Consider the following 72,089-nt stretch of genomic DNA (forward strand, 5'->3'; position numbering starts at 1 on the left):
AAAGACTGTTTAAAATTTTTGTTCATCTTCTATGAAAAATGCACACATTCTCCTGTATATCTCAGTGTAGGGGATTAATTCATCAGTATAATTTTTCCAGCATAGTGAATTTCTGTGAAACCCCTTTGAACCCTTTCATTCTATCCCACCAGGATCCTAACCCATCCTATCCTTTTACCCTATCCCATTAATTGTAAAATTGAACATATGTCAGTTTTTGAGATAGTTCTGTTGAAAATCACATAAAATGAAATCAAATTTAAGAAAATCAAGTTAAAATGCCTAATGTCCTACTCTTAGGAGAACTCTGATAATTAAGCATTAAAATAATTCATAAAATATGGATAAAACAGTAAGACTTGTGTTGATGTAGAGCATATTAAAATTCAAAAATAAAAATACCAATTATTTTAAAGGAAATCATATTTCACTTCATTTTAGCAATTCAAAAAGTAAGTATTGAGAGGATAGCAAGATAAATGACAGCAACCTCTGTCTTTAGGAAAGGAGACTGAGGAGGAGTAGCTGTGAAGAGGAAAGTTGGGGAGGTGGCGCACAAGAAAGCAAAAGTGACACGTTTCTCAAGAAAAAAAGAAGAATCAGCTGCAGCATTTCTGTAGGAATTCAGGACCTCAAAGAGTCGGTCTCAGGTAGTCCTTAGTCTGGAGATGATGCTGAGTGGAGATCCACTGATACAGAGAAATAGTATTTTTTCAGTAATATTTCTAAATATTAGGTCAATGTTTTTGATTAAAGTTCATCACCTTCTTAAAACCAAAATTTTCATATGTGAAGCATCCACCAAGATTATTTCATTGTTCTCTCTGTTTTCTCCCCTCTCACTTTCTGGCACTGCCAGCCCTGGGACAGGGGCTCTGGTCCAGCTGTGGCCTGGTGGTGGTGTCTTCTCTAGATGGCCAATGCTCCTTTGTTCATGTGACATTTGTGTTCATAGCAACTTGTTCCTTTCCAATAATCCCATATATACCAAATAAACTTTTGGAACGTCTCTTACTACCTAGAACAACTTTCTCTCAAGACGATTTGGTTTCTTTATTTTAATCCTTTTCAATGCCACTGGTTTTCTCTCTTCATTTAATAATCCTTAGCTGTCCATTCATAGTTAGGATTTAAGGACCAGGTTGACCAGAAACTTGTAATAGCTGTAGGTTTTCTCAGTGCTTTGGTAGCTCATTTTCTTCTAGAGGCGTCTCCCTTCCATGCAGCAGCCAACTGTGGTCATTATGATGTGAGGATCGTTCATGCCAACATCCTTGCTTCCATGTAGTGTGTGTGTGTGCGTGTGCGCACACATGCACAGTTTGGAGATTCCTATATTTGCCCAAGTAAGAAGGGTTTACTCTGTATGGAGACTATTTTGGCTTACTTCATTCATATAGAGCTACCCACTTTCATTGGTATGTTTGTTTACATCCCCCCTTTGCATGTGTTGAGAAGTTACAAAGTACACTGAAGTCCAGGTCTTCTGTCTCAGGGGTTGACACTCCCAGTAGACTTCTAAGTCCTTCTTTATGCTTTAATTGGGAGACTTCACCCTCTCTATACACAGGGAAGCACAGTCGCAGGTGTCATGTTGTTCTGGATGCATTTGGAAAAAAAAAAAGCTATTATCTTTACATCCTATTCATTCTATCTCCTGACTCCAACCTGGGAACTTTTCGGAGACGATCTAGGGAAAAACTGCTTTGACTCTGGTTTTCTCTGCTCTGTTTTGGGCTGTGATTTCCTCCAGTCTGTTATCTCCAATGAAATGATTCTGTTTGCTTTCTAGAAATTCTGCTAGAAGTCTGGTCTTCCCATGACATCCCCCCCTCCCCCAGCACTGCTGTTTTTTGTTTTTGTTTTTTGTCACGTCATAAACATATTAGGAAAGAAGGAAAGGAGCTGAGTGTATTTAATCAATCACATTGATCTGGATGCACCCTCTTTCAAACCAAGCCTTGTTGAGAACTGCTTATTTTATTTTATTCTGCATAATAGTATCATCTGAGGAATTAAAAAAAAAAAAAAAAAAAAAAAACCTACCAGAGGAGTTCCTGTTGTGGCACAGAGGAAACAAATCCAACTCATATCCTTGAGGATGTGGCTTGGATCCCTGGCCTTGGTCGGTGGGTCAAGGATTCAGTGTTGCCAGGAGTTGTGGTGCAGGTCACAGACGCAGCTCAGATCCTGCGTGGCTGTGGCTGTGGCCAGCAGCTACAGCTCTGATTCGAGCCCTGGCCTGGGAACCTCAATATGCCATGGGTGCGGCCCTAAAAAAAGGCAAAAAAAAAAAACAAACCCCCAAAAAACAAAGAAAAACTACCAGCATTAGGCCCAAACTCATATAAAATTAAATCAAGATTTTGAGGGTTGGGGGACTAGGTATCTATCTTTTTTTTTTTCCTCCCAGGTAACTTTAATGTACAACCAAGTTTGATGAATTCTGAAATGCCTCTTCTAATAAATGACAAATCCTTGGGGACAGAAACTTAACATTACTTATTTATACAACCAGTGCTTTACATGTAGGCAGATAAAGGTTTGTTAAATTGAATTAATAATGTGCTGAAAAGTTCAGAATGTGGAAATTAAGGGTAATTGCTCATTTTTATTTTATTCTCTCAGGCTTCTGAGAATTAAAAAAAAAAATCTTAAAACTTCCTGAAAATATATTCTCAGTTTTCTGTATGAGTAGTAAGTAAACTAAATTTAATAAAAACCTGACCCATGTGATATTATAAAAACCATCGTGCATTTTTACGGTTTATTAATTGTGCAAGTGAATCCCTGCACACACAGCCAACATTCACACCCATGTGATTTCTCTCCTGGTTCTTAGGGTTGAAATAATTGAATATTTTCATTTGAGATGTGAATTTTTCAATCACCAAGGTAGCCATTTCCATGATCATGTTATGCCCAGGATTATGTTTGATGAGTTTCCAGGGATTACTTTCTCTCTCCTTTGGCTTCATATGCTAATAGCCCAGTTTAGTTCATCTGGGGTAGTGTGACACAGACTAATGAACAAACTGACTATCCAGTGCAGACGCTCAGCTTGGGAACAATGAATCACCACACTATAAATATGCCGCGAGCTCCCAGAGAGGTACTGATAAATTACAGGACAAAGCCTTTCTTCCCTAAAATGCTGCTGGATCTTTGAGAGTGGGTGAGTCAGTACCTAGGTCCAGAGCTTTACCTTTTCATCTGAGAAAAAGAAATCTGTGAGATGTTGAATAAAAGTTCATGATAAACACAAGGTTATTCATGCATTTTTATAATCTAGCTTTGTGTGCACTCTGAGGATCCTTTTGATCCTTTAGATGAGAGGATTTTCCTCTAATTATGCATATTTGATCCAAAGACTTATTAAAGTGACCTGCCCTCACATCTTCTCTTTGAAGGATAAGCCCTAAGTTGGAACATCTCCCTTGGGGTCTACTGCTGGGAGAGAGGCCACATTTACAATTAAAAAAGAATTTCTGTGAATTTGGCTGTGATAACAACTGGTTATTATAGAGAAAGGATTGTATTTTCACAGGGAAGTCTCACTGCAAAAGAGTGAATTAAAAAAATATGTTTTCACCACTGGAGTTCCCTTTTTAAAGTTTTTAAATCGTGGTAAAATACGTAACATGCAATTACCATCGTCACCATTTTTTAGTGTAGCATTCAGTAGGGTTAAGGTTATGTGCATTATTGTGCAACCAATCTCCAGAATTTTGTCACCTTTAAAACTGAAATTCTTTTTTTTTTTTTTTTTTTTTTTTTGTCTTTTTGATATTTCTTTGGGCTGCTCCCGCAGCATATGGAGGTTCCCAGGCTAGGGGTCGAATCGGAGCTGGAGCCACCGGCCTACGCCAGAGCCACAGCAACGCTAAAACTGAAATTCTAAACCCATTAAATGATTGTCCGGTTTTCCACTCCCTCTGGCTCACGGCAGCCACCATTTTACTTTTTGTTTCTGTGACTTTGCCTACTCTGGCTATGTAAGTAAAATCATACGGAATGCCTTTTTGTGACTGCCTTATTCCTTTTAACATAATGTCTACGAAGTTTACTAACATGTAGCAAGTGTCAGAATCTTCTTTCCTTTTAAGGCTGAAATGTATGTTACTGTGTGTATATACCACATTTCGTTTATCCATTAATCCATCGATAGATACTTGGGTTGCTCCCATCTTTTGGCTACTGTGAATGATGCTGCTGTGAACATGGCTTGGAGCACCCTTTTATATACACATTCTAGCCTTTCTAAATAACTTTTCCTCCTTACAGGTAGCCAAATACAACTATTCTTGTATCTGGACTGATTATAAGGATTCCTGGGTTCCACCTGAAATCTGCTAAATCAGAAGTCTTAAGAGGAATTCTAGGATAGTGATTAAAAAAAAAAATCTGATGCCTCAGATGATTTTGGTAATTAGATTTGGGAATCTAGATTTAAAAAAAATGGTTTATCAATTCATGGGAGGAAACTAGTCCATCCACACACACCTGTTGCTATATGAAGAGGTTTTTTGTGGTGGTTGTGGTTAGAGTATAAAAATTTATTATACATACAGAATATTTAAGAATACAGGGATACCTTGTATCCTCCTAATTTAGATTGTTTAAAGTTATGTCTTAATCTCTCACTCTCTCCTCCTCTGATAAACAATCATCTGGGGCTTTTCCTGAGAGAGAAAAAAAAATCTGTAAAAGAAGAATCATCTACCCAAAGTATTTTACAAGAGCACATAATTTCCCCTTTTATTTCTGTGCACTTTATTCTTTTTTCCCCCTCATTTGTCTTAATTAAAGTATAGTGGCTTTACAATGTGGTGCCTATTTTGAGTACACTTTATTCTTAAATGGAGGAAATTTGTTTATCCTTATTTCCAGATAATTAATGCAACAATTAAGTCTTACCAGCATGGCCTGCTAATTAGTTGCAACTTGAAATTTTTAGTAATCTTCATCTTAACAATGTTTAAGGCTAGTTTAACAATATTTATAAACAGTTGTGAGAGGGCTTTTCTTTTTTCCAGGTCTTTATTTTTATGGCCACACCCATGGCACATGGAAGTTTCCAGGCCAGGGATTGACTCCACGTTGCAGCACCTGTGACCTACGCCACAACTGGAGCGGCTCCGGATCCTTTAACCCACTGCGCCAGACTGGGAATCGAACCTGTACCTCTCTGCAGCAACTGGAGCCACTGCAGTCAGATTCTTACTGCACCATAGTAGACACCCTCTTCATTGATATTAGTAATTAAGATGTTAATGGAGAAAACATCAGGAAAGTATGAGAAACCACATTATTGAATCAATATTTATGCTTTAAAAATATCATTACATTTCTTAGCTCGTATTTTCACGAGTAATCTACCTAGCTTATTTGTGTGAAAAGTCGTCTGTTTTATCTTAACAAGTATGTCTACTTTGTAATTAAAAACACTTATATTCTACACCTCCTTTTAGAAGACTCTTCTTTTGTGATGACCATGTACCTAATTTAGAAGGAGTTTATGTACTCACAGTCTTCATGTTATTTTGATTAAATCTATGCTTCTGCTTTCTCCTGATAACAGTAGCACAACCATGTTCAACTCTGTCCAATAAATAGTTTTCATTACTTTCTCCATTAAAAATATTTAATTTGTTTATGTATTTTGAATATGCTCCATGAGCCATAATTCCAGATAACTTAACTGAATATTTGTACATTGTCGTACGGTGTTTAATAGCACATTTTAATGGTAATTTACATTTGTGTGTGCACTTTGATAGATGCCATGAAACTTGCTATTTTATGGGCTTTTGAAGAAAATCAACCTATTGAACCCTCAAGCCAATGTTGAGTGTTTCTGATATTCCACTCTGTGTTATAACCCCAGACATAAAAATATATATTAAAATATATATATTTGGGAGCATATTCCAAATATACACTCAAAAAGAATGTTGAGTTATCAAAATTTTAATGATAGTCATATATATAGCATGTTATGACTTCTTAGTGGATTTCTCTATCTGGGAGAAGATAAAATGTGATTAGAGAATGAATAGGCTAAGGAACTTAAAAGGTTGTATTGTCTTTTGGAGAGATAATTGAACAGGTATTCTTAGAGAAACAGGTTGAATGAGCACTTAGAGAATCAGGAAAGGGTGTCCATTAACTATTGATCTTCCAGGTCAAGGAGAGCACCAACGTTGTTTTTATCCCAGGACATTAGAAAAACAGGAGAAAGACATCTGCCAACAGAATTTCAGAATTCTGAAATTCAGAATTGATAAAAATTCAAATACATATAAAAGCAATGAGAATAATACAATAAATTCTTCTAAACGCATCACCCAGTTTCAATAATTATCAACATATACTAATAACCTTGGTTAGGTTCTATTATTGATGCCCTAGATAGAATACAAAAACAAATCTCAGATCTTATCAAGACCTGACCCTAAGACCTGAATCCTACTTTTCAACTATCAAGCCGCCATTTCTTGTGTGGGAAAGTGTAACTAAATAGGACAAACCCCCAAGTGCGTGAAAAGTAGAAACAATAAAATATGAGATGAAATTTTATCTGAGCAGTGCTAACATGAACTATGGGAAATACATTACAAAAATATACTGCTATAAGCTACCTCTAACCAAGGGAATGAGACTCTTTGGGGGAGGGACTGTTCCTTGAAAATTTTAAAACAATATGTATGAAAATAATGAGAAAAATCCCAAAGTGATTTTGATAATGAAATGAGAAGAGAAGTAACTATTTCTAGGAATTACTACTCTCTTCCTTTCACAGGAATTTAGGAATAGGCATTCTTCTCTCACGGCAGATAAGTTGCTACGTGGTGATTACAATATGATGCCTCCTCTGGTAGATTTTGAGCAATGTGTAGTCAAGCTGCCACAAAGTAGGCATGCTTATTATTGGTAAATAAATTAGCGAGAAGATAGAGGTACCCAGATAGGCAGATAGTCTGACAGATCAAGTTTCTTTTGCAAAGTTAGAACATTTTCTCTGCCAAAATATTTGGGAGACTTAAGTGATGGAGCTGGTCTCTCTGATTCCCAAACCTGTGCATTCAGCCTCTTCAATTTTAGCTCTCTTCCCTCTGCTTCTATCAAAGTGGATAAAACTTTAGGTTTAAATGATTAGGCCTCAAACGTTATTTTAGTGCTTTGAAAACTATACACTGTTATATAAATATGAATTGCTATTCTTCTTTATGACAGTACATCTATGATAGTATTAGGATGAATATATATTTGCTAATCTCCAGTGGTATTTGATCTACAAACATGGCACTTTCATGTGAATCAAATTTACATAATCCTAAAAAGGACACTGTGATGAAAATTGATCCCCCCCTCATCTCCCCCTCTCATCTTTCCATAATTTTCTTGACAAACAAAAATAAAAGTTGATTGTAAGGCAGACAACAATGAGGCAGCTTTGTTAACATAGGGCCATCTAATCTTGCAGAAAGAAACAGCTAAGTTGCAGTTGTCTGAAATATTAGTAATATTTATCAAAAGTATTCTAGGAATCATAAGTCCAGGGGAATATCATATGAAAAAAGAGGAAAGAATAGAAGAAATAAAGGAAAGAACAAACAGAGAAATGAACAAAACGGAGGGAAAGAAAGAAAAAAGTGGAAGAGAAGGAGAAGAGACAGAGGGGAATTTGGGGCCTTTTGACTTTGCAAATCTCTACACATCATAGCTCTGTCATACTCAAATGCTGCCACCTAGGTATGTTAAAGATATACAATAATTTTCAGAAGAGAAATCTGTTTAATCTAGCATTTCCCAAACTGTTTAACATTTGACCCAAGGTTCCTTTTAACATGTAATGGTCATTAACATGCTGACAAAAAGTGTTATGTTTAAAAAAAAAAAAGAAATTTCTGTTATGCCAATATAGCATTCTACAAAAATTATTACATATTGATTTATCTTTATTGTGATAAGTGCTTAGAGTTTTTAGGTCATGATCATAGAAATTCCTCATTTGAGGACTTAAATCTCTTTTAGTTGCTTTATAATGGACAAAGCTGTTTATAGAGTTACAATACATATTTGACTTTCTTTCTGGCAGCCCAGCCTCCAAATCCCAATGGGTCTTGATGAGAGTCAGACTTAAAAACCAGACACTTGCTTTTCTGACTTTGTTAGCAGCTACAGTATGAATGCACGACTTAAGACTCAACCAGTCAGATGCAATACACTCTCAAGAAGGTAGAACCAAAAGAGAGGATTCTAATAAGAGGAAAATTGCATTGTGGGGCCAGTGGTGGCAACAGTGCTTGTGACAGTATCCTGTCTTTCATGCTGGTAGACACCACAGGCCAAAAGCTGTTATTTTTTTTTTTTTCATTTAAATTTTCCATTGTTTGAATATTATTTGTGTACAGATGGAAAAAAACCCGGGGAACATGTAATTTAAACAAATAATTTATAGAGATTAAGCTTTTTTTGGGTACAAAAATCATTAGTTTTAAATTCATTGATATGTAAATTTGTTTTCTATTATTTATAGTAAATATGATCTAGCATGAAGAATAAATATTAGGGCCTAAGATAATAGTACCTGCCCTACCTACCTCAAAGATAGACTCGATTATATTCATTTATTTGTCATTTAATTAATATGCATTGAGCAATGATTATGCATCAGGCAACATGAGAGATTAATTTTTACACAAAGGATATAGACTTGAATGAGTCCTTTATAAAATAGTTGAAATTATGTACTGATTCTCCAGTATTCTCCCTAAGCTACGATGTGATCTTTCAAAATGGGTATTATTCAAGTTTTGCCAATTAAGAAACAGAAATTCAGAAAAATCAGGATGCTTGACTACCTTCATATAGTTCATAAATATCAGAGGTTCCCTTGAGTTGGTTTGAACCCCAATTTTTCTCTTTCGGAGATCCTTGCTCTTTCTACTTCACTCCACAACCCAATGCACTTTCTACGGTGTGACTATTTTCTGCATCAGTAGAAGCAGCGTTTTGATTATCATCCTAACTGCCCTCTGTGCTGAACCTTGCAGTTTCAAACTTGGTTCTTCCAATAACCCTGAAAAAGTTGGGAGAGTATAGTCACTGCACTAGGTATTAAACCACTTCATCATTTTATTGAAGTTTAATAACCTACTGCCTCCTACTCACTGGCTTCTTGAAGCCAAGGACCATGTCTTATTTATTTTTGTATCCTTCTACCTAGGATAATTCCAGGTACACAAAGGTGCTCTGTAAGTTGAATTGAAATTAATGTTTCTGAAATGATTTACTCATCTACATTCACAGTGATAATGCAAAGTTATAATAAAAGCTTATATTTATGTCCAATATGTTCCTGTGTAAGAAATTTGTATTTAGTCTGACATAGATTTCCATCAAAATGAATAAAATTAAGAGCTTTGTGTTTGATGGAATGGACCTCAGATGTGATGATATATTGACAGAGTTTTGAAAACTGCAGAGCATTTGCAAATAGGAAGTACTATTATGATCTCTGAAAGATACAGTAGGCTCCTGTCAAAGATCATTTCACTTTGTTTTCAGACACTGTAACATTATTATCTGTCACATGTTTTCTGCACTAGGCTATTTTTTTGTGGTACATTGACGAGAGCTCTTCAACTATTAACCTCAGAACAATCTGGCACAATGGCAAATCTTTTATAAAGCAATTACACTCAAGCAAATCAAAAGGCAGAAATGACAGTAACCAAATGAGAAAAAGGCATGATTAAATTGTGCCATAAATTACAAACAGACTGCTGTGTTGTTTTCCTCTTCTGGAGAAAATGACCTTCCTCATTACTCAGTTCTAGCACACTTACCACTCAGGCCTACCTCACTTGGCAGTTTGCCTTCTTCATGCTTCTCAAAGTTATTTATCGCTTCTGTAGAATTCCATAAGATTTTTTTTTCTCAACAAGCAGCTATCTCAGGGACAGAGAAGAGTTACAGCTCCTTTACACCCCATCCCATTTCTTTCTCACTAGTAAGATTAAGCCCACAGTATCAGTCCCGACTCAGCCGCAAGTAAGGGGAACTAGCTACATCTGATTTAAGCAGAAAAGAAATTTTCTTAAAGGTCATTAGGTAGTTCATAAGTTACCTGAAAGAGTGGGCCATATCTGGGAATATTCAGACAGTAATAATGCTCAAAATTATGTTACAGAGCTCACCTCCAGAAGAGAACACTGCAACCAAATGCCTCAGCCAGCCCCTGGTCTAGGAACCTCCATATGCCACAGGTGCAGCCCTAAAAAATAAAAAGATAGCATGGTGCATAGAGTAAGCTAAATTAGTAAGACCAGGTACCAGGGACCCTGCATAACATACCAAGGCAGAGTAAAGACCAGAGTGAGAGCCAGATTTCTGAAGTAAAGCAGGTAGGTAGTCTAAAATGGGTTTCCAAAGAGCAAGGCAGTAGGAACCTGTGCCATAGAGCTGAGCACGTTTGCATAGATACCTTTTTTCCTAGTCATAAATCTCTGAGGAGCCACAGAGCTGCCCTCGTGTTGTGGTTCTTCTTACCTTCTGTAGTACAGTCATGTTATCTGGACAAATACCAACATTGTATGTTCCAAGTTCTTTGAATCTTGGATCTCGTTTTCTCTTGGGGAACAGCATTGTTGCGTATGAGAAATGGGCTCCTGGATTAGGCATATACATAAGCAACACCACCGACACAGTAGGATAGCCACCAATTGCTAATTTCCCTTCCTTCCGAAGCCTTTGCCCACACCTTCCTCATGTCCAGGATGTTTCTCTGATCTTGCCTATGGAAAGCCTGTTCATCTGTCTCGCTCCAAGGTCAGTGTCCTCTCTTCACAATCCTGATGTGATTCCCTTAGGAAACTCTGCCATAGCCTGATTTGTGTTTCCATAGAGCTTTGTATTCCATTTATCACCCCAAACCAATCATCTTATATCACGGATGTAGTGAGGTTATGAGAGGAAGGAGAAAATATGAATTGTGTAACTGTTATTTAGGCTGTTGCTGTAAGTCTGTCTACTTGATGATGGCATGGAGGGAGTGGTTATGAAAATGTTTAGTTGTTCAGGAGACCAGGATTAAGTTTCTTTAACAAAAGGAGATGGGTAGAAGTCATCCCTCAAGCTTAAATGCCCTAAGTGGGCGGCTGAAGGTCTGTGCTAGAGGCAGTGGGTAATGGTACACCATCTCCTTTTCAGCCACTGTTGCTTGATCCTTTGTTACTTATTCAAAGTGTTCACCACCCAAATATTTTCTTGTCTATTTCTTTATTCATTTATTATGGACTGTTTTTTTTTTTTGTTTTATCATCCTCAGTGTTACAATAAGCTTGATTTAGTCAGAAATCTTGTCTCATTCACTGTGATCTTTCTAGAACCCAGAAAGAAGTCTGGCATGTACTCAGTGTTTGTTGAACCAGAGAATAAATGAACGACACTAAAATTCTTCAAGGAAAGGGAAGAAAATTTGGGGGGGGGGGCCCTCAGGTTTACAGGACTTTTCTGATTAGGATTTATAATAATTTTTTTTCATTACAAATGCAGTTATTGCTACTATTCCTTGAATTTCTTTTATGGATTTTTTTCCCCTTTCCTTGAGGGGGAAGGGCGATTATTGTTTCTGGCATCAGCGATCAACTCCTTGATCCACAAATGATGTAGAAGTATGGTACTAATTATTTTACTCTAAGATCTTCAGGGTGTCTTGATGTTCATAGACCTCTACAATGCTGTGGATTCTTGAGTTACAAGCTAGTAGGCGAAATAAGCTAATAATATAACCCTGGACCTGATTCTGTTTATCTTTGTTTTTACGCCTCACACAAACAACACTCAGTAAATATTGAAAGAATAAATGAATAGACTTGTGGTTGCCTAGGGGGAGGGGGAGGGAGTGGGATGGATTGAGGGTTTGGGGTTAATAGATGCAGACTATTGCCTTTGGAATGGATTAGCAATGAGATCCTGCAGTGTAGCTCTGGGAACTATGTCTAGTCACTATGACAGAGCATGATAATGTGAGAAAAAAAGAATGTGTAATTGTATGTGTAACTGGGTCACCATGCTATACACTAGAAAAAAAAAATAACGTATTGGGGAAATTTGAAAAAAAAATAGAAAAATAAATGGACTAAATTATCCAACTACACATACCCATCGTCTGTGATATAGTTCCCAAGGAAATGACTTTGTACTGTAGAAACACACCTTTTTAACCTTGACACATGGCAGCACCTTCCCAGCTATGGCAGTGGGTGCTCTCAGGCGAGTGAGAGGTGAGGAACATGTGCTCCATTCCAGTGGGAGAAAGAAGGTATAGCCTCTTAGTACTCGAGGTGTGGTCTCTTATCACCTGTGAGTTTACTGGAAATGCAGAATCTAGACTCTACTCTAGAACTTCTCAGAATCTGCGTTTTTACCAAGATCCTTGGGTGATTTGTGTGCACATTATTGTTTGTAAAGCAATGCTTTATGGGAGGTAGATGAACAATTATGTTAACCTCAGTCCTCGGTCATGTCTTCATATCTACATCTCTCTAAAATCTCCTAGATAGCTATGTATTGGTAGACAACAAAATCCCTCTTCAGTGACTCGGAGGAGTATTACCTCATCTAAAATCCTGTTTGTATATTCATCAGTTTCCGGAAAACATACTCAGTACAGTGTTTTGAATTAATCAATTCAGCATTTAAATGATGAAATTTGCAGTCTCAATAAAGCATGATAAACAGCTGCTGCCTTTCACTTTTGCCTCCATTAAGGGGGAGTTAGAAATACTCACCGGAAACTCATCAGTTCTCTGTTTCTTGCCAAAAATGTCCTTGGCACAACTTCCAAGTTCAAAGAAGCACTGGATTTTACATCTAGAAACATCTGCTTTAATCTGTGCTTGGAACAAATGGGAACATAAACATCTTTCATTGTTCTGCTTCTCAACACTTCTATAGCACTTTGAGTTGGGGTCACAAAATTACCATCATGTGGTAGAAGGCTTTACACCGTAGGATGTTACACAATTAAATTTTAGCAATGTCAAAATGGTAAGATAGATAATATGTGCAATAAAATTAGAAGAAGAGATTTGGATTGCTTGAGAAGCCAAATAAACCATGAGAGAAGGTAGATATCAGACCTGGCACTGAGGGTCAAAGAGAGACTGGAAAGTGGACAGAAAAGGCCATGCATTTCAGAGAGAAATGACAATGAAGAGAATATGAATAGAGAAACGATCAGAGCAAGTGGCATTAATGAGGAAATGCATTCACAAAGTGTGACAACAGAATTCACAATTAGAAATGTTGACAGCGGAATTCCTGTTGTGGCTCAGTGGGTTAAGAACCCAACTAGTATCCATGATGATGCAATTTTAATCCTTGGCCTCGCTCAGGGGGTTAAGGATCTGGCATTGCTGCAAGCTGCAGCATAGGTATCAGATGCAGCGGGGGAGGATCCTGCATTGTGCCTGCGGTGTAGGTCAGCAGCTATGACTGCCCTAGCTTGGGAACTTCCATATGCCTCAGGTGTGGCCCTAAAAAAAAAAAAAAGAGAGAGAGAGATAGAAAGAAAATTAAAAAAAAAAAAGTTGATCAAGACAGATTGATCCAAATTTGACTGTATATTTGACTGTAAGTTAAATAGAGATGCTATAAGTTAGTAACAAAATTGGGGGAAATCGTTTTAGCAAGAAAGGTTAAGCAAAGGTGTACAGTGTGAAAATCTAGCACTAATGTCAGTGTTGCCATGCTGGGTCTTGAGAAGTGATAGCGGAATAGCAACAAATGTGTGATTTCCAGGAAAGGATATTAGTTTCTGAAGCAGTTTAACTCTTCTGTAGCTTATTTATGCATTCCCTAATTTTCAAAAGGGTGGTAAATAATTGATAGAAGTCATCAACAGACAGATGCAACAAATGCAGAGCATGTCTGAACATGGCACTAAGTGGGACTCCATAGAATTTTTCCCTTTAGATATGTTTCTGGATTTGAGGTGCTTTCAAAGATGCCTCTTAGTCTTTTGGGGAGTGAAGATTTCCAAGTCATTGAGAAGATTCCTTTTGTTGTTCTTTGTTCTAAATACTATACCCTGGTGGCTCCTTCTAAGTATTGTGAAAATTGGCGAGACACCTACCTGGCCATAGGGTTCAGCTGTTTGTTTATGATCCATCACATCTAACTGCAAAGGTGAATCAAAACCAGTTTCCCAGGATCAGTTTCTTGGGGTATCTTCTCTTTTGCATCCCTTACCCCTAAAATCCTAGGCTTTAGGAATGTGCGAGGCATTTTCCAGTGGTCAGTATGATAATTTCTCTGTAGATGGTGGCCACACTGCTACAGAATCGTCATGTCAGAACCCCCATATGAAGCATTTTGTAGAATGGTCATAATGATGCAGGCACGTCCTGGAGCAGCATAAATGCACTTAAGGGGATCCCTACTTGACAGGTGGTCTGTATTTTCTTTCTTTCTTTTTTTTTTTTTTTGGCTTTTTGCTATTTCTTTGGGCCGCTCCCGTGGCACATGGAGGTTCCCCAGCTTGGGGTCTAATCAGAGCTGTAGCCGCCAGCCTACGCCAGAGCCACAGCAACGCGGGATCCGAGCCGTGTCTGCAACCTACACCACAGCTCACGGCAATGCTGGATCCTTAACCCACTGAGCAAGGACAGGGACCGAACCCGCAACCTCATGGTTCCTAGTTGGATTCGTTAACCACTGCGCCACGATGGGAACTCCTGGTCTGTATTTTCTACCAAAAAGAATAGGAAGGTGACTTGGGAACTACTGGCCACAAAGCAGTGATAGGTCTCTTTGATAGAACTCTAGAGTAAATAGACTCTTCTCTGGGGACTCTATTCTCATTTTCAGAAAGAAACTGGGCTCAGTCCATGCAAGGACTGAATCTATCCCTCCAAGAATAATAGGAAGACTGGGATTTCTCTCACTGCTCACTTGTGGTCCTTATCAGCTCAATCAGAAAGGAGCTGAATCGTAAAAATTAAAGACAGACTGGAAAGGATTTTAGAGGCTCCCTAGAATAACCTTCTCTTTAATTTGTGGATCTCCTAATGTACTAAATCTACGAATACTGACTTGTAATGTAGTTCTTACTGACCTCATGCTTAGTTAAAATAGGAAGTGATTTATGTAGTGGAATCTGAGAAGATCCTAAAGTTGCATCTTCAGGATGCAGATGTATCAAGTTGATTGAGAGCTTTTCATTTCTAGGCCCAGAGCCATTAGCTAATGACAGAAGAAAGAAGAGAATGAACCTGTTACCACCCACTGATGCCCAGAATTAGTTAATCTCCTCTTCTGTAAATTGAGGGATTTGGCTAAAAGACAATAAAATATTAACTTGGCTGCGCATTAGAAACATATGGAGGACTTTAAATATATACCAATGCTTAGTCACCATTCCCAGATATTTTAATTTATCGGGTCTGAGATGCTTCTGGAGTACTTTGGGTGCTTTGAATATGCCATGAACATTGAGAATGGCTGGAGGAGGGACCCTCTATGTGGTCTCCAGTTCCAAGAACCTAAAAGGCAATAATAGGTCTGGTAATTCCTAAGATTGAGTCACTATGGCTTTACTTATTTGTTGTTAATTCTAGTGAGGAATCCTACATGCCATGCCATGCCATGCAATAATTCAGTCTCTGAAGTTATGGCTGTGGGAAATTTATGACATTTCCAGCAAGCCAAAATGGCTTCCAAAAATAAAAAAGGATATCATGCCCTTTGTTGATTTCAGATTTCACTATGAATTGAGTCCCTAAATATATCTTTCAATTTTACCAACTATTACATTACCTGTAAGGATTATACATACAGGTAAGAATTGATTATTTATTAAAAGCGGGATAAAAATAGCTCACCTTTGATAAGGATTGATTATTTCTCAAAAATTGTATGAAATTGGCTCCTACCTACAATATTGCTCCTACAAGAAGATTGAGAAATATTTGTTGGTGGAAAATGCTATAAAGACAACTCTTTTATAGCATCTATAAATCCTTGCAAAAACACTACAAGTGATGAAATAATTTCAGTGGGTTATTGTCACAGAAGATATTAGTCAGAACTTATAAAACTATCGTTGGCCATGAAAGATGCTTATAAATGTGTTTTGCTGTAAATTGCTAAGGAAATATAAAAGTGTGTTATTATTTTGGATTGTGTTTATTGGAAACATTTGGGGAACTGGAAATTTAATTAGCTGGCTGACTGGATTTAAAGGCAACTGGCAAGCACCATCCTTCACACATTGCGATTTCAAAAAGCTCCAGTTTGCTCTAAGGCTTTAGCCTGAGGATTTGTCCCTGATTGAATTCGTAGAACCAAGGTGCATAGACTTTTTTTTTCCTATTGTTAATACTCATATTTTACTTTAGTTAATCATTCCTGGAGGTTAGAGCTGAATTGAGAATTTATGCTCATCTACTGGTTTTGAAGAGCTGTGGGACTCTGCCATGTGAGGCCTTGCATAGAGAGCTTCAGTTTGGAGTAGGACAAATGTTTTGTACGGGTGAACATTTCCTGCAGGTCCATTACTGTGTTGTCCTATAAAAGATGGCATTTTAGGAGAGAGAGGCTTTAATAATTCTCTCCTAGGCTTGAACAGTGATAACAGTGTTGATAAGGAGGCAGTCAAGATGCAGTAGAAGAGGAGGAGGTAGGTCAAGATGCAGCAGAAGAGGAGGAGGATGCTAGAAAAGAGTAATGGGAACAACATTCAGGATTCAGGCTCTCGGCTCTGTACTCGGCACAATGCCTGGCTCCCAACTATTACTAATTGTTGTCATTGAGTATTTCCTTGGTCTTGGGTATTGAGCTGTGTACTTCCCTTATGTTATCTCATATATCCCTTATCACAAGTATGTGAGGGCTTTAACCCCCACCCCAGGCCTGGGTACCATAGTTTCATCCTGGGACCCCCTCCGTTAGAGGCTCTGCTCTGGATTTCCTTTAGTCAAGAGGATATGTCCACCAGGAGTGATTCCCCTTTCTGGACATGGTCTGGGTCTTTGGTGTTCCCTGTCCAAAGGGCCTTGTGCACACTTCCCAGGAGGGTGTAGGCCTTTTTCCCACAGGCAGATCACAACCTATAAAAACAGGTTACCAGTTGCAGGAGAATTGATGTCAGGTTGGCTCATCGGTTACCAGGGAAACTAGCAGAGAAGCACACCTCTCACTGCTGTCATAGCGGAGGTGTTCTGATCTAAAGATTAGAACAGTGATTAGCTAGGGCCAGAGGGCAAGTGTGTAGGCTTTTACTGATTAGGCTCTATGATTAAGACGGACAGTCAGTTTTGTGAGTAGGGTGTATGTGTAGCAGGGACTGGTCCTCTGCAGGCCATGTACAGAGAGCAAGAGAATAGGCATCTTGGGTGGCCTGACCAGACACCAGTCTCGTATGTTATTCAGCCCTGTGCTCTTGAAGCTCTAGGTGATGTGGGATCTACATTGAGCCCCAGATTAACTTCCATTTCCAGTACAAGTTTAAATGCATGATCCATGCTCCCTGATTACATCCAACTTGAGCTTTTTTATTATGTTCTGCAGGATCGTCTAGTTATTTGAGAAAGCGTTTTGAGTCATTTCATCAACCTTTGTTCGATTTTCCATTGCAGGAGAATTTTGCAATTTTGAAGCTACTGTACTTTTGGAAACATAGGACTCGTATTAATCCAAAGAAAATTGTTCTAGTCTCAGCAGGACTGTATTTTTTTATTTTATTTTATTTTTTTTGTCTTTTTAGGGCCACACCCATGGCATATGGAGGTTCCCAGGCTAGGGGTCGAATCAGAGCTGTAACTGCTGGCCTACACCACAGCCACAGCAATGCAGGATCCGAGCCTCGTCTGCGACCTACACCATAGCTCACGGCAACGCCAGATCCGTAACCCACTGAGCGAGGCCAGGGATTGAACCAGCGTCCTCATGGATGCTAGTCAGATTCATTTCTGCTGAGCCACAATGGGAACTCCTCATTTTTATTTTCTTATTAAAGTATAGTTGATTTACAGTGTTGTGACAATTTCTGCTGTACCCAGTAATAAATATATATACATTTGACCCAGTAATAAATATACATACATTTTTTTCTCATCTTATTTTCCATCATATTCTATCCCAAGTGATTAGATATAGTTCCCTGTGCTGTACAGTAGGACTTCATTGTTTATCTATTCTAAATACAATAGTTTCCATCTACCAACTCCAAACTCCCCTTCTATCCCACTCCCTCCCTGCTGCTTGGAGACCACAAATCTGTTTTCTATGTCTTTGAGTCTGTTTCTGTTTTGTAAATAGGTTCATTTGTGCCATATTTTAGATTCCACATATAAGTGCTATCAGGTGGTGTTTGTCTCTTTCTGACTTACTTCACTTAGTCTGAGAATCTCTAGTTACATCCATGGTGCTGCAGATGGCATTATTTTGTTATTTTTTATGTCTGAGTAGTATCCCATTGAGTATATTACCACATCTTCTTAATCCATTCATCTGTCAGTGGACATTTAGGTTGTTTCTATGTCTTGGCTGTTGTGTCAGTAGGACTGCATTTTTAAGTAATTCAAAATATCATCAGGTTCTGGAGTTCCCGTCATGGCTCATCTTGAGATGAAATTCAGGCAATGATTTTAGGTGTGATTATGTGACATCAACAATATGATTGTGGGAGTTCCTGGCTTGGTGGAAATGAATCTGACTAGGAACCATGAAGTTGTGGGTTTGATCTCTGGCCTTGCTCAGCAGGTTAAGGATCCAGTGTTGCTGTGAGCTGTGGTATAGGTTGCAGACTCAGCTCGGATCCTGCATTGCTGTGGCTGCAGCATAGGCTGGCAGCTGTAACTCCGATTCAGTCCCTAGCCTGGGAACCACCATGTGCCCTGGGTGTGGCCCTAAAAAGCAAACAAAAACAATATGATGTGATTAAAAAAAAAAATCTGAAACTGGGATGCCTGGGCTCACATTGTTGTTCTTTCACTTGGTAGCTGTGTGATCTTTGGTGAGCTGGTTAATGCCTTTGAGCCTCAGTTTTCTCCTCTTTAAAAGAAGGATGGTATTAATAACTACCTCATAAGGTTTCTCTGAGAAATGAGAATATTGGTATGTGTAAAATAAAGAAATCCTCAGCACATAGTAAGGCATAAAAAATTTATTTACTATTAACATGGTAGATATCGATGATACCAACTAATAAATTGCAAACTAATTACGTGATCAAGAGGGTAAAAAAAGTAATGATAGGCAACATAATTTAACATTCAGGCTTATATGTTTTATCCTTTATTTGAAATGAGCTGAGTTGCAAAGGTTTCAACAATTGAACAACAGCAAAAAGATTTGAAGGATCTTTAAAATAGGACTTGAGTTAGTGTTCCCTTTAAATATGCCTTCAAACAAGTACATAAGAAATTCATCTTAAAATATATGTAAGCTTAATTTATATGTTTAATTAAATGGGATCCTGAACATACAAACCTGATTTTTAATGTTGCCTTTTGTTAGGTATACACACACACACACACACACACATATGTATATTTAATTTACTTTATTGAAGTGTAGTTGATTTACAATGTATTAATTTCTACTGCATAGCAAAGATGTATATGTGTATATATATATTCTTTTTCATATTCTTTTCCATGATGGTTTATTACAAGATATTGAGTATGATTCTCTGTACTATACGGTAGGACCTTGTTGTCCTAGTTTAGGTATATTTAACATTCAGAAATTGTTTTGACACAAATTTGATCATCATTTTGGAAAAACCCAGTTTCTAACAAAAGGCTGCTAGGACTAGAATGTATTTTCTGTTTATATTTCTTCATGTCCTTTGTGAAATGTTAATGGCAAATGTGAAATGTTACAGGCAAAGAATAGATCTTAGCTCTAGTATTTTAAAAGTGGGTATTTTCAGCTATAAATATGTTGTTAAAATTATATTTGATCTCTTTTTCAACCTGCATGAAAGAAACAGCCTGAATTAATGTAAGTCCATGTAAAAATATGCACCGTGGATTACTGAGGAAGAATTTAAATTCCTTCCCTTCTCCTCAGGAGGAATGTATAATGTAGCATTCCCCCCCCCCCACAGGGCATTTTAGTACATTCATGGTTGAAAAATCGCAGAGGAGGTCATCAGGGAAAGCGTTTTGTTTTGTGATAGGACTCTTTGGAAATAAAAGAATCTCTTCCTTAATCTGGGACACAACAATTTATCTCTTTGTACACCTATTCCTTAAAGCTGATGTTTTGTGTGAGACCTATATGCATCTTGAATGCCTCCTATGATATGATTGCCAAGTAGATCATCAAATAAACTTGAAGATCTACTTGGCTTCATTAGGTGATTGAGGTATTAGGAAGCATCCTTCTGGTAGCTAGAAGGGTCCTGCAAGGAGCTGTACAAAAGGAGAGGTCTTTAGAGGCAGAGAGAGGGTGGAGCAAGGGAGTAGTTAGAGAAAGAAAAGAAAGAATTGTTTCCAGTTGTTCTTTGTTGGGGGAGGGAATGGCAGGGGTCTTAAGCATATTATTTTACTGGTGCTGAGCAGGATACTTCAGATTATCTGTTTAAAGATCACATTCCTGGAAGAGGTAGACAGTCCATTTAAGTTTGCGGTCATGGAGGAAAATGACTCCATTGGGGGCTGGTATTTTATTTTATTTTAATTTTTGCTTTTTAGGACCGCCCCTGCAGCATATGAAGGTTCCCAAGCTAGGGGCTAAATTGGAGCTGTAGCCATTGGCCTAAGCCACAGCCACAGCAATGCCAGATCCAAGCAGCATCTGCAACCTACACCACAGCTCATGGCCATGCCAAATCCTTAACCCACTGAGCAAGGCCAGGGATCGAACCTGCATCTTCATGGAGATGCTATCAGGTTCGTTTCTGCTGAGCCATGATGGGAACTTCCAGTTATTTCTTTTTAACATTAATTAAAAATATATATATAAGGGATCAAACCTTAGGCACATAGAAGTAAAAGAAAAGAAAATGAAAATGATGGATTAGGAGTACAGATTTTCTCAGTGTGTCCTTTAGCAGAATTTATCGCCCCAAAAGATGACTCTTTGGCATAAGGATAATTTTAGGCTAATCACCTTTTAAGAAATAGCAGGCATAGGAAAAGTTCTAAAAACCTAGTAGAAGTTACACTCTACACCTTTATATGTATCAGGGAAATCTTCATTTGTAAGGGTGTCTCCATCTCTGTACCAGGAAGTGGAGACTGACCTACTCCCTGGAAATTTATCAGTGGAGAAGGCACTGACGTAAATCTGCACAACAGCCTTACCCATGTTTACTAGGCTTTTCCTAGGGTCTCCGTGGTGGTGGTCAGCATGCAGTTAACTTCCTTCACCTGGTGGCCTCCCCTCCCCTACTTCCGACAGCTTTTATTTGTATTTAGCTGAAAATGGTATTTAGGGTGGTGGCTTGGGCAGTTTTAGAGGGTTACTCAGTTTTCCTGGGTATCTTCCATATATACAGGAAGTATACATGTTATTAAACTTGTGTTTGTTTTGCTCCTGTTAATCTACCTTTTATTAGGGGAGGTCTCACCAAGAACCTAAAAGATTTGAAGGAAAATTATTCTCTCCCCCACCCCTCGCAATTTCACATTAGTATTTGTTGCCAGTAGGTATTGAAGGGCTGTTGGTATATGATGAAAATAACCTGCTATATCTTCACAAGTCCTGGGCTGAAGTTATCACAGTTGAACCAGAGACTCTATAATTTTTGATATCAGAATGTTTTTGAGAAACAACAATAGTAAACTCAATAGGAAAAATCAAGTTGATCCAGTGTTTTATTCTGTTTCAGTGCATGCATATGACTCTGAGGTCACAGTGGGAACCTTGGCATCAGAAGTTCTCAGAAAGACATTGCTATTAAAGCTGTCTAAACAAAAGCTACATTTTTCCATCAACCAAAGAGATTAATTATATTTACTGGAAGTTGGCTGTGATTTTTGGTATTAATGTAAGATTTGTGAGTTATGATTGCTATTCTCTTTATTTTATAATATTTTCATGCATGTGAATAACATAAAGTCTTTCTTAGATTTATCTACAGACTTCGTTTTTCAGTTTCTTTTTCTATTAACTTTAACATTCTTCAGTCATATGTGTTCCCATCAAGATGTAGCTCAGGGACCGATCATTGCTTTTGGGTCAAGAACACGATCCTTGAATTCTGCTTGGTTAGGATTTTTTGTTAAGATTGTGCTATATTTATTAATATTATTATTTGTGTCCCTACATCCGCTTTGAGGTTCAAAGGCTGTGACCTTGCCTTGTATCTCTGTCTTTATAAGTAATATTCCATGAAATAGAAAGCTTTTTAAGCATAGGGATGTAGAAATCATTTCCATTTCGATTTGTATACACTAGCCAAACAGATCTAGGAATCATAGTAAAACATAGCAGGTGCATTTAAAATCAGAAATTGATGATGTTAGCATTATGTCTCTGCTCAGCATCAGATCCAGTATGAGGTATGCAATGATGCCATTCAAATAGCAGACATTTTAGCTTATTAGTTATTTAGTTAATACAACCAATCTATTGTACAAGGTTGATTGAGGTAGAAGTAGGGAATACCTTTTATCTCTCCCTATAATGTTATCAAGCCAAACTTGGTTCACTCACCAGAGGTGCAACAAACCCAATCAACTGACACCAGGTTATGGTGAAGGAAAGTATAGCATTTATTTCAGGGCTCCAAGGAAGGAGAACAAATGAGCAACTCATGTTCAGAAGACCCTAATTCCTTGATCCCTTTCAAGAAAGAGTTTTTAGAGACATGTAAGTGAGGAGCTCATGGGGGGTGTGATCATCTTGTGCCCAGTGCTCTGATTGGTTGATGGTGAGGTAGCAGAGTGATGTTTTGGGAATCTCAGGTATCACCCTTCTGGTTCCAGCCTCTCTAGGGTCTACATGGTGGTGGTCAGCACACAGTTAACTTCCTCTACCTGGGGTTGTTTCAGTATCTGCAAAACACAAAGCTATGGCTCAGAATATGAGCCCTTGAGGGTGAACTAACAGTCCTTGACCAAAGTATTATTATTTTGTCTTGCTTGACTGTTTTCCTTTGTTTCTGTATTTTCTCACTTCTCTGATTAAATTTGGTTTTTTGGACTTCAGGAAGGCCTAGGAGGCTGAAGCTTTTCCACAAACAAGACAGACGGGAGGGTTGTTTGTCCCCAAGAAGGCCCTGCAGGGTCTCAACAGCACTATTTTTCAAATAGGAAAAGATCTCTCTTTCCTTCCCTGCCCCCTGGATATTTCAGATGGGAATCATTTTCTCATCATTATTATTTAAAACAGTGCCATTTTAAGTGATTAACAATCAATCCCAAATAAATCCAAATTTATCTTTTCCTCAAGTTTTAAGCTTGTCCTTTACACTGAAGCTCCCTACCTGATTTGAATTAAGGAATGGAATTCCTAACACCCAGGAAAATATTGTGTAGAAATTTTCTTTCTTACTAAATGCTCCACAAAGCCTTCATATTTCCTGCTCTGACGGCAAGTTTCATATTTAAGTTATTAACAAGTCCTGCATGGATGTATTTTGGGAACGTGTGATTACCTAACATCTATTGTTTTAAATTATCAATCCAACTTAGGCACAGTCCCTTTTAATATCTTCTTACATTTATTAATGCAAAAGTATTTATAGGCAGCAATATTCCAGACTCTGTGGCAAGACCTGATGATTTATGTAATTAAGAGTTAAGGAAGACTAAAATAAATTATATTAATTGAATAATAAAATAATTGGTTTTTAAAAATAAACATTAATAGTCAGAGGTTAGGATGAATTAGAGTCTAATATTTATTCGGAGGAAGATTTGGGTTTGTTTCACTTGGTGTCAGCTGGTGAATTTTTTTAATATGTAGGAAATTATTACCATCTCATCTTCACATTCTTCTTTTTCAGCAGTTGTCTCAAAAATATATTTTATAATGAAAGGACATAACCTGGGACCACAGATTGCATTTAGTGTTCTTTGTCTGAAGCAGTGATTCAGTCTTTCTGTGCCTTTATTGATCTTGACATTTTTTTTAGCATTGCAGGCCAATATTGTAAAATGCCTCTCAATTTTGTTTGTCTGCTGTGTCCTCATGATTGGATTCAGATGATGTATCTTTGGCAAGCCTATTGCAGGATTGATGTGCTGGTCCCTTCCTTGCCTCTAGCTCAGGCACTCACATGTCGATTTGTCTTGATATTGATGATGTTCACTTTTATTACTTCATTAAGGAGGTGTTGGCTAGGCTTCTCCCATGTAAAGTTACTCATTTATTTCTTTTTCTGTAATCAGTAGCTATTTTGTGGAAAGGTACTTTGGAAGGATGTAAATATTCCATTCTGCATCCAGTTTGTACTTACTACTGTGTTATTTGTGTCTTCATGGATGGTTACATTCCTCTGACTCATGTTTCTCATATGATTGTTCAGGAAGAAACTGGACAAGGAAGAGAAAGATGAAAGTCAAAAATCCTTTCATTAAATAGAGATCATTGAGCTCAGGATATTCATTTTGCAGGGGAAGGAACCTGAGACCCAGGAAAGCTAAGTGAGACACAGGGGCCAAAACCCATGGATCCTTATCCCAGGACCTGACACAACGCACTTTAAATGTTGTATTATTGATCATCACTTTCTTGAGTTTCTCAGTACAATTTAATGGACATTGTAAAAAAAAAAAAAAAAAAACTGTTGTGAAAGATTCGAGAATGTGAAGTAATAATGCATTCTGTCTGTAATATTTTATTTAAAAATATTTTCTGTGGTTATATTTCATCCAGCCATTCTCTCATTTTTATTTTTTTCTTGGAGGTACACCAGCCTGGCAGCATTAGTCCACAGAAATTAAAGAGAATATCTCATATCCTTCTCTTTCCCAACTAAAGGACAGATAAATGGATTAAGAAGATGTGGTATATATGTGGTATATACTACTCAGTGGAATACTACTCAGTCATAAAAAAGAACAAAGTAATGCCATTTGCAGCAACATGGATGGAACTAGAGACTCATACTGAATGAAGTAAGTCAGAAAGAAAAAGACAAATACCATATGATATCACATGTCTGGAATCTAATATATGGCGTAAATGAAACTATCTACAGAAAAACCACAACAGCAATAACCAAACTTTAGGAGTTTAGCTTTTAAGGAAGGCCCTTGGTATGACTTCTGAGACAGGAGACTATACTCTTCCACACTGACTTTAAACTGAATTATCATCCTCTTTCTATACAGCCTATCTTTTGAAGCTTTCTCAAATTCTGTGGAGTTTAAAAACGATGATTTTTTTGTGAGAAAAATATTACATATACATGTAGAATCAAACTTTCAGTGTGGAAAGAAATCCATAGACTTTAGCTAAAATAGAGTGATTTATCTATCTGTGTGTGGGGGTCTAAAGGTCTTAATTTTAACAAGAAACTCAGAAGTTTCTGATGCATGTGTGCCCAGAGACATACCATGGAATCACTGTGATTAATGTAGATTAAATCATGTAAAAAATTAAAGCCGATTTTAGTGTTAGGAACCTAAGGAACAGCTAGAAGAAATTGTGATTATTTAGCTGAGCAATTACAACCATCTGCAATTCAGTGGTTGGAGGCATGCCTTTAAAGCTAGATTTTTATCAGTATATTATAATATTTGACATAAAAGAAGAAATCAGGGTATGTTTTTGGGACAGAGTTCAGCTACCACTACTTTTCTACCAATTCAGGAAAATATAACCCTTTTTAAAAACTTAATTTTCTTATTGGATACAACCTTTTCAGTTTGTACAGAATTTGATGGTTCATAGGAGCTATTATTTCTTCAAATGAGGAGATCAGAACAGAGAGAGTCAGATTTATTTTCCAAATAGTGCATAGGTATCTGCTAGAAAAGCCAGATCTAGAAACTATAGCTCCACGCTTAGGACCTGTCTGCTTTTATCCTATGCTAAGCTCTGTGATGTAAATCTATGAACCTTTAGAAAAGGTCATGGTGAATGATAGATGTAAATTTATCATATATATTAATTATCCATCGTATCTATTTTCTACATGTTAATATAATTTTCTTTTGAAAATTTATCTCTACTCCATTTTCCAACACTAGAAAAAAATGTAAATAAATAGGAGGACAGATTCTAATTATTTGCTTAGTTTATTTGTTTGTTTGTTTGTTTACTCTGTCTCACCCTAATTTCTCAGGTCCGGATAGTTCCATAGAATTTCCAAATATAGTTGTCAAAGGATAAAATCCTCAAAATTGATGAAACATGTCATATGCTGAATTCTTGCCAAATTGTAAATGTTCTAACCTTTTGATGCCTTCTTCTATCATGTCTGTAATTTCCTCTCATTTTTCTTCCTGCTCTGGGAAAACTTTGCCTAAAGCTTATATTGTACTGCTCCACATAACACTTACAGAGCGAGGTCTCGCTTTTTTCTTAGCACTGTCTACATTTCTAGTCAGTAGCATATTCATACTTTTCTGTGGAATGCTTTTTTTTTCTTTTTGTTTTGTTACATGTTCCAGCAAAATAATTTTTTTCTTATGTCTCTTAATTGATTTTTCAACGAGTCTTCCATTCCCTCAGAATTTTCTGTTGCAATCATATGATAGCATAAATTGGCAGGAATCAGGAATATAATAGGTTATGTAAGCATATTCTTGGACCTCTGAAATCTCCCAAGCTCATGGTTTATGAGAGAGATTTAATTTAATTCAACAACCTTCAATCTCTTAGCAAAATTTAATTACATAGTGTAGTATTGTCAACCATAGTCACCATGTTATCATGCAATACATTAGATCCTTAGACTTTATTCATTTTATAGCTAAAATTTTGTACATTTTATAATCTTCCCTTATGCATTCCCACTCCACCCACACACTTCTGCCCGTGCCAACCACAGTTCTGTTCTCTATATCTATGAACTCATGTTTTTTTGTTTGGAGTTTTGCTTGTTTGTTCTTTAAATTCCACATGTAACAAATACCGTGCTATTTGTCTTTCTCTGGTATCTTTTACTTAGTATGATGCCTTCCAGATATATTCACATTTTTGCAAATGGCAAGATTTCCTTCTTCTTAAAGGCTGAATTATATATATATGTGTGTGTATATATATATATATATATATATATATATATATATCTTTAATATCTACATATACCTATATATGTCACATTTTCTTTATCCATCTGTTGATGGACACTAAGATTGTTTTCACCCTTGGCTATTATAAATAATGCTACAATGAACATAGGAGTACAGCTATCTCTTATGTATAATGATGTTGTTTCCTTTGAACAGATACCCAGGAATGGGATTGCTGGATCATATGGTGATTTTAATTTTGGGAGGAACCTCCATGCTGTTTTCCATAATGTCTGTACCAGTTTACATTCTCATTGATAGTGCGCAAGTGTTCCCTATTCCTGACCCACACTTATCTCTTTTTGATTATAGTCTTGACCACATGGGGGGCCCTCGTGAGCATAGGAACCTGTACCAACAGATTACATACCCATGAAGCAGGCTCTGACCAAAGACTTGCATAGAAAGGATAAGTAGGGTTGGGAGGAATGGTTGTAGAAGAGTCAAGACAATGTGGTAAAGGATGAAGAGAGGCCATATCAAGATAAGCCCTGCACATTATGCCAAAAAATTTAGCATAACCACCCCTACCTCCTGTTTAAGAGTGCGCAGATAAGGTGTATTCTTTATCCTTATATCATATTTATGTAACCGAATCATTTTAAAAACTACCAATCCCCAAATTCCCTTTTTATAGAAAGAATTATTTAGGAAAGAAGAAAATTGAGATAAAAATAATAGCAGGTAGTATGTACAGCATGTTTCCTTTGCATTGCAATTTGGTCCTTCTTAAGCTCCAGAAATACTCCCCTACAGCACCTCACACACTGGTGCCCCAAGTCCAAGTTTTCCACGAAATAATGGTCTATTTACCATGGTTTCTCAGACGTGATGTTTAAAGAAATGGACATCAAAACATTAAAGAGTAACCTTGTATCTATAATGTCAAAATGTCACCCAGCTCAGACTTAATCACACATCAAGAGTGTCATAGGAATGGTGCAGCATTACCTTTTTTTTTTTTTGTCTTTTCATGACTGCACTCGCGGCATATGGAGGTTCCCAGGCTAGGGGTCTAATTGGACCTGTAGCTACCAGCCTACGTCACAGCCACAGCAACACCAGATCCAAGCCGCGTCTGCCAGTTCATGGCAACACCGGATCCTTAACCTGCTGAGCGAAGCCAGGAATCAAACCCACCACCTCATGGTTCCTAGTCAGATTCACTTCCTCTGCTCCACGACAGGAACTCTCAGAGTTACCTTTAACAGAGGATACAGACTACACAGTATCATGGTGTACCTTCCTATGCTTCTGAATAAAGACACCTGTGAACTGTTCCCATCTCCACTTTCCTTTTTCATTGCTCTTTTAATATCAAGATGACATAAAAAAGAATCCTCAGTGACAGCTAGGTTTAACATTCTGCCTAATAATTTGTGAGGAAAACAGTAGTTAGGGTCATGTTACCTACTAGGAAATTTCTTCCTCTGCTCCTGTGACAAGCTGCTGAGCACTTGACCTCACTCTAGGAAGGGCTTCTACCGGCTCCAGGGATCCTCAACTAAATCAGTATCTCTGGAGATTGAGGCCCTGACGTTGGTGTTTTTCTAGAACTTGATACACATGCTCTTATAAGGCTCCAGTGCAGGAAGCAGAAAAAATAATTGAATCCTGCTGCTTCAGGTTTCAAGATTTCCAGCAAAGGAAACTTTCATCATCTGCTTAGGGTACAGATTAGAGCATAATTACTCCTCACATTCAGGAACTTCGGCAAAGATAATGCAAGTTGAGTTCACTTAGAGTCTAGGCAAAAAGAATGTGGTCTATGGAGTTCCTGTTGTGGCTCAGTGGAAATGACTAATATCCATGAGGATATGGGTTTGATCCCTGGCCTTGCTCGTAGGTTAAGGATCCAGTGTTGCCGTGAGCTGTGGTGTAGGTTGCAGATGTGGCTCAGATCTGGCATTGCTGTGGCTGTGGTGTAGGCCATCAGCTGTAGCTTTAACTCAACCCTTAGCCTGGGAACTTCCATGTGCTGCAGGTGTAGCCCTAAAAAAAAAAATAATAATAATAATAATAATAATGTGGCCCATAGTGGACTTTTTACCTTGTCCCTTTTCTCCTAGAAAACATCTCTGAGTCTCCTAGGTGAATGTTCTTGGACTTTCAGGCCACTTGGGCTTGGCTGGTTGTAACTCCCTCTTACCTATAGGAGAAGCCTTGGTTGGCCTAAGCTAATCATCGTATTCCATTCACTGGCTGTAGTGATTCATTCAGGGATGGGCTTGTAGCCCAATCCTTCCCAGTGGGACTTAGGCCAAAGATTTCATTTGACTCAGTTTTTCTTCTTACTGGACATGAACCTGGAAGATAGCAATCATGGATGCTACTGACAGTGAGCCTGAGCTCTCAAGGGGGCTTCTGTTTAAGAATGGAGTCAAATCACAGACTGGTACTGTAACAGGTGAACAAAGCAAAACCAGATCTTTGGGGGGCTTTGCATGAATCCCCAAGAAATTTACCATAGTAGATTTTGGTCAGTGTTTTTGCCCATTTACAACTGAAAGAGTTTTTGTTATCATGGAGAATATTCTATAATTGATAACTGTTATATAGTAGCCACCATACATTTCATGTTGGCCTGTCTTTTCTTAGTACCACCTAACAAGAGCCAGGAGGGAACATGTAAATAATGTAATTTTAACAACTGGGGAAACTGAAGTGTAGAGAGAATTAATACCTTATAGCTTTCAAAAAGTCAAGCCTTGCTTTATCAAAAAACTAGTTGAGGGTTGCCGTGTGAAAAAGAAGGAATTCAGGCCCAGCCACAATTGTAAGTGTATTTGTGTCTTTGTGTGTCCCTGGGGGGGGGCAGGGTGAGAGGGGAGAGGGGACGTGTCTTTAGGCTTTATTAATAGTGGTCAGGAAAAATATCCTTCAAGCACTCAAAGAAATACTAGATTTCCAGACTTTTTTCAAAAACTTTCTTTTTGTTCGTTTTGCTGAATTGCAATATTATGTGGTTCCTAATTCCTTTTTACTGTTTTTCATTATCACCTTTGTTGAATTATTTTGGGTCGAAGATTCATCTTCTTGAAAGAGTTTGCATTTGCTTCTGTCTGAGGCTCTGTGGCAACATCCATCTGGAATAACCCCTAAGTATGAACCCTCATGAGGCCAGGCCAGTGGTTATAATTTCTCAGGGGGTGCTCTCCCTGCTTTTGTTCCTTTAGCAAGTTCAGGCTAACATAGGTAATTTTCCCCCTCACCTTCTTCTGGCTATATGTGAATTTTTGTAGTTTATTCCCTTTTGTCTGTTTTATATTGTATTTAACATTTGTCATGTTTTCATTGAAATGTAAGTGACATATAGCACTGTATTAGTTTCAGGTGGACAACATCATGATCTAGTATTTGTAAATACTGTGAAGTGATGCCCATGATAAATCTCATCAAATCCGTCACCATTCTTAATCTGTTTTTTTTTTTTTTAAAGTTCGGTTGAGGTATAATTGATTTACAAGGTTGTGATAATTTCTGCAGTACAACAGTGATTCAGTTACACTTGTACACACATCCATGCTCTTTCAGATTCTTTTCCCACACAGATTATCACAGAATACTGGGTAGTGTTCCCTTTGCTATTCAGCAGATCCCTATTGGTCAGTCATTCCGTATACCTCAATGTGTATATGCCAGTCACAAACCCCCAGTTCATCCCTTCCCCCCAGTCTGTTCTTACATTGAGGTTATAGAATTTCATGAGTCCCAACTTTATTTCAATGCCGTAGCTCCAAATCTCAACCTTATACAAGCCCAAGATTCTATGAGGCATATAAAGCTTAAGGCTGTGTTTTCACCAGGATTGGAAATGTCTTAGCAGTTGCCTTGGTTTTAGTACTCATTTGCAATCCTGCTTTCCTGCTTCCTCTTCACTATGGCCTTGGGGATTTTTCTTGCTTTCCAGTGAATTCAGTACATTTAAAAAGATGCTTGTTGCAAAAAAAAAAAAAAAGGATGCTTATAAACTCATGGAAAAAGAGATCAGATTTGTAGTTAGCAGAGGCAGGGTAGGGTGAGGGAGTGGTGGGGAGGAGGGAGGATTGGGTGAAATCAGTCAAATGGTACAAACGTCCAGTTACAAGATAAATAAGCAGTAAGGATGTAATGTACACCATGATAAATATAATTAACACTGCCGTATGTTATATAACTCAAACCAAAAAAAAAAAAAAAAAAAAACCCCAGACAACCTAATGAAAAAATGAGCAGAAGATCTAAATAGACATTTCTCCAAAGAAGGCATAGAGATGGCTAATTGGCACATGAGAAGATGTTCATCATTGCTAATTATTAGAGAAATGCAAATCAAAACTTCAGTGAGGTAGCACCTCACACTGGTCAGAATAGCCACCATTAAAAGTCTACAAATAACAAATGCAGGAGTTCCTGTCATGGCACAGCGGAAATGAATCCAACTAGGAACCATGAGGTTATGGGTTTGGTCCCTGGCCTCCCTCAGTGGGTTAAGAATCTGGTGTTGCTGTGAGCTTGGTGTAGGTCGCAGATGCAGCTCAGATCTGGGTTGCTATTGTGTAGGCCAGCAGCAACAGCTCCGATTAGACCCCTAGCCTGGGAACCTCCATATGCCACGGGTGCAGCCCTAATAAAAGACCAAAAAAAAAAAAAAAAAAAATGCGGGAGAGGGTGTGGACAAAAGGAAACCCTCCTACACTGTTAGTGGAATATAAACTGGTGCAGCCACTATGGAAAACAGTAAGGAGCTTCCTTGAAAAACTAAAAATAGAGTTGCCATATGATCCAGCAGTCCCACTCCTGGGCATAGAGCCAGACAAAATTATAATTCCAAAAGATACATGCACCCCTGTGTTCATAGTAGTACTATTTACAATAGCCAAGACAAGGAAAGAACCTAAATATCCATCAGCAGGTGAATCAATTAAGAAGAAGATATGGTATATATCTATACAATGAAGTATTAGCCGAAAAGGGAAAGATGTAATGCCACTTGCAGCAAGTGGATGGACCTAGAGATTATCATACTAAATGAAGTTAAGTCAGAAAGAGAAAAACAGTTACACATGGTATCACTTATATGTGGAATCTAAAATATGACAGAAACGAACTTATCTATGAAATAGAAACAGACATACTCATAGAGAACAGACTTGTGGTTGCCAGGGGGGAGTGGGTGAGGAGGAAGGATTGGAAGTTTGGGATTAGCAGATGCAAACTCTTACATAAAGGATGAATAAGCAAAGAGAGCCTACTGGGAACGATATTCAATATCCTGTGATAAACCACAATTGAAAATTATGTGTTTATATATATATAATATCACTTTGCTGTATACCAGAAACTAACACAACATTGTAAATCAACTGTACTTCAATAAAATTTTTTTAAAGTCCCAACCATGAACAAATTCAATACTATGCCTTCTGTGAAATGTCAAATTTTGAAACATGCTAAGGAAAATAACACAGCTTTATAGATTTTATAGATTGGTTCTAATATAATCTGGAGACTTAGATGTCCTCTGATTGTTCATCCTTGTCCAGTATACCTTCTCTTTTGTTCTGGCCATTTGTCTCTGCAACGTGGCTGTTTCCTTCAAAGCTGCAGTCAGTACCATTTGCTCATTCTTCGTCATTGACACCAAACCAAACTTGGGTCTGCTCACCTGATGCACAGCAGAGCCAATCTATTGACACTGAATTATGCAGTAGGAAAATACCCAATCAAGGTGCCCAGCATGGGATCAAGCAAAGAGAATGGGTATCTCAAACTCAGAAGACCCAAACTCTTCGTGGCATCCAGCGAAGGATTTTTAAAAGCAAGATGAGAGAGAGTCACAGAATGGGTCATCCATTCAGGCTAAATTCTTTGGTTGGTAGTGAAATAACAGTGATTTCTAGGAATCTTTGTCATCAACATTATGGTTCCTACTGGTCTTGGGGTATGTGCTTCTAGTAAGTGTGCAGTTAACTTCCTCCACCTGGTGGGTGGTTTTATTATTTGCAAAACAACTCAAGGATAGGGATCAGCATATTTTTTATAGCCCTTGAGGAACTAAGGATTCTTGACTTCATTTTATGGGCTCAACAATTATTGTCATGTCTTGTTTGACTGCTTTCCTTTGTTTCTGCATTTTCTCACCTCTCCAATTAAATGTGCTCTTTGGAACTCTGGGAAGCCCTGAGAAGCTAAAGCTTGTCTACAAGCAAGAGGTGAGGAACACAGGGTGGAGGCTGTCCTTAGGATGGCCCTGCCAGGTTCTGCTCAGTTTCATCAGCAGCAGACATGCTTATATCATCCATTACAGGGAAAATAGACGTTGTACACTTCCTGTCCTTAAACTTTTAAAATAATGGGCATGTGCAACCATCTGTTTTTACCTTTCTATCCAATTATACTGGAAGAGAAGCTTCTGCTTTGCTCCAGGGCCAGTCCCCTCACCCCTGACTCCCCCACCCCCCCTCACATGTAGGTCATCTTTTACTACTCCTCCTTAGGATACTCCTTAATATATCACTTTTTGATTTTATCTCCTGCTATACCTTTCATCTCTTCCTCATTGTTGATTCTATTTCAGTAAAAACAGCAATTAAAAAAACATCTTAACATTCTCCCTAATACTATCTAAAAGAAGTTTCAGGCGTTGCCTCATTTTTTGTTTTTCCCTCTGTAGTCAAACCTCTCAAATGAGATATGTGTATACTTTTTTTTTTTGGTCTTTTTACAGCCACACCCATGGCATATGGAGGTAGCCAGGCTAGGGGTTGGATTGGAGCTACAGCTGCAGGCCTATGCCACAGCCACAGCCACATGGAATCCAAGCCGAGTCTGCAACTTGCACCACAGCTCACAGCAACACCAGATCCTTAACCCACTGAGCGAGGCCAGGGCTGGGACCTGCATCCTCATGGGTACTAGTCAGATTCCTTTCTGCTGAGCCAGGATGGGAACTCCTACACTTTCAGTTTCTATTGTTGCACCACCTTTTAATTCTTGTCCCTTTGTCATCTGACTTCCAACCCATTATTCTACTGAAACTCTCATGTTAAAATTGTTACAAAGTTTCACTTGGCTAAACTCTAGAATTTACTACTTTACAGATTAACTCTTTGTATCCCAAATAGATAGTAAGCTCCAAAGGGCAGGAATCACATAGGCACTGTTCTTGCAGTGACCCAGCAGGTAGCCTTGTTCCTGGCCCAGAGTAAGTGCCCAGTAGACAGTTTATAAGTGAATATACAAATATCATTACTATGTGAAAATAAAAGAAGGAAAACATCCTGAGTTGTAAGTCATACTGAGGCATTTTCCCCCAGATTTTTACAATACCAAATGAAATACTTATTTTGACAAGAAGGCATCAGAAATGCAGTGGGATATATGCTTCCTGCCTCATTTTAGATACAAATCATGTCTTCCTACTTCTAGTGACTGTAGCAATATTCACCAACAACCAGAGGAGCAGAGTTTACGAATTCTTTCTGTCCACACTTTCTGTCTCATGAGCAAGATTTTTCAGAATGTGGTCTTTCTTTGGCTTTAAAGTTTTTTTGTGTGCTAACTAGAAAGCCTTGCCCCTCCACCCCCAGGAGATAACTAGGGCTGGAGGTATAATACACCCCTGCCCGGAGCCACAAGTTTGTTAGCCATTCTTTGGGTGTCCTTCCTTCACCTTCCCCTGCCAGACTCCACCAGGATCCAGGCCATCTGCAGAGGTGCCACAAGATTAGGCTAATAAACCTGAATTGCTCTGAAAGTTTTGCATTAAAACATAAGCATTTTCCTTAGCCTAGGGAGCCAGGCTTTCTGTGTCATATAAAAGAACCCTGGGATATAGAAAAGAAAGACCTTTTTTAATAGCCCAAGGGTAAGTGGCTATTTACTTTCTCTACCAAGGTTAATCTGCTAAATTTTCTATGTAAATGTAGAAGTTGTAAAATAAGTGAAGTAAATTCAAAACAAAACAAATCAAAACAAAACAGAAAGACAAAGCCTAAAGGAGGAAACATCCTGGTGAAAAAAAAAAAAAAAAAAAAAATAGAACTCTAGCTTTGGGCATCTCCAAAATAATTTGAGAATCAAATGTTTCTAATTAATTCATGGGGGGGGACAAAATTTTAAATAAAATATTCTTTTAAGATTCTAATGGCTATACTTATTTAATTTGTAACTTTGCAACATCATCTCATCTGTTCTTCAAGTTAAAATTCTTAGGTTAGGGAGTTCCCGTTTGGCTCAGTGGATACGAATCTGACTCGTATCCATGAGGATGCAGGTTTGCTCCCTGGCCTCCCTCAGTGGGTTGGGTCTCTGGTGTTGCTGTGAGCTGCGGTATAGGTCACAGATGTGGCTCAGATCCCATGTTGCTGTGGCTGTGAGTAGGCCTGCAGCTGTAGCTCTGATTGGACCTCTAGCCTGGGACCTTCCATATGCTGCTAGTGGGACACTAAAAAAAAAACAAACAAACAGGTTAAAGAATTAAAATTTTGTATTAAATTTGTATTTTGTTCCAAAAATATATGTAATACTATATATTAAAAACATTAATTTGTATTAAAAACATGCATGTAATTTAGGCTGATATTAATTAATTAAATCATTGATGAATTGAAACACTCTCAGGAGATATGTAATTTTTAAGTACCATACGTTCTAGTTGGTATTGAACTTAGAGATCGCTGTATACAGGCACACACCCTCATTCTACACACAGAAGTCTTAGTCCTGGAAAAATGCATTGGCTCATTTGCTCATCGATTTATTCTACTGATATGTGCCTCTTCTGTGATGGGCCCTGTGATGGGGCTCATGTTCCAGAAACAGTGAAACAAGGTTCTGCTTTTAAGGAGAAGCTCAAAGTCCGTGTGGGAAACTCAGAAATAAATACACAGTGCAACCAGCACAGGAAAGTGGAGGTGTGTCTAAAACAACCCAGGGATATATCTAGAACGAATTGCAAATTGACTGGCAGAATCAGAGAAAGTTTTATACATAGAGAGATGAAGACTCAGTCTCCAGTGTCAAGTTGCCACCCTCCCTCCTGGTTATAGCTTTGAGGAAAAAATAATAAAATGTGTTGAACATCCATATACTCTCTGTCGTTGACCTCCATCTCCTACTGCAGCTGGGCTTCTCTATGTATAATGGACCCTTTTACGTTAGCATGAATCTTGTCTCTGTGGATCATACATCCTAATGGAAGAAGACAGATACTAAGCAATAATTATCAGCCTGTAAGAAGTTAATATGTGGGGATCAAAGTAGAACAGGGGAATGTGTGATTGGGTGATAGGGTAAAACCGGCCTGAACAGAGAAGGTAAACTCTTGAAGGAGGGGAGTCATTGTTCTATCTGGCAGAGAGCATCTCAGGCTGAGTGCTATGCCTCTGATGTGGAAGTCTGCCTGTGTGTTCAAAGAATGGAACAATAGCAACGTGGTTAGAGCAGAGAGAAGGAGGGAAGCTATCGAGAACAGCAGAGGAGGAGTTCCTGTCGTGGTGTGGTGGAAACCAATCCGACTAGAAACCTTGAGGTTTCAGGTTCGATCCCTGGCCTCGCTCTGTGGGCTAAGGATCCTGCATTGCCATGAGCTGTGGTGTAGGTCGCAGACACGGCTTGGATCTGGCATAGACCCCCAGCCTGGGAACTTCCATATGCCGCAGGTGCGGCCCTAAAAAGACAAAAAATAATAATAAAAAAAAAAATTAGCGGAGGAGCTCAAAGCTGCCACTGGTTTGATGCACCAATCCTGTTGGGATGCACCCAGTTGGGAGTGAAGGGAAAGCCATGCGCAGCTCTTGCGAAGATGAGTAGTATGATTTCTCTGATGACCTAATAGCATCTTACTGGTTGCTGTTTCGAGAATTGACAGGGGAAGTCAGGACAGAAAAGGGAAGACTGACCAGAAAGCTTTGGCAGTAATCTTCACAAGTGAGGACTGTATTTTGAATGAGGATGGTTGCAATGAAATTTATGAGAAAGGGTCAGATTCTAGATTAGTTTATGATGGTAGAGCAATACGATGAATTTGGGGACTATTATTTCTTGAAACACTGACATTCTCATTTTCATGAGAGCACTTATGTAACATTTGTTAAGGGCGGCTGTATATTTTATATCAGTTTCTGTGTCAAATGGTGGTATTATGGGTAATCTGAAGAACTTGCTAGGTATGCATTTGGAGTTGTGCAGAACTAAGTTGGAGGGCTTATTGAGAGAAACTGCTGAGGCTCCACTGTGGTATGAATAAGGGTATGAAGCCATCAGGGTGTAGTAATTCTATCTATTTTCTGAGGATTATGGTTACTGTGTTTATAAAAGCCAGAAAGAGGAGCATAGGAGTGCAGTCAGTAGATAGAGTGGATTATGGATTATGGGGCTGAAACCTCTATGTCTACCTGCAAACTGTTCCTTAACACTGTGTCAGTTTTGTAATTCATACATATGATTATACTGCTCAGGATAACAAAAACACAGCTACTGAACAATATAAATGACACTTTGCAGGCACCAGTGCTGTGGAATTAGTAAAGAACAATAATGGAAATGACATAACCATGTTCTTTTTCTCAAGGAATATCCCTTCCATTTGTATATTAGGGAAAAAAAACAAAAAAAGAGAGCCTTACAAAACTTGCAGTCACTCTTCTTCTAGGTTATCATGAGAATTAGACTGATAAGGGAGTATCTTCTAGTGATCCCTCTCCGTGTGAGGGTTTTGTGGTAGCATCCAAGTCACTTTTCCTTTTCCTTAGCTGCCAACTTCAGAGCAGAGAATTCTAGAGTTTACATAGATTTTAGGAATTATCTAAATTGGCTTAACATGTCTGATTCTAAATATCTTCCTTTGGTATATCGTAAAAACAATAGTTCCGAGCTGTGAAGATCACAGGGGGTGTTGTCTGCAGTGAGAATAGGGGGTATTCATTGCACATCTTCAGTGTGGAGATGATTGTTTCACACTACTGCCTGCCAGAGAGAAAACTGGAGGCTGGAGAATGAAACCACAGTTGAGACCAAGGTTATACTGAGGTCTGCTCTTGTCATCTGACAGCCACCAGGTGGTTACTTTAAGTCTGTAGAGAGGTGACTTGAAGATGCCTTGCATCCATGGCTGCAAGGCAGAAATTGAATGACCTCAAGGAGTTTGAGTGAGTCCTGAGGCCCTATGGGGAATGGAGGGCTTATCCTTGGTAAGATGAAGTCTTATTCCTATTGATTTCTCTGACATGGGCTTTTTTGTTATTGCTGTTTTGTTTTTTGTTTTTTTTGTTTTGTTTTGTTTTGTTTTGTATTTTTTGTATGAAAGAAACATACTTTATGCAAAAAAACAAAACTCTACTCTAGGAACAAATAGCAAATCAAGTCCAAGCAAAATGCCTTGCTTTCTGGGAGTGGATAGTTTCATTACTCTGGTAGTTGGTAATGCCATTTGGAATCTGAAGAAGATAAATCACATTAGAAGAAATGTATTTCCAAAGTCAGTGATTTAAAGTTACAAATTTGCAACTGCAGTGACATAGAGATCAACATTGTACAGGGATCCAAGAATCAATTTCCAAAGACAAGAGACATTAGAAAGATAATTTAAACTTTGAAACATTAGTATTAATTTAGTCCATATACTCTTTTATCTACTATGGAGTTCTCACACAGCATTCATATCCCATTCCCTCTTACGGGCAGTTTTACTTGCAAAACATCATGAGTGGTGATAGAAAGTTCTTCTGTTGGACATGACACATGCACAAGTGGGCCTGAGTACATACCACACACTCACTTGTGGATGCAGCCCAGTAACAAGAAAGGGCATGGTCTTGGCAAGCCTGTCTTCTGTTGTCTACTCTCAGTGCTTCAGGCCAATCCGGCTGCATCTTTTAAATTTCCTATTGACGGGCTAATAATGGAATCCATCTGCTTGACTCTAGAAGAGTGTCCTGATCCCTCTCCAACTCTCTCCCTCCCCCAGGCCACAAGATTCTCCTCTCTAGGGCAGCCAGCTTGTTACATACTGAGCAGTTGGATTCTGTCTGGGGTGTTGCTGTTGGCTCTGGAAGCTGAGTTTTGAAGTGCTGCATGCTTAGGACTAAGGGTAGTAAATAGTTGGAAAAACCATTAGGGAAAGGTTGTATGTAATGCATACCTTTCAGTCCCATCACCTTTACTTCCAATAGGGAGTCAATGGGAGGAAAACAGGTAAGGTGAGATAGGTTGGCAAAGGAAGTTGGGAAACAAGGCAGGCAGAGAAGATTTCTTAGTCAAACTAGTTAGCTAGAGGCATGGATTTTAATTTGTAGATGATGTGGACCCTGGCCACAGACAGGGAAAAATAATCTTATTTCTACTAAGTGACACAGGGGCTTTCTCACTGAGAAAGGGAAATAGAGAACAATGAAATAAAATAATGGAGCTGGCTGAGGCAACTCTGAAAATAACAATTTTAAGTTTCCAATTTTGATTTTAACATATTTTTTTAGGAGATGAAATGAGTTCTCTGAAGGTTAAGAAAATGTATTTCATCTTTTGGTCAAATCATCTCTATTTAAAGTAGGGGAAATGAATCTGTATTATTTAGGTCATATGAAGAAATCAAGAGAATACCTGTGCAATATGCATCCAGATGATTGATTATTATAGGAAGGATTGAAACTTGAATTTTATATTCTTTTTTATGAGAAAAAGTTCATCCTAGGAGCACACATTCTATATAGATTATTGCACATGCCTCAAAGTATACATTGCAGATTGATTATTTGCTGAAAATAACTACAGGTGTATTTTTTAAGAATTAAATATGCACCTGAATAAATAGAGAATGAGGGAACATTGAAATTAATTACAGGTTAATCTGACTCCTAAAATGGGTGAAAATAAATGAGCAGAGACAAGGATACTAATATTTATGGCGTATCTTCTCTATGCAACATAATATGTGTTTCTGGTCTATTTAATCCGCAGACTGTCAGATAAAATAGGCAATATCCACATTTTGCAGATGAAATCCAGATAAAATCACGGAGTATTAGTAGTCAAGCAAATATTTGACTCAAGTCAATCCATAGTAATACCTCAGAAATCTGTGAAGACGACAGGGCATGAGTTGGAGGTTAGTTACTAGGATCAGACAAGATTTCAGGGAAAGTACATGTCAGTTTTGACCTATTGAACAATTGTAAAGAGTTGTCTAAGAAGAACTCAATCTGGAACTCATCTGAACTGGAGGGCAAACACCAGGAGGCAGGGGGAGATGGGGGGAGTTATAAATCCTTCCTGAGCAGGAAAGATATTTATGTAAAGAGGGTGTGAATGCAATCCACAGATTGATGACTTAGCTGGTGGGGAAGAGTAATAACTGGGCCCAAAGGTTATATAAATAGAGATCCTTAAATAAAACTGATCAGAGTTCTGGTAAGCAGATTAAGGGTCCCCAAGGAATGTTCATATCCTACTCCTTGGCACCAATAAATATATTACCTTAAATGGCAAAATAAACTGTGTAGATGTGATTAAATCGAGATCAATCAAGATTAAATGATCTATTTTAAAAATTAATGGTATAGTTGATTTACAATGGGATTCAGTTATACATACATATATATGTGTATGGGAGTATATATATGTTCTTTTTCATTTTCTTTTCCATTTTAGGCTCTTAAAAGATGTTGAATAAAAGTCCCTGTGCTAGGCAGTAGGTCTTTGTTGTTTATCTCTTTTATATAGAGTAGTATGTATCTGTTAATCACAGATTCCTTGAGGTAGGGAGATTATCGTGGATTATCTACATGGACCCAATGCAGTCACAAGGGAGGCTCTAGAGTTAAATTCAGAAAAGTCACCTAAATTGACAGAACAGTGTAAACCAGCTATAATGGAAAAAATAAAAATCGTTATAAAATTTAAAAAAGAGAAAAGAAAAGCGACATGATGGCAGAGCAGAGAGAGGTAAGGCCGAAGCACTTTGAAGACAGAAGGAATGGCCAATAATCAAGGAATGCAACTATTCTTTAGAATCTGTAAAAGGCAAGAAAAGGCTTCTCACTAAAGTCTCCAGATCGGGAACAAGGTACTGTAGGTTGCAGACGCGATGCGGATCCCGAGTTGCTGTGACTCTGGCGTAGACCAGCGGCTATGGCTCTGATTCGACCCCTAGCCTGGGAACCTCCATATGCCACGGGAGCGGCCCAAGAAATGGCAAAAAGACAAAAAAAAAAAAAAAAAAAAAAACAGAAAAAACAAAACCCAGAAATTAAAACAATTATATGAGAAATATCAGTCAAAATTAGTTTTTATGCTGCATATGCCTGGAGTTAGCAATGACCTGTTCCTAAGTGCTCCTTTAGAGATTTTATTTTCTTGAGCTATTTTTCTCAAGAATGCATTGGAAATCAATGCCTTTTTGCGGATGAATGCTAGAACAGATAAGGAAAAATTAAAGAAAAACCTTTTTTCCCTAGTCAGTAAACTCACAATAGGAAACTAACAGTTTTAAGATGGTCTGTAGATTTTGGCGTTTAAGTGCTCAGTCAGGTTTTCCTCACCCCCCTGCCCCTGAATTTTCATTTCAGTCATGCAGAAAGAAAACAGTTCTTTTTTTTATCTTTTTAGGGCCACACCTGCGGCATGTGGAAGTTCTCAGGCTACAGCCTGAATTGGAGCTGCAGCTGCCAGCCTACACCACAGCCACAGCAATGCAAGATCCTAGCCATATCTGAGACCTACACTGCAGCTCACGGCAATGTGGGATCCTTGACCCTCTGAGCGAGACCAGGGATGGAACCCGCATCCTCAGGGATACTAGTCAGGTTTGTTTCCAATGAGCCAGTACAGGAACTCCTCTTATTTTAATTACAGTACTAGAATGAAATCTGTCACTTGTATAATATAGCAGGGGTGCAGTTTATTTCAAATTAATACCATTCTGTGCTTATTACTATATCTGTTTTTCACCTACTCTATGTCCAAGTAATTTCTATGTCTTCAAAAACTGCTTTTTAGTATGCTTTCATTCAGTCACGCAAGAACTATTTGCTGAGCTCCCAATCTACAGGGAAGTCATTATACTGAGCACTGGGGATAGAGTTTGTTTAGAACAGGAGTTGTTCTTGTCTTTTTTTTTTTTTTTTTTTTGGTCTTTTTGCCATTTCTTGGGCCGCTCCCACGGCATATGGAGGTTCCCAGGCTAGGAGTCAAATCGGATCTGTAGCCACCGGCCTTCACCAGAGCCACAGCAACATGGGATCCAAGCTGCATCTGTGACCTACACCACAGCTCACAGCAATGCCGGATCCTTAACCCACTGAGCGAGGCCAGGGACCGAACTCGAAACCTCATGGTTCCAAGTCAGATTTGTTAACCACTGAGCCACTACAGGAACTCCTGTCCTCATCTTTTATGCCTCCTCAGACTACCCTAGAGCACACTGATATCACCCATATCTGTCTCTGCATGCGTAAGAACTTAACATTACCTAATGAATCTTAGCATATGTATCTCGATTGTATACTTACCTAAGTTACATACTTTTAGGAGGTGGTTGTTATGTGTCACATGGTATAGATCACACTTCCTAGACACTTAGTAATAATTTCTTAATGGCCAAGAGATGGATTAATCTCCACTTTTTATAGAATTGTTATATCCTGCATTAAAAAAATGTTCCTTCTTCAGCAGTTTATGTAGGTCTACCTGCAAGGCCCTTAAAAAAAAACCTGGTATTTGAGTCTTCTTGGGATAAGTAGAACTGTTTAGGTAGTCAGAGAGGAGAATGAGTTTCAGCAGAAGCAAATATGTACGTCCAGGGATGAAACAGGAAAATTTTTTATTTTATTTTTTTAAATAGAAGAGTGAGGAGTTCTCTTGTGGTGCAGCAGGTTAAGGATCTAGTACTGTCATTGCAGTGGCTTGGGTCACTGCTGTGGCTTGGGTTTGACCCTGGCCCAGGAAATTTCACATGTCAGAGTGCAGCCAAAAATAACCCAAAAAACAAACTGAAGAGTGATCATTTTTCTGTAATAGGAGTGGTGTACACAGACCACCACCAAACCAAAGAGCCGTTCTGGGGTTGTATTAGGAAAAGTTTTTATGTCGTAATAAAGCACATAGATTTAATCTTCTTTTAAATTCATAATTTTTTATTGTTTATTTTTTTCTGTGGTTAAAAAACACATAAAATTTAGCATATAAACCATTTTTAAGTTTAAAGTTCAGTAGTGTTAAGTATATTCACATTATATGTGAAATAGATCTCCAGAACTTTTTCATCTAGCAAAACTGAAACTCCATCTTTTAGGCATAAGAAGAGTGATGGAATGGAAGGATTTAAATGAAAAAATATTAAATTTTTATTCTTCCCCTCCCTTTTCTTCTTTGTTTGTTTGTTTGTTTGTTTGTTTTTCTAGGGCTGCACCCAGCAGCATCTGCGACCTCCACCACAACTTATGGCAATGCCAGATCCTTAACCCGCTGAGTGAGACCAGGGATCAAACCCGCATCCTCATGGATGCTAGTCAGATTCATTTCTGCTGAGCCATGACGGGAATTCCCCTTTTTCTTTTTAACAAAAGATAATTCTGGCATCTATACAGAGAATTCGCTGACAAAGTAATAGGATAACTTTGGAAGCTAATAAGGCAGTATGTATATTTTTTATTTTTATTTTTTGTCTTTTGTCTTTTTTTTTAGGGCTGCACCCGTGGTATATGGAGGTTCCCAGGCTAAGGGGTCTAATTGGAGCTGTAGCCACCGGCCTACTCCAGAGCCACAGCAACACCAGCTCTGAACTGTGTCTGTGACCTACACCACAGCTCATGGCAATGCCAGATCCTTAACCCACTGATCGAGGCCAGGGATCGAAACTGCAACCTTATGGTTCCTAGTCAGATTCGTTTCCATTGCGCCATGACAGGAACTCCTATGATATAATCTTGGAGCCAGATGAACCTAGGTTCAGATCCTGGCCCCAGCACTTACTTGCTGTATTAAATGAAGATCATTTGACTAACAATTTCCCTTTGAAGTCAAGAATGGTGTTTATTTATTGACACTAACTTTGATGTTTCAAAAAAATCAGTAGTTTTTCATTTAGATATCCAGAGTTGTTTTTTTATGACTTTATAGCAAAAATACTTGAAAGATGAATGAACTATTAGCAGATTAAATTTCTTCAATTTTCTTCATAATTTATATTGACCCATGCCTCTACATTTCCTGACTTCCTAATTATTAAAATGAATTCTTGAACATTTTTTCTTAACTGCCAGAATTATGTCTTTGTAATCCATTTTACATTTTAAAATATAATCTAACATTCATGCTTTCTCAAGAAGGGTTTTGAGGCTAATATTCTTTGGCAGTCTTTTTCAACCCTCATGGCAGATTGGAGTCACCTGGAAGCTTTTGAAACTATAATGCTAGTCTCTACCACTGACTAATTAAGTCAGAATCTTTATGAGTGGAACTAGACAGCTCATCTTTTTAAAATTTTCCCAAGTGACTTTAATATAAAGCCAGGGCTAAGAACCACCGCTCTAGTCCTCTGTTTTCCAAAGAAATTGTTTTACATTGAAACCCAGTTAAGTATTGGCTTTTTGTAGTTTATCCCAAGTTTCCATAATCATGATTAATTAGCTGCAAAAAAAAGTGAGACGCTCAAGCTCTCTTTTGTCATTTTAAAGTAAATATTTTTTCTAGGTCGATCTTGGTATAGTCATTAAATAACTTGATTTTTAAGTAGGTTATGTAATGTAGCAAAAACCCACAATGCTTTATAAGCTTCTCCGCACTGTTAGAAATCTCTATTATACTAAACTGTATCTCTACGTTTCCATAAGGTTTCAACATGTCAAAACCAAGGAGTGGGGTAGGAGGGAATGCTTCTTTTGAACATAGCTTCCATCCTCCCTCCCACTCCAAACCACTAAAATTTAATCTATAAGCTTAATAAAAACAGCATGTCTGCTGTGATAATAGAGCTTCAAAACAAGTCTTTGCAAACAAATTGCCTTCGCCAGTTTCCTTTTATATAGAATTAGACTAACTTTTGATAATCCTAATTTACTGTAATTCTTCTTAGAAAGCATATGTCTTATAGCTGGTCTATGACCCTGCTTTTTATAGGGATTTGGGGCAACTTCTTTCAGATGATTCTTTAAAAGTAATCTACAATTGGCCTTTGCTTGTCCTTCCCTACAGAGGAGACTTGATATTTCCTTCTTTGAATTAATCAGAGAAAAGGTCATATTTGCTGTTTCAAGTTTCCCCTCCTTCTGCTTCTTTTAGAACTTTATTTTCCATAAAGTACTACAGCTGATGACACAACTCTGCATAAAATCCCCATATTCTTTCTGCTTGATGAACCTTGAATTTCAACTCTCTATTCTTTAAAATCAGATATTTCCTTTAAACCGGCAGCTCTTTTCTAGAGAACCTGCTATTTTGCTCAAATTATATTTTCTTAGCTTGGTACAAAACAGAAGCATTTAAAAATATAGCATGATGGAGGATAATGTGAAAAAAATAATGTATGTATGTATATGTGACTGGGTCACCTTGCTGTGCAGTAGAAAATTGACAGAACACTGTATACCAGCTATAATGGAAAAAATAAAAATCATTTAAAAATGCGTTTATTTGAAAAAAAAATGTACTGACAATTATTCTATGCTCCTGTGCTAGGCACCAGATAATATAAGTATTTAAGATATTATTTAACATGAAAGCTTAATTGAAAGGAATAGAAGATTTCTTCAGGCAAGGAATCATGTAGTTAATAAGAGATGTAGGCATATGACACAGGGGAAATCATCAGAGAATAACAGTGATCAGAGTTGAGTTTTGAGTTGGTCCCTAAGTCTTGATGTTATATGAGGCAATTTCTTCGGGACAAACCCAGTGAAGGCCACAGCTCACTCCTGGCAGGAAATTGTTTTGATGGTCTCTAAGGTTTATAATTTTGTTTTATAGTTCCATGATTTCTCATCATGGAGGAAAAAAATCTGTGGCCCCTTTGTCATACTTATGGAAGAGATGAGTCAATTCTGACTCTGCATCACTTCTCCCGTGTGTATGCAGTCACAAGTTGCTCTGAGAATATTAAATACTTACCTTCTACAAAAGATAAAAAAATGTTATGCTTGCCTCTTTAGTCAGAGAAACACAAACCATGGCAGTATGTAGAGTTTTATGTTCCAGATGGTGATGAATCACTGATGGAACCCCTAGGGTCTAATTGCACAACTTTCCTAGATACCTATAAAGCATCAATTATGCAAAACAAGTGCTTTCTCTTAATTGTTTCTCCTAGGAATTTTAATATAAATAGAAGCATATTATAAAACAGGTTTTGCTTTGCATCTGAAAACTCTTTAGTTATAGCTAGTAAACATCTATATTGACTATCAATTTGGAATGCTGTTATAGAACGATTCAGTAAAAATGAAAATTTTATAGCCTTCGGTTTCTATATTGTGATACTGAAAAAAAAATGTATTACCAGTTGTGATGTTTACATAGGTTATATAATCTAGGACAAATTTGAATTCTTTATAAGCTCTGCATCTATAATATATGTGATTTCATACAAAGTTGGAAAAACGTAATTCATACTTGGTATCAAAAGCTGTTAGGCTAGTTTCTTCTATGTGTTGTACCGTCTTCAGTATGATACCTTTCCCTGCCAAGGTATCATTATGAAACATTTTGATTTTGTAGACAGTGATGAGGAAAAGCACGAAGATTTGAATGAACAGACCAGTAAAACATCTATACCATCCAAACCCCACACTGATTTCTTACTGATTTTTCCTATTACAGTAAAGGAGGCACTTGTCCCATTTATGTTCAGCTTTTTCCATTGGGCACTTAGGAGGAATTCCGTAATCTTTATTTGGCTAATGAATGATTAGGTGAATGAATGAATGAATGAATCTTATTCATTCTTAAGAAACTTGTATTATTAACTATCCCTTAACTCCCTTATAGGTCTGTGCCCATTTCTCCTGATTCCCTTCCATTAGCATTCATTGCATCTTTAAGGTCCTGAGAGAGAGGTGTGAAGTGAAAACAAAAAACGCACCACTGTTTGTTCATTTACCCTCAATTTACAGCTCTCATTCTTCTCCACCAAAATAAAATTATCAAGTGTTTCCTGACTCCCTGCTTCCATATGCCTGCATTTGACTCCCTTCCCACACTATACCAATATGCTTCCTGTCCTCACCTCACCAGTGAAGGCATTTTTCCAAAGGTTGACAATGATCTCCACATAACCAAATCAAAGCCTCCTTTCCCTGGTCCTTATACTTGATCGCTCTGTGATCGAATATTTGACATTGACAATCTACCAAGAAATACATATTCTTTCCCATGATACGATGTTCTGCTCAGTTCTTCACCCCTTTGGCTGCTCCTTTACTGCATCTTTTATTTAATCAAAACCCTTAAATATTGGAAATTCTCAGAGCTCTGTTCTTGATCATCTTTCTTCTCAGATCTTACTGTTTCTCCAGGCTAGACTTTCTCTCCCTTGCTACTATTGACATTTTGGACTGGAGCATTCTTTTTGTGAGGGGCTGTTGTGCATATTAGAGGATGCTGACCACAGATGCCATTAGCATCTGCCTCATTTGTGATAACCAGAAACATCTACTTTGTCAAATGTGCCTTCAGAGGCAAAATCACCCTCAATGTAGAAACACTGTTCTAGGTGATCTCTGTGTAGTTCATGGTTTCTTTTTCGCTTCTGTGATCTGAAAGCTCTCATGTCCATCCTTGGCAGCTGTATTGAATTCTTAAGCTATTTATCCAACCACCCTCTCAGTATCCTCCCTAATAGGCCTCATATTAAACTAATTATTCAAAAGGTCCTCAATTAACCTAGTTATTCTCCACCATCATACTTGCCTGTCTTCTATTTTCGAGCCTCATCAAATGGGCTATTCAAGTACTTGTGCCAGAAACTGGATCAAATGCCCTGTTAAAAACCAATCACCATTTCCTGTTGATGGTCAATTTAGCATCTCTCTCAAATCCAGCCACCTCTCTCCACTTCTGTTGATATCAGTCTAACCCATACAACCATCTTGTCTAGCTTATGAGACCGTAGACACTCTTCTGCCTTTGAGATCCATTCTCCCTATTGAAGTTAAAATATTTTGAAAAGCAAACCTTAAAAATGTCACTCTTTTGCTTAAATTTATTCTTAATTTTCCCTTTGTCTTTACAATAAAGGATAAAACTATTTCAAAGCCTGTCCGATCTACTCCCAGTTAACTTCTCATCCTCCTTTTTCTTTCCCATTTACTGTTTCGGCTTTATTGTCCTCCCATCTCTTTGTGTGCCATGTTTTTTCCTGGCTCAGGGTTCTTTTCTAGAATGTCCTGCTACTTTGAATTTTAAACCAAGTAATGGTCTCCAGGATCTAATCAGTCTGCCTGTGTGGTAGGCAGACTAAAAGCTCCCCAATGATGTCCAAGTTCTAATTTCTGAATTCTCTTGAGTATGGTCATTTTATGGCAAAAGGGATTTAAGTTTGCAGATGGAATTAAGGTGGCTAATCAGCTGACCCTCAGAGTACCCAGGTGGGCTCAATGTCATCTTGATTCCATGAAAGTAGAAGTAGGAAGAGGAACTCAGAGTGATTACAAGAACTCAACCCACCACTAATGGCTTGTGAAGTGAAATGCAACTATGCACCAAGGAATATAGGCAGCATCTAGAACATGACACAAAAAGGAATTCTTCTCTGGAGCCTCCAGAAGGAGTGGAGCCATCCTGACACCTTGATTTCAGCTTGGCGAGATCCATAGGGGACTTCTCATCTACAGAAATTTAAGATAACACATTTGTATTTTCTAAGCCATTATGTTTGTAGTGATTTGTTATGGAATCAAATCAACCTGTTACCCACATCCATCATGATCTGTTTATCTTCTTCATAGCCTTTTTTATACTTTCAGGTACATATTCAGTGATGCTGCTTTGCTAAACTATGTGCTGGTAAAAACTGTTTTGTTCTCTTTTACTGCCATTTCTCAACAAATGTGTGAGCACTTAGTGATTGTTTGCGGAATGAATGAACAAAGGAAGGAATAATTTGGTTGAGGGTCTGATTTTGCCGCTAAGTCATTTTACATTCATTTCTGCCTTTTGTATTCCACTAACTATGGAAGAAAAATGAACCACACCACCAATAATAGCAAAACACTTCCTATCTTCCTTTGAATGTTATTTTGAAATTAAATGAAGTGTGTGGAATAAGATTGAAAGTCCCCAAACACAATATAAGTTTAAATTATTTGCAAAGTATAGCAAAGACAACACTTAATATTGTTAATAAGTAAGCACCAAAATAAACAAATGGGACTTAATTAAATTTAAAAGTTTCTGCACAACAAAGGAAACCCTAAACAAAACAAAAAGGCAACCCACAGAATGGGAGAAAATATTTGCAAATGAATCGACTGACAAGGGATTAATCTTCAAAATTTATGAACACCTCCTACCGCTTAATACCAAAAAAAAAACAAACAACCCCATCCAGAAATGGGCAGAAGATCTAAATAGACAATTCTCCAAAGAAGACATACTGATGGCCAAAAAAAAAAAAAAAAAAAAAGCAGATGAAAAGATGTTCAGCATCACTAATTATCAGAGAAATGCAAATCAAAACCATTATGAGCTACTACTTTACACCAGCCAGAATGGCCATCATCAAAAAGTCTACAAACAGTAAATGCTGGAGAAGGTGTGGAGAAAAGGGAACCCTCTGACACTGTTGGTGGGATTGTAAATTGGTGCAGCCACCGTGGAAAACAGTATGGAGATTCCTCAGAAAACTAAAAATAGAACTACCATTTGATCCAGCAATCCCACTCCTGGGCATCCATCCAGAGAAAACCACTCTATACAATAGCCAAGACATGGAAACAACCTAAGTGCCCATAGACAGAGGAGTGGCTCAAGAAGATGTGATACATATACATAATGGAATATTACTCAGCCGTTAAAAGGAATGACATACCGGCATTTTTAGCAACATGGATGGACCTAGAAATTATCATGCTAAGTGAAGTCAGTCAGACAGTGAGACATCAACATCAAATGCTATCACTTACATGTGGAATCTGAAAAAGGACCCAATGACCTTCTTTGCAGAACAGATACTGACTCACAGACTTTGAAAAACTTATGGTTTCCAAAGGAGACAGGTTGGGGGATGGGGGATGCACTGGGGGTTTGGGTTGGAAATGCTGTAAAATTGGGTTATGATGATCATTTTACAACTATAAATGTAATTGAGTAACAAAAGATGCTATATGAAAAAAAGCAAGCACCAAACTAACGCCTAAATTTAATTGTACAAAATTGATTAGAGCTTGGAAATTTTAGGCAGAAGAAATGAACACCATGAGTAGTGAGCTCATTTCTCTACTGGTAAGAGACTTCCAGAATGAGGTGATGGGGCGGAAGAAGAATAGAACTTAGTATTATTAACTAAATATATGTTGGTAAATGGAAAGTGTCTGGGGAGCCATCACTATGGAAACTGTAGAAAACCCTAGACTAGTGGCAAGAGACTATTGTACCTGAATACCTGGTGATTTGCTGCATATTTCATCATTCTAGTGTGTGCAATAGTTTTAAGTTTTTCTCTGTAATCAGATCACTAAGGAGGTGAGCTAGCTCATTGAAATCTGATCTAATTCCCTGTTCTCTGCTAAAAAACTGTTTTTAAAATTATTTGAGGAGTTCCCTGATGGCTCCATAGGTTAAGGATCTGGCATTGTCATTGCTGTCACTCTGGTTACTATTGTGGCACAGGTTCCATCTCTGTCTCTGGAACTTCCACGTGCCAAGGGCATGGTCAAAAAAATTATTTGAAAATTGAGGAACACTCTTTTTGAGATGGGTTTTATATTCAGGAAAACATTAAGGCAAACTCTGTTTGGATTATTTTAAGGGAGATAATTCTGAATAAAGAACTGTTAAGCCAGATGCTGGAGAAGTGGAATGGCTAAAAGGGAAGCATTGTGTTGTCTCTGAGTTAGTCATATAGGTAGCCACCACCACCTTAGGCAAAAGAAGTGGCTGGGACTATAACTTAGAAACTTGGAGCAAAAATCTCATGGAGCTGAAACTCAGACCTATCAGGATGGGTCCTGGCTGGCTAGGGTTGGGTGTCTGAGCTCACAGATGCCCTGTGGGGTCACACCCAGCCCACAGAAGCAGGGTTGCTGCTTGACAGTTTTTATCTCTCGGAGGGGTGAAGTGATTCTGTTTCATGGATGTTGGAAAAGAGCAAGATGGAGTCAGCAGCTGCTACGGGGCAAACTCCTATTGCCTGAGTGGGAATTGTGGCTGGGGAGGTGCTGACAAACAGGAGCCAGTCCCTCCTCCAACCTTGATCGCTATCCTCCAACCCCCCATCTTGGCAGAGCCTGGCATACAGACTTTGCTCTTTAAGCACAATTGGCCTCTGCAGAGTCCTAGCCTAACACCACAAAGATCACAGAAGAGGCTCAAGCAAGTTCTAAGAAATCTGAGAATGACTGAGATGGTAGATCTCTTTGACATAATTCTGAAATTTGGTGGGGTTTTTTTGGTTTGTTTGTTTGTTTTGCTTTTTAGGGCTGCACCTGCAGCATATGGAAGTTCCCAGGCTGGGGGTTGAATCAGAGCTACAGCTGCTGGCCTACACCATAGCCTCAGCAACATGGGATCCAAGCTGCATCTGCGACCTACACCACAGCTCATGGCAATGCTGGATCCCCCACCCACTGAGCAAGGCCAGGGATCCAACCCGCATCCTCATGGATACTAGTCAGATTTGTTTCCACTGCAGCACAACAGGAACTCCCAATTCTGGAAGTTTTGTTACAGAACCTAGGATGCCCCCCCCTCCCCCACAGTCCTCTACTTTGAGAAGCATAGAGCAGTTTGGCCAGGTATGAGGTGCTCATTACATTATGTGTCCTTCTGCAGAGTCTGTTGGGTTTTTTTCTGTTAAAATGAATGCTCTGAGACAGGGCATATGCCATATTTTGCTCGAGGTAAAGAACAAGAAAAATTATTGCCATTGTTTTAAAATTTTGCCACCTCTTGGAGTTCCCGTCATGGCTCAGTGGTTAACGAATCCGACTAGGAACCATGAGGTTGTGGGTTCGATCCCTGGCCTTGCTCAGTAGGTTAAGGACCCAGCGTTGCCGTGAACTGTGGTGTAGGTCACAGATGCAGCTCAGATCCCACGTTGCTGTGGCTCTGGCATAGGCCAGCGGCTACAGCTCAGATTTGACCCCCAGCCTGGGAACCTTCGTATGCCACGAGAGCAGCCCTAGAAAAGGCAAAAAGACACATATAAATTAATTAATTAATTAAATTTTGCCACCTCTTCTTTTCTCTTTCTCCTTGAAGCCTCAATGGAACTTTTTTTGGTGGGAGGATATAAGTACAAGAAGTTATAGATTTTATTTTGTAGTTTGGTTTCTAGAGCATTTGTTGTCATAGCAACCATGCCAGGCTAGGGTCAGATCTTCCCATAAAAAATTGTGGACGCTGCCCTGCTCTGGGTGACTCCTCTCATTTCCTGAGTCTCTGTTTGCTCCAGGTCCTGTGTTTTATCCTGGGACAACTTAGTTGTTAGCAAAGTTTCAAAACTATAAGGACCATTTGTCTAACAGGTCTTCATGCTACAAGTCTTTTTTTTTCCGGGGCGAACCCAAGGCATATGGAAGTTCCCAGGCTAGGGGATGAATAGGAGCTGTAGCTGCTGGCCTGCATCACAGCCACAGCAATGCAGGATCCTTAACCCAGTGCACGAGGCCAGGGATACTAACTGGGTTCATTACTGCTGAGCCATAACAGGAACTCCCTATGCTACAAGTCTTAGTCCTTAACATTAATTTTTGTGATAAATATTTTAGAACTTTAAATTGCTTTCTGTTGATTGTTTTACAAAATTTCTATGCAGCTGACTTTTTAATGGTGACATGCCTTTTCAATCAGTTTTTTTCCTGTGGTTTTTTGTATATTTTTTGTTCACCTTATTCCTTTTATCTCTGAATTCCATAGTTAGAGCACAATGAATAGGTTTTTCTTTTTTCTTTTTTTTTTTTTTTTTTTTTTTTTTTTTGCTTTGTATGGATGAACTCATGGCATATGGAGGTTTCCAGGCTAGGGGTATAGTCGGAGCTACAGCCGCCAGCCTACACCAGAGCCACAGCAACGCCAGATCCGAGCCGTGTCTGCGACCTACACCACAGCTCACAGCAATGCTGGATCCTTAACCCACTGAGCGAGGCCAGGGATCGAACCCACAACCTCTTGGTTCCTAGTCAGATTCGTTTCCACTGCGCCACGACTGGAATTCCTGTATAGGTTTTTCATAAACCCTTTGTCCTCAGGAGGAACAAGGGCCAAGTCGCAGGTGTAACTCTGCTTTCACTATTTTCAAATCCCAGAGGACATCCTTAGGGCTTCATTCTTTCCCTCCATGAACAGCTCTCCCTCCCCTCCTGGGTTCTCACTTCCCCTTTTATTGTCTGTTCCTCACAACTCTAGAGCTAGTCAATGGAGTCCCTTTCGCACCTCAGGTAACCCTCTCCTGGAGATTCAGCCGGACTCTTTGCCCCCTCCCTTTCTGTTCCTCAGTAGTGACCAATAAAGTGGCTTCCAACTTTGCGAGGCGGGGGTAGGGGGGAGTTATGTCAAGGGCCACTCTATGAGGTGAAATAACCTGTGTTCAAAATGATCCTGAAATGTGCTTTGGAAGAGATGAAATTCACACACACATATTACTGGTTGTTCACTTCCTGGCGAGAGAAAAATCACTGTTTCTTCAGTTGAATAGCCGAGAAAGGTTTAGACATGAGGCATGCAGCCAGAAACCTTGCAACATTCCAAAATGCTTATGTTTAAACAATAAAATTACAGTCTGTCTGTCAACCATACCAGGAGAGGGATGCAACAAACTGACAATTGAAATGACATAATTTAAATGAGCCTCTGATTCTACACTAGTGTCTGTGAGCAAAATGATCTCTTGATAATCATTTACAATAAAGCTTGAGATTTGGTGGTCCAATCCGTGTATCTACAGATTTCCATCATCTTTTTAGTTTTGGGCCTCACCTGCAGCATGTGGAAGTTCTCGGGCCAGGAATCAGAACCCGTGCCACGGCAGTGACCCAAGCTGCTACAGTGACAAGCCTGGATCCTTAACTCAGTGAACCGTAAGAGAACTCCTCTTTCATCTTTAAGAAAGGGATTTGCTAACCTCTATATCATAGGATGGAATCAGCAGGTTTTTGTGCTTCTGAGGTGAGACAGGCGCTCTCTGACAACTCTAAGCCACCTGCGCTCCCCACCTGTTCAGGGATTTTAAAGAATTAAGTGGTGGATCTAGTGCATTTTCTAATAGGCCTGGACATCCCAGTTATTTATCAACTGTCCAGGAGTCTGTTCTCAGGATGACAGGGGTTGGGAAATTTTTTCCTTAGGCAGCTACTTCAGCGTCCTCAAGTTGCAAACACACCTGCACATCCTTCACCACCACCTGTTTCCCACAGGCTCTAAAGGCTCGGAAGACAAGCCCAGAGCACCGCATGATTTCATGTCTGGAGGACTCTAGCGAGGCCAGAAGTGCAGAGATAGTACAGAGCCTCAGCCACCTTCCCTGAAGTTCGCCAGAGCCACCACCTAGCGTCACTGGAGCAGCTACTTTTCACTCCTTATCCATGGGGAAGTTGCCTAGATCCCATAGTGCAGCTCAGTGGAGAGATTAGACCTAGGAGCCATTGGGTCAGATGAAATATTTCTGGTTTGACTCTTTATTACAGACATTCTTTTCAACATTTGCTTATTATTGTTATTATTATTATTTTGCTTTTCAGGGCCTCACCTGTGGCATATGGAAGTTCCCAGACTAGGGGTCACATTGGAGCTGCAGCTGTCAGCGTGTATCACAGCCACAGCAATGTGGCATCCGAGCTGTGTCTGCAGCTTACACCACAGCTCACGGCAACATCAGATCCTTTACCCACTGAACAAGGCCAGGGATTGAACCTGCATCCTCATGATACTAGTCGGGTTCGTTTCCACTGCGCCACAACAGGAACTCTCAGTGCTTGCTTTTTATTCCCTTCTCGTTGCTGTCCCTCTCCCCACCTCAAACAGTGCTCCAGGAGGAGCTGAAGTTGTCTTTCTGGAATCAGGCAGTGAACTGCGAGTCTTAAGGCTTCAGTTTCAAGGGCTAAACCTCTTGAGCAGGGAACGGGCATCTGGAGAAAGGGAGGGTTGAGATTCTAGGAAGCATGTGGGAAGGAGGAGCAGCTTCTTATCCTGCAACCTCCTCACATAGTCTTTCCCATGAATAAGGCCTGTTAGACTGACTGGATCTTGAAAAGGCCCCATTCACCATTCACTATTTTTTTTTTACTTTTTAGGGCTACACCCGCAGCATATGGAAGCTCCCAGGCTAGGGGTCTAATCGGAGCTGTAGCCGCTGGCCTGCACCGCAGCTCTCAGCAATGCCAGATCCTTAACCCACTGAGTGAGGCCAGGGATCGAACCCACAACCTCGTGGTTCCTAGTCAGATTCATTTTGGATTTGTTTCCACTGAGGCACGATGGGCACTCCTTTTTTTTTTTTTTTAAATGGCTTCTGTACTGAACGAATACCACAGAGAAACCAACAAAATGCTGGGTTGGTTATTACCTTTAAAGGGCATTCTAAGTAGAGTACCATATTATTCAAGACTAAAGTGATATGTTCATCTAAAGGCTCCAGGGAAATGTCAGGCACAAACAATCAGGACCAGAGAAGACTGGCACGCTTTTTTCTGTGCCGGAAAAGACGGTGCAACTTTTCTGTTAACTCTGCAATAAAAAGTGCATTAAAAATAAAAACGGTCAAGGACCAGCAAATGAAAAGTCGTTTTCTACTTTTGGTGTGAGAATTTGGTAGTGGTGGTGTGCAGGTGTTGGGGGTGGGGTTAGCAATGTTCCCTTGAAGTCATTGTAACCTTTAGGAGCTTAATGCCTAGGGAGATAATATTAAATTTTTATGCGTGTAAGATTTCATTTTTAATATTTATAGATTTTTTTAAAAAATTGGAGACCTTTAAAATTAGTCTTTATGTCAGTATGACCATGTATTTACTCTCTCCTATTGCAGGCATCTGTGGACAATATTGAAGACTGAATGGGATTCCTATTGTTTTCTCCTCTGTTAGTTTCTTTTGCTTTCCCCTGGACAAGCTTCCTATGGCATAGAGTTTTCCACCAGCCCCCACCAAAATTTATTCAGCTCCCATCCCCATAAACGAGGACATAGAATTGATAAGATTTCTACACTGAAAGTTTTGCCATTCTCAGCAGGACTTACAGTCTGCTGTGATTATTCATGCAGTGTGTTAAACTTGTGTACCCCCCCCAAGTGCTCCTACACTTATTTTTATAGATGCCACTGGGCTTCCACTGTGTCTCGTTAATGGCTATTGCACATAATTCAAGACATGTTGTAGTTTTTTATTTCTCGTGAAAAACAAAACTGTGTCTTATAAAGCTATAGTTCTGTGGTTTAAAAATTGGGGAAATGGAATATTATTGAAAAAAAATCCAAGGTAAAGAGAGTTTATGCAAATGATAATGGTTTTGCCATTAAGACAAAATGGGATGAAGATCTATAAATTTCCTTTCTCTTACGATGAAAGGTTAATGGTTCCCATTTGACAGCTGCCAACCTATGAAACAGATTTTGTGACTCATGTTGGAAGTCATTAATTGAGGTCTTATAATGGGGGCACCTTGACTACTGTAATATTAGCACCTCATTCCTTAGGCTCTTATTATATGTCAGGTGCTGCACTGATTCTAGTATCACTATAAAAATCTTAGGATGAAGTTACTATTAGCTCTGTTTTACAGAACAAGAACCTTATACTTAAAATATTATAGAACTAGGAAGTGGCAGAGCCAGATTCAAATCCAAGTCTGTATCTGGGTATCTACCGCCTCCATAACATCTCCTCCTGGATGTCTATGAAACATATGTAATTTACTGTGCAAGCCGCAAACAACCCAACCTACCATTATAATTATCTGGACCCCCGATTTAGTCTCTTATCACCCTGATTCCATTCCTACCACATCAGGATTAAATTCTCTGATTTTAAGGTCATTGCCCAGTCCTAGAACTTGTTTTCTTATCCAATTTCTTGTCCTGGATTGAAATTTTTAGAAAATGTACACGCAAACAGTACTTTTTGACACACAGGCACTTAACAATGTCATAATAAAGTTTCTATAGACAATTTGTAATAAATTGTCACGCTCAGATTGGTATGCCAATTACACCTTTATTGCTTTCTATCCCCAAATCACCCTTCGTTCCCCTTTGACCCTCCTGCAAAGGAGATAACCCTTAAAGGAACTCCTTTGAGCACGTTGTTTCCGGGGCAATGTTGAGCTCCCTCGGGATGAGGCACTGGAGGGACATTGCAGGAGGAGGGGCTTCTCATGGTGTTTTTAGAGGCCATGCTATTGGTCACTGGTGTGGGTGACAGAGGACAACCTGTGATGCTCAGCCCCAGGAGGGTGCACAGGAGAGAATGTATGGTCTCTTCATGAAAGCACAGATCTGGGCTGACTGCAGATAACCTGCCTACAGGCCCCTGCCCACAGCGGTGCCCCGACTCCTTCTGCATGCTGGATTGCCTGCTCTTGGGCTATGGGTCACTGAGCCCAGAGGATGCCTTCCTGTTTGTCAGGTGACTGTGTATCATCTGTAGCCTGGAGGACCCAGTGATGGGTTGTTCTCCAGTGAGCTCTGAACAGAGCCTCGGGGAGGGAGCCCACTTTTCATGTTGGTTCTTCCTTAATTACTCTCTCTCAGCAGGAGGTATCTGTTAGACGTCTCTCTACCTCTTCTAGTTTCTTCTTACCATAACTTACTTTTTCCTGTTAAACTTTCCCTGTGTGGATGGCTATGTGGTTTGGCTCTTGGAGGGCAAACGGGAAGCAGATAATGTGGATTAGCAAATGATAACATTTCCATAATTGCCCATATTCCTCAGCCACTCCCCATGCTGCTATGGAACTCTACATGCCTTTAGCTTTGTTTTGTTGTTATTTAGAAAAGTTACAGTGAGGTTTCACTTTTCTCCTAAAATTTCAGTGGAATCAGTTTCAAAAGGAAATGAACTCTGATAGAAGATTAGTGGAGTAGAAATTGACATCTTACTTCTGTTATTATTTTAGCATCTTTAGTAATGATTTTCTTGAGAGAGACTCCTTTCAGATAACGGAAAGCATGGTGAAGGTTTCCTTTTAAGCAGACAATATAAAAAGTTGATAGACAATTTGGATGATGCAGGTCAAATATGAGATAACTTAGCAGCTACTTCCTTTAAGTGAAAAGCTGGGCAATGACCTTAAAATCAGAGAATTTAATCCTGATGTGGTAGGAATGGAATCAGGGTGATAAGATAGGAGGCTAAATTGGGGATCCAGATAATTATAATGGTAGGTCGGGTTGTTTGCAGCTTGCACAATAAATTACATATGTTTCATAGACATCCAGGAGATGTTATGGAGGCAGTAGATACCCAGATACAGAACTCAAGGGAAAGCTCATGACTGAAGCTTATAAATTGGAGGTCATCATATATAGAGTTTAAAGTTATGAAATTGAATGATATTACTGCGGGAGAGAGTTTAGATAAATAATTCACATAGAAGAATGGCACAGAACTGTGGGAAATTCTTTTTTTTTTAATTTTTATTTATTTTTACTTTTTGTCTTTTTTTAGCTATTTCTTGGGCCGCTCCCACGGCATATGGAGGTTCCCAGGCTAGGGGTCTAATCGGAGCCGTAGCCACCAGCCTACACCAGAGCCACAGCAACGCAGGATCCGAGCCGCGTCTGCAACCTACACCACAGCTCACGGCAACGCCAGATCCTTAACCCACTGAGCAAGGGCAGGGACCGAACCCGCAACCTCATGGTTCCTAGTCGGATTCGTTCACCACTGCGCCACGATGGAAACTCCGGAAATTCTTAACATTTAGACATCAAGCATAGGAGTTAGAATCTGCAAGGAAGAGAAAGCAGCATTAGCCTGGAAATGAGGGGGAGGAAATCAATAGGCAGAGAGACCATTGTCATGAGAAAGAAAACTTTCCAGAATGAGGAAGAAACCAACAATGCTGATACTGCCAGGACAACAATATCCTAAGGTCAGAAGCATGAATATCTGTTGACGTTTTCTCCTAAAAATTGTTGCCAAAAGGGAAGATGAGTGCAGAGGGCATTTATGATGGAAGATACTAGAATGTTTGTGTGCAGTTAGGAATAATTCAAAGGAAGGGAGGGTATTGAGACTTGAGAAACAGGGCAGAATTGAGGAGGAGAATTGTTGAAGAGGAAATCTATGAGAAAAAGATCAAGGGTGGCTGCCAGAGAGAGTCAGGAACACATCTAACATAAGAGAGGCAGAAATTAAGAGCAGAAGGTGGTGAGATGCTAAGGTGTGAGAGAGAATTATCATTTATAGTTGCATCTATTTTCTTGACAAGTAGGAGGCAAGAGTCTTGGGGAAGAGTTTTATGGAAAGAAAGAAACAAAATAATCACTTTGGAAATTGAGAAGCAAACTTTAGAAGCATGAATGTGTGTGTGTGTGTGTGTGTGTGAATAATGTGTACATTTTAACAATTCTAGTTGCTTGGTTCCCTGGGCAGAGCAGGTGATGAGTCTGTTTAACAAGATTATATTTTCCCGATGAATAAAATGGAGAGATCAGTGGAGTTAAAGGTATTTTGAAGGGAGGATTATAATAATGGGAGTGAAACTGCCTGGGGACAGGGGCTGGCAGAGTCAATAAACTTGAGATCTTTGAAGATGAAGAATTGCTGAAGTAGGAGTATTCCTTTGAGCTGAAAGGGTGGAAGTGGTTTTCCAACAGCTGGATCCTTGAAATTGAGATGTCAGAAGTGGTTTCGATAGTGACAAGGCCAAAGGTATGGTAATAGCAGTAAAAAGTTGAGCTGGGATGAAAGAAAAGCCCTGAAAAGATGAGGTGATCCAGGGACCCAAAGGCCAAGCTGTTGAATATACTGAAATAAATTTTCAGTAAGATACAGAAATACAGTCTGAATTTGTTTCGTTTGTTGGGTGGGATGTTATGCTTCCTGGGAAGAGGATGGAGAGGTTCTTACATTTTCCAGGCAGATGTAGGATGGCATGCAGACCAAGAGACCAAGAACTATGAACTGGAACAGCATCATGAAGCAGGGTGATGATGAGACAGGCGTGGGTCATTGACTGCTGGTTTTTTGTTTGTTTGTTTGTTTTGCATTGAAACAGCAAATTCAGAAGTCTCTGTTATATAAATGCCATGCTAAAGGACAAAACCCAAAAAGCATTTTTGTTCACCACCAATTCACCAATTTGTTTCTACCAGAGGCTTTCTGGTGGAGTTTTAAAAAAAGAACCACCAAAACAAAAACCAAAAACCTACGTCTTTGGAAAGTCCCTCTTAAAGCACCACACAATAGTGATTTTTGTTGTTTTTTAGGACCCAATGTGTTCAAACTGACGCAGGGTGATTGAGGAGCTTGGGAACTTATTTCTTCAACTGGAGTCCTTGGGTGGTTTCCACATGAGAAGAAATGACACCAGCTTCTCACTGTACATTTTCCTTAGAGATGAATAAAATGATAAACTACAAAAACACAGCCATTCAAGTATTGAGTTTGCCGTGAAAACATAGCATGTTGACAGGCTGGCCTTCAAGTCCCTTGGCTCCAGTCAGGCATCTCCAAGATGTAGGGGTTGCAACTGATGACAAGATGATAAGCTTTATTTGTTGTTGCTGCTCTTTTTTCCCCTCTGAGCTAAGGACGGTCCTGGGTCATTCTGTTCTTGTTGTTTCAAGCTTCTTTCTTCATGGCTTGCAGAAATCCACCCCTTCCTTTTCTGTAAAGGAGAAACCTTTGTCAAGGGTTGGCTGACAATTAGGGAAAAAAATTAATCATGTCACTGAGGTGCCGCTTGTCAACATGATGATATAATCTCTGTTGCTATTTTGGGTGCCGCTTTTAGGGATCCCAGAAATTTAGTTTCTCTAACTCTTTTTTAGCATTCAGTATGTTTACCTAAGGAAACCTTTGCAAATTCAACAAATTCCAAAACAGTGCAAGTCTGTGACATATATTTTGAGGAACAGAATCTTAATGATCCCAGTCTTAAAGATGTCCTTAGTTTGCCTAAAGTCACCTCTGTATATTATAACCATTTTGTGTTGTCCCACGTCACATGTAACTAATGTAAAAAACTCTCAAACATGATCATTTGACACCATAATCAAATACGTAGAATGGATATAAAAAATTGTACTCTATCCTGGAGTTCCCGTCGTGGCGCAATGGTTAACGAATCTGACTAGGAACCATGAGGTTGCGGGTTCGATCCCTAGCCTTGCTCAGTGGGTTAAGGATCCAGTGTTGCCGTGAGCTGTGGTGTAGGTCACAGACAAGGCTCAGATCCCACATTGCTGTGACTGTGGTGTTGGCCAGCAGCTGCAACTCCGATTTTACCCCTAGCCTCTATGGAGGTTCCCAGAACCTAGAAATAGAAAATAAATAAATAAATAAATAAAAATAGAAGGACCTCTACTGGGAAAAGCTAGGTGACTCCCAGGTACAAGTGCTAACCTCCCACAAGGAAAAGGTATGGAGAGGTAACTGTTGTTACATGAAATGTATCTTGCTTTTTTTTTTTTTATACTAGAGTATAGTTGATTTACAGTGTTGTATCAATTTCTGCTGTACAGCATAGTGATTCAGTCACACACACACACATGTACATACACATACACACACACACACACACACATATACATTCTTTTTCTCATACTATCTTCCATCATGTTCTGTCCCAAAAGATTGGATATAGTTCCCTGTGTTGTACAGTAGGACTTCATTGCTTATCCATTCTAAACATAATAGTTTTTAATTCAACTGAAAGGTAAGTCACTGCTATCTTTGATATCATTCTGATTTACCCCGGTATCCAATCCAGCACCAAGTCCTACAGATTTTACTTCAGAGGTAGTCTTCAAATCCTTCTCCTCTTCACTATCTTTATCACCACTCCTGCAGTGCAAGTTATCCACAGTATCCTCCTAGGATGCTAGGGAACTCTATCTTAGTTGTTCTAGTCCCTTCTCTATTTAGCATCCAAAATAATCTTTTAAAAAATAGGTCTGATTTTTGTCATGTCCTTGATTATAATCCTTTGTTTGTTTCCTATATCTCTCTGAATAAGAGGAAGTTTCTTTAACCTGACAGAGGGGCTTCCTATGAATTGTCATCTGTAACTTTAGCAGCACCATCTTCCATAACTTACCCCAAATTCTGTGGAGCCAACCTTGGCTTCCTACAACATCATGCTTATTATTTCTGCCTCAGGGCCTTTGCTCAAGCTATTCTGTCTGTCCCAAATAATCTCCTTTCTCTTATCTAATTAATTCCTCTTCATTCTTACATTGTTGAAGCTTTTTTGTCTCCAGAAAAGCCCCCCACCCATGACCACTCACATAAACACACACATGCCAAGGCTGAACAAAATTCTCTTTGCTTGACTACTGTACAGAATGGTGTTGACTGTGTTAAAATGTTTATGTGACGTTTTTGAGATTATCTGATAGATACTGCTTTTCTACCCCCGGAGTATGGTTCCTGAAGGTAATGAACGTATTTCTTTCACTTTTTTTTTAATCTAAAGCTTTTCAAAGTGCCTGGCACTCAGAACTCAGTAAAATATTATACTCTATTATCTGTCACATTTTTATTTGCCTTCTCTTGAATTCTTAGGTTACCAAGTCCTGGAATGATTGGCAGGTACTTACTTTCATAGCCACAGGTGTAGTTCCTACTACAATTAATCAACAACTGTCTATTGAGCTCTAATTATGTTCAAATGATCGCATTAATACCTGAGGGTATCTGAAGGCTATCTGGTTTCCGTAAGTTGTATTTTGACCAGCAGTTTATCAAGATGAGAGGGAGAGGAGAGAGAATAATATCAGATGAGACCCCGAACCACAAAAAGAATAAATATGTGCCATGGCAGCAAATAAACCATTCTGCTTAGGATAGAAAGTTCGCATAAGTAAATAAGTTTGTCAATGGATAGTTGGCCAATCTGGATAAAATATTTCTCGATAAAGCCCATCAATTCTGAATCCATTTCTTCCCCTAACATTTTGAATATCTATTTCCATGGAGTTACTTATAAGACCGTTGCTATAGACAAATCTTTATATATATCTAAAGGAGCAGCATCTACATGGGTCAGTATATGTTGTTAAGGTAGTTTCTGCATAAAGATCAAATGGGTCATTGTGATGTGGTCCCAACCTGGGCCACCAGCAGATGTAGTGAATCTTGGTACCAAAGATATTAGAAAAGTTGAAAGATCACAAGGGAGAAGTATATAAAATTTCCAGGGTCTTTCTGGGAGAAGAGAGGGGTTTTTCACTCTAGAAATTCTGTGAAGGGGACTAAAAGTTAAGGATTTTTAAATCTTTAGGCTGGTGTTGAAGCTTGAGTTACAAGTTAAAATTAACCATGCTTTTGCTGGGCCTATGTTGAGAGAAATCCCATGTGAATTCCTTGGTTCAATGCAGCACCCAGAATAATTTGTTAAGTGTTATTTTCTCTGTGTTCGCAAACATAATTTTATAAACTAGAATTTTTACATTCTCAAGACTGAAACCAGCGGACAGTGAATAAGTTGTGAATTAGGAGGAAGCACCAGGATTTAAGAGAGGGAAATGCAACTCCATTGTTAGCGAAAATCCAGAGAGGCCTATATGTATTTAACTCATATTTAGACTTCCATGTTTGAAAAAGAACTTTCCTCTAGATTGAAAAATCTTGTTAGAATTTTTTGTATTTATTTTTTTATTTTTATTTTTTTAATTTTCCCACTGTACAGCAAGGGGGTCAAGTTATCCTTACGTGTATTCATTACAATTAAAAGTTCCACTTTCAGCATATCATATGGACTTTTTTTTTTCTCCTGTGAGAAGGAAATAGAAATCTGTATTATGAAAAGTAGGAAATGAAAAAACATGTGATTTCCAGGTCTAGATCATTTCTCATACTAGAGACCATCCTGCACTGTAAATGTGTCTTTGATATTGACTCCAAGAGTCATTTTCTTCAAGTGTAAACATTTAAGAATCATTGTATGTGGCGTATGCTAAATTCCTAGAATAGAGTCAAACAGATTTACATGAAAAATGAAAATCTTCTATCACCTTATAAAACCCCAGATATGATCTTTAGGGTACCTGAATTTTAGTCTCATCGTATATGAGAATAATAGTGTTTATACTTTGAGATGAAATGAGGCAATGACAGCATTAGCTGGTAGAGCGCTGGTGCTTGATAAATAATAACTGTTGTTGGTGCTTTTATTGTAGTACAGATATTTATATTCAGAGATTATAGATTATATTCCAGATTGTTATGTGTGACTCCAATGTGCCCCTTTGATGAAAAAGTACTTTAATAGAGGTGTCTACTAAAGATAAACAGAAGTATCTATGCTACTTCAAGAACATGTGGAAGGCTTCATTGTTTTTGTTTGACCATCTGTTCATTCAACTTCCACAATAATGATTTGGAGATCCACCCTCTCATCCCGAGGTCAATCCCTGACGTTTGAATAGGTTTTCCACTGCCGTTGCAGGGATATGGTATGAAATAACCCAAGCCTGGGTCTGTTACCATGTTTTATTTTCTTTAGCTACAGCGACTGACTTAGACTTGGCTCTTAGACTAATCAGAGCCAATGAGATGAAATCAAGCTTTTGTAGGAATTGATAAGAGGGAAATTCTTGCTCTTTCCCTAGAATTTGGAACCAGAAAGACATGGTTGGGAGGTACTGCAGTTATTTTGCATCTACTTAGGTTTCTTGTCTGAGATAAAGCCAGCATGGAAAAGAGCAGACATAGGAATCCAAAAGAAAAACAGAAACAAAGCAAAACCAAACAGAAACCCATAACTCATTGTTTAAGCAGTTGATCAGGCATGGGTTAAACATGTTGTCTGGATTGTAAGGAATAGATGAAAAAACCAGGCAATGGACCTGAGTTCCTTAAACCATGATACAAGAGAGAAAAAACATGTTACCGCCTTGAAAGTTGTGGCTTAAGAGCCATAACTTGGAAGAGTGTCACTGGTGGTGAGCCTGGTTCCTCTTCAATAATTTTAAAGTAAAATGGAAGAAGGGATGTTTGTTGCTGCTGTTTGAGTGCTTTTAACAGCTAATTGGAAAGAATACTTTATTAATTAGGGAATATAATGTTGATTATATAACCAAAAATAAGGTTGAACCATTATTTTTGGTTATATGAAATATTTTATTTATAATCTTTCAAGTCATGAAATCTCATAGATGCAAACAAAACTAAACTTACAGAGTAAAAGGCAATCAGCTCTCTCCAGCATCCACAGATGGTTTTAGTAGATATTTTTATACAGGGGTCATCTTAAATATGGGGCCTAGAAGTAACCTTGCAGAACCTAAAATATTCATAAGTAGAGATGCTTCTCTAGGAAGGCATTAGCATTCATAGCAAGAAGAGGCTTTTAAAATAGGCACTTTGTTGGATTTTTTTTATTTATTTATTTTTTTTGTCTTTTGTCTTTTTGGTTGTTGTTGTTGTTATTGTTGCTATTTCTTGGGCCGCTCCCGCGGCATATGGAGGTTCCCAGGCTAGGGGTTGAATCGGAGCTGTAGCCACCGGCCTACGCCAGAGCCACAGCAACGCGGGATCCGAGCCGCGTCTGCAACCTACACCACAGCTCACGGCAACGCCGGATCGTTAACCCACTGAGCAAGGGCAGGGACCGAACCCGCAACCTCATGGTTCCTAGTCGGATTCGTTAACCACTGCGCCACGACGGGAACTCCTGTTGGATTTTTTTTGTTGTTGTTGTTCAGTCAAAGCAATGGATGAGAAAAGTACCAGTTCAAAGTCACGGAAATATGAGGCAAAAGGCCATTACTCTTGGATCAAAGAATCAAATGATCACAGAATGAATTTACTAGATATTTTCTTTAGGTCCTGCATTATAAAAATAAACTTCTGAGAACAGGGGAAAATTTTGAGTTTTGAATTCAAATTATTCTTTCCCCGACCTCTTATCGTCATTAAAGTTTATAAGGTTGATCACACACGTTTTCAAAGAAGAGGACTCAAAGATTATCACATAGCTATATGACAAAGTTTTTTTAGCTCACGATTGAAGCGGAATATACGTAAAGAGAAGTGAGGATATCGTAAATGTATATCTTGCTGAATTTTCACAACCGAACATGTCCCTGAAATCAGCTCTCAGGTTAAGAAACAAATGATTGCCAAAAGTCCAGAATCTCTTCTTATCCTCTATTCTGCTATCCCTGACGTCTAAAACATATATTAGGTTTTACCCTTTCTATGCTTTATCTCATTTGAGTCATATTGTATATTCTCTCTGGGTCTGGCTTCTTTGGCTCAACATTGTCTGTAAGATCCATCCATAGTATTGGGTATGTGGCTAATTCCACCAGGAATATTACCAGTGGTGCTGCTATAAACATGAGAATGTATTTTTTGGTGGACAAATATATGAATTTCTGTTGGGTGTTACCTAAGGAGAGAAATTGCTGGATCATATGATTGCTTGAGTAAATAATGAGCAAGTAGTTGGACCAATTTATAGTCATACCAAGAGTTCTAGTTGCTACACTTTCTCACCAACTCGTGGTATTTTCCATTGTTTAAACTTTTAGCTATTCTGATGTATAATGTGTGGTAGTACCTTGTGATTTTAACTTGCATTTCCCTGATGAGTACATTTTTATTTGTTTATTGGTTCTTTGGCCATCATCTTTTATGAAGCGTCAGTTTATAGAGTGACAGTATTTTTATAATGCTAAAGCTGAGAGAGCCTATAATGTTTGAAATTAGGGTTTTATTTTCAAATGGAAGCTCAAGGCTCCTTTCACACATGTCTCCTTCTGCTTCAGAGGGTATAACATCTGATATAGGAAAGTCTTTTTTGTTTCTTGGTGCTCAGCATAGGAATTTGCATGTGCTGAGGGAAAGACTGAAGTTCTGCTTCGAGGAAAAGTTATTCTTTTGAAATTTCTCTTAATATTTATTCCTCTGAAGTCCTCTCTCTTTCCTGAAATTAGTTTGCATGAGAGAGAAGTATAAAACTACCTCCCTTCTTTCTCTTCCATATTATGTGATGATGTACCATCTTGTTAAAGTTGCCAAATGAATAATCAATCCTCTGGCAGTTTCTTACTTCATCTGCCATTGTTCACCTGTGGTTAATATATTCAGCTCTTGCTATTGGTGTTGGTATAGTTCCTGACCTCTTGCATGTATTATCTCATTTAATATTCACAATAAGTATACAAGACTTGTATTATTTTCACCTTAGAGATTTTTATAAAATAGAGGCTTAGAGAAGTTATAAACTTGTCCTAAATCACAGACCTGGTTTGAGGTGGGAGCTGAATTCCAAGATAGCTTCGAGGTAGCAAGATCATTGCCTTCTAACTACTCCTTGTTGTCCTTTCTGACTTCCATGGTGTGTAGCTTCTCAGATCATGTCAAACACTACAAATACATGTGCCTTATTTGGGTCTTGCTAAGTCAACTTTGATCTCCATTTTGCTAGACCTATTGGACATTTTTTGCTCTCATCTTTCTTTTTTTATTTTTTAATTAAAGTTTAGTCGATTTACAACATTACGCCAATTTCTGCTGTACAATAAAGTGATCCAGTCATTCCTTTTCTTATGTTATCTTCCATCATGGTCTATCCCAAGGATATAGTTGCCTGTGCTGTACAGTAGGACCTCATTGCCTGTACACTCTAAATGTAATAGTTTGCATCTACTAACCCCAAACTCCCCATCCATCCCACTCTCTCCTCCCTCTCCCTTGGCAACCACAAGTCTGTTCTCTATGTCTCTGAGTCTGTTTCTGTTCTGTAAATAGGTTGACTTGTGCCATGCTTTAGATTCTACATATAAGTGATAATAGTATTTGTCTTTCTCTTTCTGATGTAATGTCATGTGGCGGGATAACCTCCAATTGCTGCTCTCTTCTTTCTTTACATCATAGCAGCACTCAGTGTTGTTGGACACTTCCATCTCTTTGAAAACTGCCTTCCTTTAGCATCCATGAAACAATCTACTTTTTCTTGCTTTTTCTGGTGAGAACTTGTCTTCCCTTTGTAGACTTATTTTCCTTCTCAGACTTCCCTAGGCTGGATCGCCTCACTGTTGGCTCTCATATCTGCAGGGACTTCCAATTTGGGTGATTGTATGTATTTGGTCAAGAGACACAATTTTAGCCTTGATCTACTCAATACGTTCTATATCCTCTTGGCATAGCTTTATTAAGCCACTCTAATGGAATCTGCCCTTGGCTATTTTGCCTCTTCATCCTCCTCTGAGGTCCTTTTCAAATTTGATGAGCTACCTTACTCCTTGCTAGGGTCCAGAACTCTCATTTTTTAAGTGACTCACCCTGGGTGTTGGAAAGCACGAGTGGTGCTTAGATTTGGCCCCAGCACTTATTCCAGTTCAGCTGAAGTATAATTTTTTTTCCCCACATCTATTTGATTTATGATCATTTGTCTCACTCTTGTCAAACAAGAACTCATTTGTTTAAAGTAAAATGATGCTCTGTGCCAGAAGGCAGAAGGTACTCTTAGCAAGTGTGTGCTTGCCTCAGCACAAAGTTATGTTTCTTTTATACTCTGTGTATATTTTTAAGATGGGCTCTTATTTAACTTTTACAGTAAACAAAAAGGCAGGAGAAATGGATCAGCATGAGCTAGAATGGATATGCATTCATTATCAAGAGTTAGTGAAAAAGGTTATAGCAGAAAGCAGGGAGAGTTTTATATGCTGAACTCCATTTGGAGGCTCCAGTTGTGACGTCTATGCTTTCTTCAAGTACTTCATTGGAGATTGAATTCTTCAGTTTTGTAGATACTTCTTCAGCACAAAGTATCTGAGTACCTGAAAATCATCTTTGACTCACCAGGGGAAGGCTCTATAAGAAAGTGAGTGAGAGGCAGGACATCTGGATCTATGGTAGCTGTACTGAGAAGTATAGGGGAGGAGCCTTGGAGAAAAAGGGGATTACATGTATTAGGATGGTTTGTGTTCTAAGGATGTTATTGAAAATGATTCCCACCCCCTAAAGTACTCCCAGGGAAATAGAAAAGAGGATGGTTGTTTTATCTCAGCAAGAGTAAGCATCTGAACCAAATCTGACATGACATCCTGGGGCTAATGTGTAATCCCTGGAAGTGATGCTGCCTACAAACTAAGAATGAGAGGATGAGGGTGTCTTTCCTGTGGACACTGACATGTTCTATTCCACTCATACCTGCTATAGACCAAACATCTCCCCCTTCCCCAAATTCACATGTTGAAGTCTAATCCCCAACATGCTGGTATTTGGAAGTGGGGCCTTTGGGAGGTGATTCGGTCAGGTGGATGAAGTCCTCATGAATGGGATTAGTGCTCTTTCAAAGGAGGCCTCAGAGAGCTCTCTTGCCCCTTCTGCCATATGAGGATGCAGCAAGGAGACAGCCATTGATGAACCCAGAAGTGGGCTCTCACCAGACAGCAAACTTGCCAGCAAGCACCTTGATCTTGGATTTGCAGCCTCCAGAACTATGAGGAATTTCTGTGGTTTATAAGCCCCCCAAGTCTCTGGTATTCTATTATAGAAGGCTGAATGGACTAAGATATAAGCTTTCCCCATGGCCTCTTCCTTGTGCCTTAAATCATTTGTTCAATATGTGAAGTCAGATTCATCTACCAGCTTTTATTCACTGCACATAATTCTATAAGACCAGCCTTTACTCAGTGCCAGTATCCTTCCCATGGTTATCACTAGGATGATTGGATATGTTTTCCTAGACCAGTCATAGTCTAAGCCTGAGGTCCCTTTATACCCTTCCCAGTTTAGCTGTTGTCTAATAGAGTATTAGTATTATTTTTTTTACTCAAATAACACAGTATGCGTTTGATAGAATTGAAAGGAAATGACAGAACTGGAAAATCCACAGTATCTGACCTAAGACACACGTGCTCTCCATTTGCCATACGCCACTTAGGTTAGATTGCACAAAACCCACAAAAGCGAGTTATACGTGATGTGAGAATCTCTAAGATCTCTTTTATAACCTGATTGTGCCTATCTCCAGTGTTCTCCACACCTAATATTTCCACATTGATCTTTTTGATCTGGTAAGGAATAAAATCTTTGCTATCTTGTAATCTCGTAAGTCCTGTTACAGAGAGAATCGAACACACAACAGCGCTGGTGAGAACTCCGGGAAACGTGTTTCGCACGCACCTGCCAAAAGGAGGGGGCATAGATGGCTGAAAATATCTGAGTTGCCAGTAGATAACTGGCATAGAAATCTTCACGTACTTTTTTGTTTGTTTTTAGTTCAAAAGATTTTATGGGTAACCTCATTGCGTATCCATTCTAAATGTAATAGTTGGCGTCTGCCATCCCCAAACTCTCCGTCCATCGCACTCCCTTCCCCCACCCCCTTGGCAGCCACAAGTCTGATTTACATAGGTTTGAAAATCACACAGAATCGGATGGAAAATAATTTTCATGGTTAATCCATTTTTAGGAAGACTCTCGTCACAAAATGGAAAGATACCCATCAACCTCAAGAGAATGCTTATTCATGAGAAGGGAGGGAGACTTTTAACTTATTTTTATTTCCTGAGAAAGGTTGAGCTCTGAAGCAAACATGTGAAAATGTGAACATTAATAGACTTTGGATGGTGGCTGCATGGTGTTCAACTATGGTTTCCTATAGTTTTCATAGCATTTAAATATTTCATAATTCCTTTGATTTATTGAACAAAGAAACAGCGACACAATGAGGATTGGAAGCAACAAAAATGTGCCTTGTTGAAAGCTTCTAGGCTCAGCCCTAAGGATGCTAAAGAGGCATCTCAGACCAAACAGGATGGTTACAACTCTGTGGTCTGTGCCATCTACACTATAGCAGCTTTCATGACAGAAGTGAATCATATTGTCAGATCATTGTGCCAGATATTTTCACTAAACATCCTGCTGGTAAATGTTTGTGGTAGCAGTTTTGCACCACGGTTGAGCTTATTTTTATCATCACTTCAAGGACCCATGTTTTGTGAATTCTTTTGTGTGCATTAGTATATGTGGTCTCCTAGCATCACTGTGAGATTGAAAGGGAGGCCATTATATCCCATGATAAAGGCAGCAACCAGGCTCCCTCCTCCCTGGCCACCCTCTGTGCACGTAGAACGAGGGTGAACATTCAGGTTTTCTAACTTCTAACAATTCAGTTTTTCTCGAACATCCCTTTGCCCTCCTCATGGAATGTCTTCCAACATTGTGACTTTCTTATAAAATTACCTTTCTTTTTTCACCAAGAATATTTCAGACATCTGTTAATATTATGGGATATTTTTCTCTTTGGAGAAAAGAGAAACGAAAGCCTCTCTAAGAGCCTCTGTAACTCAGTGATTCCCTGGTTTGCTGTGATTTCCCAGCCTCTGTTCCTTAAGAGACGGCAGGTCATCTTATTATCATTCAATGAGATGCAAGTTGTCAGGAAAAAAAGCACAAAGAAAACATTATGTGTCACAAGGATACATTTCTGGGCAAACCCCAGTGCTGTGCAATTTTATTTTTAATAAATGTGACGAATTATATACATAGTAAGTTGTGACTGACTTTTTGTAATTTTGTAAATATTTTCACACTCACAAATTTAAACTTTAGAAAAAACTTGCAGACATGT

Source organism: Sus scrofa, chromosome 7, assembly GCF_000003025.6.
Source record: "Sus scrofa isolate TJ Tabasco breed Duroc chromosome 7, Sscrofa11.1, whole genome shotgun sequence".
NCBI lineage: Eukaryota > Metazoa > Chordata > Mammalia > Artiodactyla > Suidae > Sus > Sus scrofa.